Source organism: Perca fluviatilis, chromosome 14 (genome assembly GCF_010015445.1).
Source record: "Perca fluviatilis chromosome 14, GENO_Pfluv_1.0, whole genome shotgun sequence".
Lineage (NCBI taxonomy): Eukaryota > Metazoa > Chordata > Actinopteri > Perciformes > Percidae > Perca > Perca fluviatilis.
The window spans coordinates 37,200,706-37,272,794 of record NC_053125.1 but is presented as its reverse complement, the minus strand read 5'-3'; the positions used below and the strand labels follow the sequence as shown (position 1 = coordinate 37,272,794).

Here is a 72,089-nt window from a genome sequence, read left to right as displayed (position 1 = left end):
GCTTTAGTTACTAGTTACTTTATTACCACTACATATCTGTTACAGCTTTAGTACTAGTTACTTTAGTACTCACTACAACTAAAAGTACTTATTACTCACTACAATTAACAATAAACCACTACAACTCTTAGTAATTTAGTTACTCACACAATGTTACGCTTTAGTTACTAGTTACTTTAGTTACTCCACTACATTCATCTGTTATAGCTTTAGTTACTAGTTACTTTAGTTACTCCACTACATTCATCTGTTACTGCTTTAGTTACTAGTTACTTTAGTTACTCCACTACATTCATCTGTTACAGCTTTAGTTACTAGTTACTTTAGTTACTCCACTACATTCATCTGTTACAGCTTTAGTTACTGGTTACTTTAGTTACTCCGCTACATTCATCTGTTACAGCTTTAGTTACTAGTTACTTTAGTTACCTGCTACATTCATCTGTTACAGCTTTAGTTACTGGTTACATTAGTTTCTCGCTACATTCATCTGTTACAGCTTTAGTTACTAGTTACTTTAGTTACTCACTACATTCATCTGTTACAGCTTTAGTTACTAGTTACTTTAGTTACTCCACTACATTCATCTGTTACAGCTTTAGTTACTAGTTACTTTAGTTACTCCACTACATTCACCTGTTCCAGCTTTAGTTACTAGTTACTTTAGTTACTCCACTACCTTCATCTGTTCCAGCTTTAGTTACTAGTTACTTTAGTTACTCCACTACCTTCATCTGTTCCAGCTTTAGTTACTAGTTACTTTAGTTACTCCACTACCTTCATCTGTTCCAGCTTTAGTTACTAGTTACTTTAGTTACTCCGCTACATTCATCTGTTACAGCTTTAGTTACTATTTACTTTAGTTACTCCACTACATTCATCTGTTCCAGCTTTAGTTACTTTAGTTACTCTGCTACATTCATCTGTTCCAGCTTTAGTTACTAGTTACTTTAGTTACTCTGCTACATTCATCTGTTCCAGCTTTAGTTACTAGTTACTTTAGTTACTCCGCTAGATTCATCTTTTCCAGCTTTAGTTACTAGTTACTTTAGTTACTCCACTACATTCATCTTTTCCAGCTTTAGTTACCAGTTACTTTAGTTACTCCACTACATTCATCTGTTCCAGCTTTAGTTACTAGTTACTTTAGTTACTCCACTACATTCATCTGTTCCAGCTCTAGTTACTAGTTACTTTAGTTACTCCACTACATTCATCTGTTCCAGCTCTAGTTACTAATTACTTTAGTTACTCCACTACATTCATCTGTTCCAGCTTTAGTTACCAGTTACTTTAGTTACTCCACTACATTCATCTGTTCCAGCTTTAGTTACTAGTTACTTTAGTTACTCCACTACATTCATCTGTTCCAGCTTTAGTTACTAGTTACTTTAGTTACTCCACTACATTCATCTGTTCCAGCTCTAGTTACTAATTACTTTACACATTAAGATTCCTGCACATAAAACACAAACACACACACGTAGTTTATCAAATGATTTATGATAATCCGATGCAGTTTTTCGCATGCAGTGTTGGTGCATTGAACACGCTGCTGTTGTACCTGAAGAAGACAAACTGTCCCAGCCTATCACAGCTCAGCTACACCCAGAGTCCACCCTCTTTGCCCATATTAGGATTTCCTGGGTCCAGTAACTGCCAGAGACAAACTGCAGGTTTGAACTAACACCTGCCAATCAAAAACACCTCTCTGAAGAGTACAACACAGACCCCGCATCCCCAACATGGAGACTCCTAACTCTGTCTCCAGGTAAAGACTACAAACAGCTGTGGGTGTGTAGTTTAGTGCTGTCAGAGAGTAACCAGCTGATCAAGTTTCAGTCAGAGAGTAAAAAGTATTCAAGCTGTTTGGAGCAGAAAGACACTCCCTCATTCCTCAGAAGTGAAGAGATTCTAATCTAACGTGTTTCCTGTTGATTAAATCTGACTTCACTGAACATATAAAGGCTAACTTTGGCCAAAAAGTCACAAATCACAGAATAATCAGTAAATGAATTAGTGCTTATTCAGATCAAACACCAGTGTTGACGTATATTATGAATCCCCCAAATGAGCAGAGTTTCTTCATCAAAGGTGTGTAATGTTACCTGTCAGGCTGCTCACCTGTTAAAGTCCCATCCAGATGAGGTCAGAGAGATGTCCTCTTCCTCCTCCTCCTCGTCCTCCGTCTGCAGACACTGACAGACGCTGCTGCTGTCTGTGTTCATCACTTCCTCACACCTTTAAATACAAACCTAGAAATGTCAGTATGACGTCAGAGCAGAGGGCCGGTCTGAGCTGTAGTTCAGCCAATCAGAAGCAGCTGCAGCGTTACAAAAGCTGGAGACACTGACACAACTCCAAAGAGTCCAAACAGCAGGAACACTGGAGCCCCAAAAGAAGAAGAAACACAACAACAGGTTCATTATTAAATGATGGAGGAACAACAGTCTATAAACTCATGACAGCAAACTAAGACTTACAGTGGCCCAGCCGGGTCGACATAAACGTAAACGCTACAAGTCTCTTTCTCAACTTCAAAGAGATTTATTAGCATGACCATATTTACACACAGTATTGCTAAAGCACATAAACAGGGAAACATGTTACACATTTACATCCAGTAGTCCAGTAGGATGAATACAATAAAACATTAAGTTAACATTATTAAAGAGCATCAGGTTAACATTCATCATGTCAACATTTAACAATAAGAACAACACTGATGGTTATCATTAACTACATGAAAACAAGAATATTACAGTTGTGTGTCTGTGTGTGTGTGTGTGTGTCTGTCGGGGTGTGTGTGTCTCTGTGTGTGTGTGTGTGTGTGTGTGTGTGTGTGTGTGTGTGTGTGTGTGTGTGTGTGTGTGTGTGTCTGTGTGTGTGTGTGTGTGTCTGTTTGTGGTGTGTGTGTATGTCTGTATGTGTCTGTCTGTCTGTGTGTGTGTGTCTGTGTGTGTGTGTGTCTATCTGTGTGTGTGTATGTCTGTGTGTGTCTGTCTGTGTGTGTGTGTGTGTGTGTGTGTCTGTGTGTGTGTCTCTATGTGTGTGTGTGTGGTGTCTGTCTGTGTGTGTGTCTGTGTGTCTGTGTCTGTGAGTGTGTGTGTGTCTCTCTGTGTGTGTGAGTGTGTGTGTATGTCTGTGTGTGTCTGTCTGTGTGGGTGTGTGTCTGTCTGTGTGTGTGTGTGTGTGTGTGTCTGTGTGTGTGTGTGTGTGTGTGTGTGTGTGTGTGTGTGTGTGTGTATGTGTGTGTGTGTGTGTGTGTGTGTGTCTGTGTGTGTGTGTGTGTGTGTGTGTATGTCTGTGTGTGTCTGTCTGTGTGTGTGTGTGTCTATCTGTGTGTGTGTGTGTGTGTGTTGGTGTTGGTGTGTGTGTGTGTGTGTGTATGTGTGTGTGTGTATGTGTATATGTGTGTGTGTGTGTGTGTGTGTGTGTCTGTCTGTCTGTCTGTCTGTCTGTGTGTGTGTGTGTGTGTGTGTGTGTGTGTGTGTGTGTGTGTGTGTGTGTGTGTGTGTGTGTGTGTGTGTGTGTGTGCGTGTCAGTGCAAAAACAGCTAAAACTGATATTTCTGTTATAAAAGTATTGGTATGTATTGTCCTATAAATGAATGATGGTTTTAGCTGTCTGCTTTCCAGATGAAAGAGAGTAGGACCCTGCTGCAAATAGAGAAGTTCATGACAGGGATCACTGTTGCCTTGGTAACGCATAGAGACGGAACATGTTCATATGTGAAACTTCCTGTATGTGCCTTCTGTCTTGTATTTACATGCCTTCTTACCCGTATTAGCATTACATATGAGGACATAAAGATTGGTGAAACAAGCTTTGCTTTGGACTGAACCAAAACAAATGGACATAAATATGGGAGCTTTACCAGCAGAAAATGTTGGTTAGGGCACCTTGTGCTTCGGATGCAAAGGTTTAGGGCACCGCAAGGGATTCAGTACCTCAGCATTTAGAAGAATTACTCAACCCAATCTACTAGGTTAGGGGCATCGTTCATTTATATTTTTTATTCAACTTAGCTGATTTATTTTTGGATTTCTCTGCTTCTGTTGAAGGTTGATGTAGAAGAGGAGACGTGAGCAGGTGGAGATAGTCAGAATGAGTCAAAGATGATGGAGAAAAGATGGGATTTTATTATCACTCCCAATTAAGGCCCACAGGCAAAACAAACAATTAACAAACCCCAAATTTAAGAAAAAAAAGAGAAAAAAATACTTTCACAAAAAATAAATTAATAAAATTGTTAAATGATACAGCTGTATATAAGTTGACTTTTCCAAACTAGTCACCAGAGCCTTCCACAGACTTACGTCCTCGCTCCTCTAGTCTATAAAGACCTGTAGAGCCCCTGGGATTGGAACATACCAACTACACTACAATACAGGGGTGGCTCAGGTGAGTGGACAATAAAACCTCAAAACAGCCAAAATTAATAGATCTATTAGTCTAGAAATTTACCGTTGATTAATTACATGATTCACCAAAACATTTCACAAAGCCACAGGATATCTTGACGGCCAATAAAATAATGCATACAGCTGATGTAAACATACCCGCCACGAGGCGTCGCCACGGGAACATGATGTACCACGCGCGTGCATGCGCGGGACATGACGGTACCACCGCGGGCGTCGCGGGAACATGACGTACCACCACGAGAGCGTCACCACGGGAACATGACGTACCACCGCGTGGTGTCGCCACGGGAACATGACGTACCACAGGCGTTGCCACGGAACATGACGTACCACCACGAGGCGTCGCCACGGGAACATGACGTACCACCACGAGAGCGTCGCCACGGGAACATGACGTACCACCACGAGGCGTCAGGTTGCTACAGGGAGGAGTGTGTCACACGTCATATAACCTGAGGAGGAGCCACACTAAGTACCTGTCACACGTCAGCCTAGTAGTTTTATTCTTAAGAAACAGCCATGAACTCTAGCTTGTCATTTCTTTAACTGTTAGCAGACAAAGTGAAGAAGGCCATAAACCGTGTCTCCTTCTGCCTCCTGAGATAAACTGTTGTTTAGGCTAATGTTAGGAACAGAGAGCAGAGGGGAAGGTGAGACAATGGTTTGACTGTTAATGATGTCCTCTTTTTAACTATGGCCATGCTAAAAGAAACATTTAGAGGGGTGGCTTAACAGAGGTTTTCACTATATGATGTTTGGATGTTTAGACTTTAGGTTAGAAATGCTCATTCAGTCGTGCTGCGTGTACCTGTGAATCTGTATTTCTCTATTTTGCAAAATATAATAAATGCTCAAAGACCAGACTTGACACTGGACTGAAACGGACATTAGAAAAGACACAAGCCATTTCCCCCCGTGGAAAGGCTCTCAGAGCCAAGTCCCTCAAAGCATTCATTGAGACTTTTCTGCCCACTGTTCAAGAAATACATTCTGATGAAATCTTGAGCTTATGGAGTATGAAAATAAAAAGACTGAGCAGGTTGAAATGAAACAAAACAGATCCAAGGAGAGAGAAAAAAACGTTCCAAACAAACAACTCCTGTGTTTCCAAGTGAAGTTTGACAGATTGTACAGACAACTCTTTTACCAGTTGGCCTGAAATATTCCCATATTTCGGAAACTTTTGCTCTAACTCTCCGACTCATCTCCCGCCGTTTTTAAAAAAAAAAATTTTTTTTATTGTTTTTATTTTAATTAACAGAACAAAAACAATTCAATCAGGTACAGTGTACAAACTTACTAAGAACTTACAGTGCATACCTTAGAAGATATATAGATAAACAAATAAAAGAACATGGGGCATGACATACCAGACAAAAAAAAATGAACAGTCAAAAGAGTAATTATATGATAAGAATGTTTATAAAAGAGGCCAGTTTCCCTGCATTCTTGTTATTAATCAATAATAAAGATTTATAAAAAAGTTTCAACTCATTCCTCCAATGCTTGATATTAGGATTTATCTTGAGAAAATGACATTTGTGTATGAAATATTTACTTAACAGAATTACATTGTTAATGCCAAAATCATTATGATCATTGCGAAAAATACCAAATTTTACATCATTAATTGATAGATTCATTATCTGAACTCCTTTCACATTCCGTTTAAACTTCTTTTGAGTACATCGGTACATCAAGGGGGTGGGTCAGCTGACCCCCCACTGTAGGGCCTTGCCCCCCCAGCTGCCCCCCTAACTTTGGTTTTCAAAAAACTTTGCTTGTAAAAACAAACTGCCACTATGTGCACAGGCTTCTTAAAACATTGAAACAAACAATTAATTTATATTAATTCATAATAAATAATAACTGTAGATGTAATCTTAGCCCCCTGCCCCTCAAATACTTAGCTACGTCCCTGAATCAGACGTGCAGAGCAGCGTTCGCACATTCTGGCTCGCACACAGCGAGTCTGCTGCGGTGTGGGGGCCCTGCATCCCGGCAAAGACTGGACTACCAATCTGCCCCCCCCCCCGAGCCTCTGAAAGTGAAGTCAGCTTCCCCAGGTGAAGTTAAAACACACGTTTCATGTAAAGTTAAATTTGTAATAATTATAATGTATGCTAAAGGCGAGTCAGCATCAACAACAGCGCGTCTATTACGTTAGCCAAAAGTCAAATCGCTCCCTCGTGGTTTGTAAGAGCATTCTGCTGTTGGATTAGTTTGATTTCAGTAAAGACAAGAAGAGCAGAATACTAAATATTACAAACTGGCATGTTTCGGTGGCGTTACGTTACAACACACTATTCAGTGCTTGCTGAGACCGATCATGTGTATATGATTAGTTAAGGAGTATTATAAAATCCACTTCCTCTCACATATCACGACAATAACGCTGCACAAATTAAACCAGGCAACATCCTTAACTGTCAACCTGGGAAAACAACAAATACAACGGGATTAAGAAGGCTAGTCTAAACATAACTGATGTGTGCATGTAATAAATCTCATCTGATGTTATGTTTTTTAGGCTACTTATTAGCTACAGTGTAATGTAATGCAAGAATAACAAGAGCTTTTCACATCTTGACTTTTGCAGGCCAGAGTAGCTGGAGATATTAGTTGAAGCCTAAAAGTGGAGATATTGCCAGCCAAGAAAATTCTGAGATGTGCACAGGAGGAAGAGGAGGAGGGAAATGAAGAAGGAGAAGGCAGGAAACTGGAGAGACCAGGCAGGCGAGAGCAGGAGAAGACCACAGAAGGAGATGCAGAAATGAGTGAAAGAGAAGAGAAGAGGGAAAGGAAGAATTGACAGTGAGGGATGAAGAGGAGGCTGCAGGTTCAGAGAGAGGGACAGAGGCAGAGAGAGATCAGGAGGAGGCAGATGAAGATGACAGAGAGGAAGAGGAGGCTGCAGTTACCCCTGGACCATATGGTTGGTTTATATTCTCCTTACATATAAATTGCAGTACAGTAACATAACATGTCGTGACATGATGTGTTTTCAGTTTTTGGCTATTTCCATGCTGTTGTATATGTTATAGGGTTAGATATGTAAATATTTACAACAACAGTTCACTCTTCTCAAGACACTTTACAGATAGAGTAGGTCTAGACCACACTCTTTAAGTTACAAAGACCCAACAATTCTCCCAAGAGCAACCATTTGGTGCCACAGTGGCGAGGAAAAACTTCCTTTTGGGCAGAAACATCAGACAGATCCAGGGTCTTGGTGGTCGCTGGTTAGATCCAGATGGATCCAGATGGATACAGATATAGAGAATTATGATTCATAATAATGGTAATTATAGTAACAAAAAAGATAATGGAACTATGACTAGAAATAATAGTTGTAGCAGTTTAGGGGGTAGCAGGGCGTTGCGGGGCGTAGTAGGGCATAGCAGTTTACGTATGAGGGTTCCCATGTACCGTCTTCCCCTGCCACCCTACCAAGATCTCTCGCTACCCCTTTGCCCCCCCATTTAAAATTTTCTAGATCCGCCACTGGGTCTCGGGTAGGGCTGGGTTCGGGCTGGAGTTTTTGGCCTGTGCAGGGCTCTAATAGAGAGACTCAAAGAGTGGCAGATTAACAAGCAGGGCGCGAACAGCGCACACACTGGTGTGGAGGTGAATTACAGTGAGTTATAATAGAATACTGGGAAAGCTTAATAACTATAGGACAATTGAAGTCTAGATTATGAGGCCATTTCAGCAGAGCCAACAGCTTCATATGCCATGGATATAGTGCTGAATCTGCCAGTATTTTAACAAGACAAATGGTTGGGACTTTGTCATGCAATGACAAAGCTGATATGCTTTATGTGAAGCAGTGTTTTGGTTTTGAACTTATTTACATATCCACACAATTTGATTGTATGTCTTCATACATATGGCTAAACAAAATATTAGTTTTATCTATGGCATTGTGGTTTTACCCAACAAATACAAACTCTAATGACTTTCCGTCAGTGTATTTTCCCCTATAGCCCATGGTTTGTTAGGTTATGACAGCCTTATCTATAATGCACTGCAGTAAAACCCTGTTGTTTATTGATGTGGCTATCTAAATAAAACTTAAATGATTAACATATTTGTTAATGTTCTGTAATAGGGGGTCTAATTTTGCGGAGAAATAGGCTACCGGTCGGAGTCTGTCCCCATGCGGCCAGGACAGACGTCATGCATCCTAAGCGTGAGTGAAAGGAAGGTTAGGGTTAGGCAAACCTAAGGTTGGAGAACTCTGAAAGGCCATTTTGAGATTTACAAAGGCCTGATCAGCCTCCACATTCCATGTCATGCTCAGTCAGATTTTTACCATGAATGAGATCGGCCAGCGGTTTTACTAGCTGAGCGTAGTTAGGGATGAAAACACGACAATAAGAACACATGCCCAAAAATGACATCATTTGTTTCTTAGTTGCGGGTTTAGGGCGGGAAAAAGGTCTGCCAGATGGAGACAAGGTTTTCCCTGACGCAGAGATGTCATGGCCCAAAAAATTAACTATGTTTCTGCAGACCAGTTTTTAAACTCAGTGACCCTTTACCACCTGGCCATGATGCCCGAGTCTTGTGCAAGAACACTAACCGTGGACTCAGGAAGATGTCAATCACTCTCTAACCACTCCCACAAAGTCCTGGAAAAGATCCAATCAGCCACATTAACTACCTTTTTAATACACAGAAACAAGTGACCCAACAACGAGACACTTTGATCATAAACTCAGCCAATAATACACAACCAGCGAGAGAGAGAGTTTTACAGTTTAATGTTTTATTTCCCATCACAGGGACTGGCTGGGCTCCTCCTCCTCCTCCTCCTCCTCGGTATGGGACTGGATCTCCTCCCCCTCCTCCCAGGGGTGGGACTGGATCTCCTCCTCCTCCTCCATGCAGGGGTGGGACTGGATCTCCTCCACTGTCAGACGTTCCTCGGGACAGTACTTTGGCATCAGCGAATCAGAGACTGGCATTCTGGGAGGAGAAAGACAAAGGGGATGTGAGGTTAAACAGCTGCACAGAACCAAGGTTAAAGGCTAAAACATAAGAATCTACAAATACAGGATTAAAAGTTACAGTGGGTTGTGTGAAGGTGGTTTCAAAAGAGGAGGGCGGTGTCTCAGCCTGAAGGGGAGGGGCCTAACACACTTCTCTCAGGTAGTTTCTCTCCGATTTTTATGATGCTGTCCTCACTTAAAGTTGTATTCCGTCTGTGTATAGAATACACACACACACACACACACACGGACTCACACACAGACGGACTCTCACGCAGACTCACACACACTGAGTTTTTCACTTGATAAATAGACCTTTGTCACAGCAGACATGTTGACATGTCATAGTAGGAAAAGCACAGGTGTATTCAAAAGAGTAAGATCCTTTTAGTTTAACATGAAACAGCCCCAATATCACCAAAGCCACCAGACCCCATGTAAATAATCAGTACTGACCCCTGCAGCTGTTCGTCATGTGAGAGCCCTGACGCTGCATCTCACCCTCGACAATATTCTGAAAGATAAGAAAGAAGATCACAAATTATTAATTAATACTTTTAAGAACCCGCGGGAACCCTGAAATATTGACAGTTTACTACAATAATAATAACAACAACAACAACTGCAAGCAGTTATGACGGGGCCCAAGCGTCCGATGCCAGTCGCCCCTGATGACCTGGGGAGCTGCGCCAATGCGGGACCTGAAGCATTACATTAGGAAATGGACAGGGTCCGATGCGAACACACACACATTTTGGATTGAAAAAGTGGGAGAAAAGGGTTACATTTCTCCACTCTGAAGGTTGTAGAAACTTTGTCAGGTGGGTTAAGAAGTTTGTTTATTGTAGAACACCAGGGGAGCACGCAAAAGCGAAAACGGTAGGAGGTAAACCTCAGTAAATATTGAGAAGTGTGAGCTGCAAGGTCTGTGATACATTCCCTTTGCAAATATTCCATTAACATTGATTAACAGGGCCAAAACACTTATACGTTGATTATAGCGCCCCCTAACGGCCGATCTTCACCAAATTTGGTACAGATTCTCAGAGCAGCATGCCGAATGAGTATCACAAGATTGGTGTTGATTGCATTTACTGTGGCAGAGATATTGCATTCTATGAACTGAATGACGCATTAGGGGGGCCCTCCTATTGGTGGAAGTGGGTCAATTGTTGCACCTGAGGAGGTCCTTGTGGAGTTTTGGACCAGTCCTGAAAATGGCAACTCCCCACCATGCATGGCTTAGGCTGTAGTCGGAGTTTTAGGCGGAGAAGAAAAATAATGATAATGAATAATCTTAGTAAAAACAATAGGCGCCGCTAAAGATGTGTTCTGCGTTGCCTTGCATACGCAGTTCCCATGCCTTAGGGTTCCCCTAATAATCAGTGTGTGTCAGTACTAGAGCTGTCAATCTTCCTCTATAATACTATTCACATTCAATTTGATACCTTTTTTTAAATTCAAATTGATACTTTTTTTAATATTCAAATAATATTTGAATATTTAATGCTCAATTGCAGCCTGTTAAATAATATGTTCTACACTACTCAGGCGTATGCATTGTCAATGCCACTACAATCATGTGGTTGTTGTTACACGTTCTGTCCACTAGAGGGCCTTCTAACATTAGACTGGCCTTGATGGGACCTGCACGCAACTTTGTTTCCATTTATTTTCCACCACGAGCACACAGCGACAAACACAAATCAACAGAATGAACTCTGGAATGAACCATGACCTAACAAGTGAAGCGGCTCTGTTTCCTCTCCTTAATATCAATCTCGAAGGCAGCTATGTCACATGGCTTTTCAACACTTACCGGCTCTTCTTGACGTGATGCCTCCACCTCCCACGCCGACTCGTCTAAGGTAAATTAAGGAACAGTTAATATTCAGAATAAAAGGAAGAGATTTATCGGAAGTTCCTTTTCCTACGGGTAGAGAAGGGAAGTCCCGCCCCTTCTGGTGGACTGCCATGGGACCTCAATTAGGAAAAGATGAATGGTAGGGAACGGATAATGAAAAATCATTTTTAGATCCTCTTTGAATTATGTTTGTCCATTTAAAAGCTAATGGACCTTCTTCACAGCAGACATTTTGACTTGTCATAGTAGCAGAAAATGTGGTTCGATGTCAATATATTCATTAATGACAAACGTGTTGAAATAATAATCTTTTTAAAGAGCATTTCATCAGTCAGAAGATCAGTGATATCGATAAAGTACTTTTGTAGTACTATTGACATCTGTGCAACCGTTTCTCAACCAATGCAAAGATTGATTTTATATGATTTTTCTTCTACAGAAATGTCTGTCCGTTTTTCTTATTTCAATTTGAAAATTGCAAAGAAAAAAAGCCAATAAAGTATATAATAAAATACTTCTCAAATACACAAACACACCAACATACATAATTGAAATAACTATATACATAAATACACAGAAATAAGTCATTACAAATTCCATAGGCTGTTATATCCTGGTGATAGGCCCAGTTTTTGCTTTGACAGACCTGCCAACACAGGGTTAAAATGTCATGCCCATATTTGGTATCATTCGAATTGTCTGCTCATTGGCTAAAAAGATAGGCGGGTCTTGTAGCATTTAAATCTAACTGGTCAGAGGAAACGTTGATCGTCTCGACGTGGTCCCTGACATGATGTCATCGGCTTGTCCGCTTTCATTGGCCATATCAGATGCAAACCTGAACGGATTGGTTCACATGAGGTGTCTATGGAAACCTTAGAAGCTAGCGATTACAATGACGCCCACTTCACTCCTGACTCTTGGGGATTTATGAAAATCAAGTTTTGGTCAAAATACCACTTTGTTGCTGAAAGGTCTTATGAACGAGGGTCTATGGAAAGATAATTATTTTTTGATCCCGTTTGAATTGAGCCATGGATTACAAATATGATTTTCGTCAATTTAAAAAGATAATTTCTCAACCGAAGAAAGTCTCCGTTTATTGTTAGACTGTTGAAGTATGAGACTGAAAATACGTCATTAGAAAGACTCCACACTTCATGGATGACGTTGATGTAATGTCACTCTAATGAGCAGCGGATCTCGCTTGTTCTTTTGCTTCTCTGCTGAAAACACCTGACTGGATAAAACACAGCAGGTAACATAACGTTACATGTGTTGTGGAACAGAGCTAAGCTAAGCTAGCTAGCTAGCGAGCATCAAGCTAGGTGAGACGGGAGATGTAGCCTAGTTCACTGAGCGGTTTCACACTAAACTAAGTGGTACTATGACAAACCTACGGCTAACAGACTTCTTCGGTTGAAAAATTCTCTTTTAAATTGACCAACATCATATTTGTAATCCATGGCTCAATTCAAACGGGATCAAAAACCTTAGTTGCTTCTCCCCTTTCACTACCGTTGATATTTTGTCCGAGTTTAGGTCCCATGAGGTCCACCGTGACTTCGGCTCTCTAACGACCAGTTGTGCGGATTACGGCTGAATGGTTTGATTTTCTGTTACTTTGGAACAGTTGTGTAACTGCGATAAATCATCGTATGCTTTGTATGTGGGCTTAATCATTAGAGGCTAAGCTTTCAATTGGCGTGTCTGGCTGTATATTTTGAAGATGTAACGCTTTAAAGTTATAAAAACGCTAGTGAGTGGAAGTTTTATCGAGGTTACAGCGACGCCACAAAGTGTCCCGTTGACGGGACGGTGATCCTTGAGAGGTAGGCTTCTGTCGATCGGTTTCTAAAATTACATTAAATAAACATTTACCTGCAATGGGAGTTCTTCTTCTCCTGAAGTTGTAGTCAGCATAGGTTTCCTTCTCTTTTTCCTCGCTGTTTTGCCCTGATTTCCCTTTGTTTGCTCTCATCATCTCTCTCTCCTACTCTTTTTTTTGCCTTGGTTTTGCGTGACCGGCATATCTGTAGCTGTTCCCTGTAGGGTAGGCCTACTCCACTGTCTAGGTCCGACAGCATCTGTTTCATTCTCTTTTTCTCCCGATTTATCGCTGTCTTCCTCTTTATTATATTCCTTCCTTCTGACTCCATCTGTTCTGCTCTGCATTGTGCATTGTTTCTCTTTAGCTATAACTTCTGCTCTTTCCGCATCACGGTGTAGAGCTAACTCATATTGTTTATTGCATTGATTAATGTCTTCACATTCAACCTTTTTCATTCTCTTCCATTGCTTTCTCATTGGCACGCTCTAGGTCCCTGGCTAAACTCAATGCCTCTTCACGGCCACGGATGCCACGCCAATTTGGGCGAAAAGCACACCTGAATATGATTAGCGGAAGTACGTAGGAGGGCGGAGCCAGGCTAGATTGCTTCTTTTTTTTATTATACAACAGTCATACAAACAATCAAGGCACAGTGTGTGAGTACATTTGTCCAAAACCCAACCCGTCAAAAAGACCAATATTCAGCCAAATCTGAAGCCAAATCATGGATTTGATGCATCCTTAAAAGATGTTTTTTTCCCCACTGGGGATCAATTTAAAACCTAATCTTCCTTCAAATCCTGTTCACGTTTTTACATTAAGTTAACGTTTCTTGCACTGTAGCTATGTTACTTTACGCTACTTTATACACATATTGACTCGCTCTTTTCTTCCTCTTATTTTACCTTAAATTTGACTGTGAGCAACTGAACTGAACAATTTCCCTGATTGTTGTGATTACTTCTCTTTGTCCCTACAGGCCCCATCTTTTTACTGGGAGATAGAAATTGTCTCCTATGGAGACTCTGAGGAGGACAGTGGCCCGGTTGTGTCCTTTGGTTTTGCCAGCGAGGCGGAGAAGAGAGACGGAGCATGGACCAACCCTGTCGGCACTTGTCTGTTTCATAAGTACGTTTGCCTGCATATTAACTCTGAGATCCTTTCCCCACTCCTCTCTTTTTTTTTTCCTTCTCTTTTGTGTTCTTCCATCTCTGTCTGTGTGTGTGTGTGTGTGCCAGTAATGGTAAGGCAGTGCATTATAATGGCTCCAGTTTGCTGCAGTGGAAGAGTGTCAGGCTGGATGTGGCTCTACTTCCTGGTGAGACAGGAGACAAATTATCTCTCTCTTCATACACGATCTACTGCCTCATTTCTTTCCCATTTAGTCAACTTAGAAATCCATACAGCAATCTATGTTATCAATTTTAAGCATACATTGTATTTTCAACTCCTTAAAAGCATTGTATCTTATCTTATCTGGCTGCTCTTTCAATTAAAAAAAAGAAGGTATTTTTCAAGCAGATCTTGCTTCCTTAACTCAAACTGCATCAAGTTTTAGCATTTGTTTTAAAATATGTCATTACCTCTTAGCATTGAGTCGTAACTGAGAATGTGACCCTGCGTTTGTACAAACACATGCGACGTGGCTGGATCGGCTGGGAGCGTTCAGAGACCCCCCGGTCAGGCCCCTAAAGGCAGGGTCTACTTTACCTACTGTTGCCAGCGGCTCGGCCCCATCCTGGAGGATGTAGCTGGAGGAATGTGGCCCCTGGTTCACATTAAAAAAAAAAAAAGGTGGGTTTCTGTCGACTAAAGTGACCTTGAAAGCTTTATATTTAAACTTTTGGTAAAGGGTAACTTAGTTTTTTTTTTCCTGGACCTTATTTTCCCATTATTTTGATTATAAGTGACTGATGAGAACAATAATTAAGATGTACCATAACTTTAAGGGCAATTGAGCACCATCAGTTAGCGTCCACTAAAAGTTATGTCAGATTATTATTCTGACAACATTATGGAAAGGATCCATACAGAGATAGACCTTTTAGTTAAAGAGTAAGATCCTTTTTATTTAACATTACCCAGCCCCAAGATCAATATCACCAAACTCCACCAGACTCCATGTAAATAATCAGGACTTTTATCAGCGTAAAACACACTTTGTTCAAAGTGGACAGAAACTAAATAAAACTATCAAAAGCCGTCTTGGTTAATCTTTCCACTGTTCCAACAATTGGTTGAAATAAACCCTTCACCCATTTACATGTGGAGATATGCTGGCTCTATACACGCTAAAAGTCCTGATTATTTACATGGAGTCTGGTGGAGATATGCTGGCTCTATACACGCTAAAAGTCCTGATTATTTACATGGAGTCTGGTGGAGATATTCTGGCTCTATACACGCTAAAAGTCCTGATTATTTACATGGAGTCTGGTGGAGATATGCTGGCTCTATACACGCTAAAAGTCCTGATTATTTACATGGAGTCTGGTGGAAATATGCTGGCTCTATACACGCTAAAAGTCCTGATTATTTACATGGAGTCTGGTGGAGTTTGGTGATGGTGATTTCGGGGCTGTTTCATGTTAAACTAAAAGGATCTTACTCTTTAACTAAAATGTCTATCTCTGTAGGGATCCATTCCATAATGGTGTCAGACACTTAGAATAATAATCTGAGTCTGTCAGCGGTGAAAATTTAACTTTTAGTTGATGGAAACTGACGCTGAACATTTGTCCTTTTTGTGCCGATTAGTCACTTAGACACTAATGCATCGGAAAATAGAGTCCAGGTTGAAAAATACCAAAATTACTTTAGTAATTTGTGTAGGGCCGCATGATATGAGGAAAATATCTTATTAAGATTATTTATTTTGACTGATATTGCAATTGCGATATGATTCACGATATTGGAGGGATCATTGTTATATCATTCTTCTCATTGAAAAGTATTTTAAAAAATGTATTGAAGTGTAGTTTTTTGTTGTTGTTTTTTTTGGCAAAGATCTGTACCAAACAGATGTTTTCTTTAGTCTGTAGGATGGGATTTGTAGGCTGGGATGTCTCTGCAGCACCACAATACTTTATTTTTTAAGTGGATTGACACAATTTGCCTTTAACAAATATTGCGCCCCTCTGCAACTTGGATAGGGCACTAGTTCATATTGCGATTTCGATAAAATTGCGATCCATTGTGCAGCCCTAATACTGTGCAGTCCCCTAATACTGTATCTGAAGTATCTTTTATATAGACCTTAGTGGTCCCCTAATACTGTATCTAAAGTCTCTGTTATATAGACCCTAGTGGTCCCCTAATACTGTATCTGAAGTCTCTTTTATATAGACCTTAGTGGTGCCCTAATACTGTATCTAAAGTCTCTGTTATATAGACCCTAGTGGTCCCCTAATACTGTATCTGAAGTCTCTTTTATATAGACCTTAGTGGTCCTCTAATACTGTATCTGAAGTCTCTTTTATATAGACCTTAGTGGTCCCCTAATACTGTATCTGAAGTATTTTTCCTGAAATTCAGCCTTGGTGCAGAATTCCAGCCACTAGAGCCAGTCCCACAATGAGCTTTCCTTAGGATGTGCCATTTCTGTGTCTGTAGCTATTGAGGAGGAGAGGGGGGTCACTCTCACTCATGGGTGGGCCAAAAGGGGAGGTAACGTTGCCTCTTATGACCGCATAAGGAACAGATTCCTGATTGGTCCATCTGAGCTTTCATTTTCTCAAAGGCAGAGCAGGATACCTGGGACTCGGTTTACAACTATCACCATTTCTAGCCACTGGGGGACCATAGGCAGGCTGGGGGAACGCATATTAATGTTAAAACCTCATAAAGTCATATTTTCATGCCATGTGACCTTTAATGTTGACTTCCAAATGCATTTTAAGTTTGTACTCCTCATTGTTTTTGAGGTGTGTGTCTGACTCTAGGAGGACCACTACACCTTGCTGGTAAAGGCCTGGGAGACCAAAGTGTTCCCTACCATTCGTAGGAGCTTCCCTAACGAGGCTGAGAGGAAATCTGGCCTGGACCAAATCAAAGGAGCTCTGCAGCTTGGTAAAGAACAAAATAAAATCATTCAAAAATAACTTAGCGTAAGCATATTTAGGTGTGAATGTTAAGGTAAGCTTTGAATTTTAGATTAGATTAGATAAAATCGACTTTATTGATCACAAGCTGGGAAACGTCAGCAGAAGCTACTGCAGCAAAAGTTCAGACACACAGCACACATACAGTAGAGAATATACAAGCAATGAAAAATATGATAGAATACAAGAACAACTATTCAAAAAATAAAATACAAGAATGTATATATAAATTGGGAATAAAAATCTATTACTTAAATAGTATTTAAATGTTAGTAAAACCTATGTTTGTGTGATTCTAGGATCAGACTTTTAGGGGGGCTCATCTCCTAATGAGAATGTGACACGGATACAGTGCCCATGCTAAATCAGTAATTTCATTAGCCGATAATCTCTGAGCTACTGAACAACAATGTCAGCTAACGTTTTTTGACACTATTAACACTAAACCTGACACTTTATAACTCATAGTAATAACGACCAATTTGACACAATGTTCTAACATTCAGCAATTTGAGTTGCTTACGTTTCAATTTGGGTTCTAATCTGTGCCATGAAATGACCAACTTCTTCTCTGGGACTACCAACGTTAAACTTCCCAACCGTCTCCTGCTCTCCCTCTGACAGATCAGATAGAGACTCAGCCAAAGGTGGGAGTTTGGCACAACCTCTTCTGATTGGCCAACACTACGTTTCTGTTAACCCTTTCCTTGTCTGTGTTACAGGTGTATAGCATCGGCGACAGACACACAGGATATTAAGCCTGTTTCAAACCCTTTGAACCTGTCATTGTTTGTACTAACAGACAAGTTTGCAAACTCTAACTTGAAGCACTAAAATTGATTTGCCCCCCTAAACTGGCCCATGCTCTTGGAGAAGTTGCTCTGCTGTTGGACCAGTGTGGGATGAAGTGGATTTTCTGCACAAATGTGGTTAATATAAATGAAACAAGGACAACTTTGACAGTGTTTGTCTCCGTGGTGTATTTTGCTGACAACAGGCATGGTGGACATAGCAAGACAGACAGTGGAGTTCCTGTATGAAGAGAATGGCGGCATTCCTCGGGACCTGTACCTCCCTACCATCGAGGATATTAAGGACGAGGCCAACAAGTTCACTATTGACAAAGTTTGCAAAGGTACCGTTCACCTACATCCCTACACACTTTTAAATGAGATCATTTCAGGGTTCATTTAAAGTAAGCACTGTATTTGACGCATCAAACTCGTCTTTGGGTCTCTGCAAACTATTTAACATTTCTCACTCAACACAGGCTTGACTCCGCTCTCCGGACAGCAACAACACCAACAGCACCACAGGAGGGACAGCCCTGCCCAAGTTTGCTATCCGGGGCATGTTAAAGACCTTTGGTTTGCACGGCGTGGTGCTGGTGAGGTATTGGTATCCTATTGAGATGCTGGAGCGTCCGCCTGCTGGACCTCGACGGACTGCGGCTAACGGCTTAGTCTCACTGGACAGCAGCAACATTCAGATTCACAGGTAGCCTATACACCTAACAGCATCATGTAAGTGCATTCTGCGCCAGCGCTCCAAATGTATCAAATCTGTTTTTACCTGCTTTGCTTTAAGGGAACTGCTTCGCTGTGAGAGTGCGCTGGCTCGGTTATACTGTCGTATGGCCCTGCTCAACATCTTTGCCCCGAAGAGTCCCCACACCTTCACTCGTCTCTTCCACATACATGCTATCCGTGACATCACCCTAGAGCACCTGCAGCTGCTGTCCAATCAGCTGCTGGCTCCACCCCTCCCTGGTGAGTAGTAATCTTTCTCGTGAACAACTGGATCGCTCAGTGACTCCATTTACACGCACATATGGTTCTGGTTTTTGCCCTCATTCTGAAAAGACAATATTCTGACTTAAGCTGTTAATGAACGTGAATATTCCACTTATATTAACCGTTACATGCAGCTGTGTAAAATAGGTCTTTGGTAATGTTGAAAAGTAGCTGTGTTTCTTTTTCTTTTCTTTCGGCTAGTTTTAGTCCAAAGAGAACTCAATATAGTTTTAGTCAAACCATTTTAGACCATTTTTTTTTAAATAACAAATTATTTCTGAGATTGTTTCTGATAACCATTTCAGTCAAATAGTTATATAAAAATAAATGATATGAGGTTATATAAATATCAAGCCTCTTCCTTATTTCACCAGTAAATTCCTGTTAAACGACAAAAACTACCACTGAATAGGAAAATGGTATTTTACACTAACATTGAATGCAGCACGAGGCTGGCGAGGCGAGTTTGAAGTGAACACAACACGTGTGTTGTTTTTCAGACAATGGCAGCTGCAGTGCAGACTGTCGTACGTCCCCCGGTTGGAATCCTCCACGGTGAAATCCAGACAAACTCTTACACCGTTTAGCTGTCAGCATTTTAACCGTGTTTGATACAGCTGCTAGCTAATGGTAGGCTAACGTTGCCTGCTGCCAAGTGTAGTGTTAACTAGCTAACGGTAGGCCAACGTTACCTGCTGCCAAGTGTAGTGTTAACTAGCTAACGTAGGCCAACCTTACCTGCTGCCAAGTATAGTGTTAACTAGCTAACGGTATGCCAACGTTGCCTGCTGCCAAGTATAGTGATCCACACATTCTTGGATAATTCATCCAGTCGCCTTTTTATTTCTGGGTCATATTTGGAAACCAGGTCAAGTAGTTCCAAAAAGTTACCCTTGTTTAACGCATCTAGGTTTTCCCGATACAATGGGGTTTCTTGCTTTGCACAGAACAGGACTACTACCATCATGATGTGCTGTCTATGTCTTTCAATGAAGGACTTGTCGCTGGCATCGTTGTTCAGCTGGTTAATAATATTTCCCCGTCCTGGCTGGTGACTATGCTTGAAACCATCCATTTCCCCCAGCGCTGCAGCATGTGCCCTGCTGGCTTCATGTTTGCCACAACCCTCAGAAAAATGTTTCCAGTCTTTGAAGCCCGTATTAATGAATATATCCTCATAAGCTGCTTCAGGGAAATGACGACAAGACTTAACCCACCCAGAAGGAACCATATGGCCATGAAGCAGCTCTATACAGTTCCATTTCAAAGGAACTCTGACGTTGTGAATGAGGCCAGATGCCAATATGTGGAGGTAAGGAAACATTACTACAGTATACTGTAATGCCTTGTCTTATCATGCAGTTAGAGTCAACTGGAGTCACTTTTTTTCAACATCTCCAATGATGGTATCCTATGCCACATCCCCCACAAGGTGGCGCTGACATTTGACCACAAACACCACAGAGACGTGGAGGAGGCTGCTGGGAAAGTCTTCAGGGTTCCTGCGGGTTCTTAAAAGTATTATAAAATAATTTGTGATGTTCTTTCTTATCTTTCAAAATATTGTCGAGGGTGAGATGCAGCGTCAGGGCTCCTCACATGACGAACAGCTGTCAGTACTGATTATTTACATGGAGTTAAACTAAAAGGATCTTATTCTTTAACTAAAAGGTCTATCTCTGTAGGGATCCATTCCATAATGTTGTCAGACACTTAGAATAATAATCTGAGTCTGTCAGCAGCAACAACAGAACTTTTAGTGGACGCTAACTAATGCTGAACATCTGTCCTGTAGGGTTACATTACAGCTTGTTTCTTGTTTAATACTGGACCAGTATTGGACCACCATCTTTCCTGGATCTGTGTTTTGTTGCCTCAGTTTGGAGTCTGTGGGGAGTGGAGAGTCGGGGGCGGAGCATCCATCCTCCCAATGAAGGAAGAGCCAAGCAGAACCAGAACTATCTGAGCGAAAAAACACAGGGAAAGGCTTTAATAACACAAAAAAGCGACAAAAACACAGAAAAAACGACAACAACATGCTTAGGAAAACAATAAATGGTTGAGTTTAGGAAAGAAACATTGGGGAAGGCTTAACATTTTTTTTATTAAAAACAAAATTGCTGAAAATCGCCACACACGGGAAGCAAACCCGGCTCTCCTGGGTCAAAGTCCTATTTTTTTACCCATCCACTACCCCAAGCAACCTCCTTACGCTGTCCTACGTCCCTTTATACTTCGGATAAACAACTTTACAGTTTAAAGTCCAGCAGTGTTTCCGCCTGGCTGCCATTATTTACAACTTACAGAGGCTGCAGCCCCGACAGGACATGGTCATAGGATCTTTTGCCTAAATGTTGTGATCCCCAATGCTTCAAGTCACAAAATAAGGCCACAGTTCAATTCAATTTTATTTATAGTATCAAATCATAACAGAGTTATCTCAAGACACTTTACAGATAGAGTAGGTCTAGACCACACTCTATAATTTCCAAAGCCCCAACAATTACAGTAATTCCCTCAAGAGCAAGCATTAGCAGTGGCTGTTGCGACAGTGGCGAGGAAAAACTCCCTTTAGGAAGAAACCTCGGCAGACCCAGACTCTTGGTAGGCGGTGTCTGACGGGGCTGGTTGGGGGTGTGATGAACAGTGGTAATAATAGTCACATTAAAGATAATGGAACAGGGACTTCGAAGGTAGTCGTGGAAGTTCATGTCATAGCATGGCACATCGTGTCATACTGAGTAGTGCATTCTCCTATACCGGATCCTGACTACTCTGTGTGTATGAACATCACAGCAGGGCGTTGCGGGATGAAACGTGGCGCTGCAGAGCATGGGTGGATGCAGCGGACCCAGCAGGACGTGGCTGGATGCTGCAGGATGCGGCCGGGCGTTGAAGGGAATCGCAGAGCATGGCTCTGCGAAGAAGAAACATAAGAACTCCGGGGAGTAAACTCCCCAGAGCTAGGTTAGTAACAAGCAGTTCTGGGACAGGATGCATACAATAGGAAACAAATGAAAACATTGATGAAAGGCTGTACTGGCCTGCCTCCCTCTACTCTCACTATATTATTGATTATATGATAAACAAATCTGATGACTACGAAGAGAAGCAGGTGGGCCGGGTTAGGCGGACGCTGCAACTGTTTACACACTAGGTAGCTAGTGTGTTGCATTGTGAACGTCACTTCCGTTTCCGCCCGACTTCCTGTTTCTTGTTGCAGACAACGGCAGATGCTTAACGCTTAACGTCTTGCGATTTTAAGTCCTCCACAACGAAATACAGTCACTATTTACACCGTTTTAGCTGTATTTTAACCGGACCTAACTGGCTGCAGTTTCTCCGTTGTTTGCAAAACTTTCCTCCGCTCCGTTAGCTAACGTCTAGGTATTTGTTGTGCTAGCGGCTAGTTAGCCTGCCTGTTAGCGGGAGGTAACGCGGACCCCTCAGGATTTGGCCTCCTTGGAATTCTATTCTATATTTTGGTAGCAGTAACGGCCTATCCACAGCTTGCTAACACAAGCAGGAGCACCTGCATTGTAATTCGACTTGTGAAGAGGGATTTTAGGAGAAGGCCTCCATCAACGTTGCTACTAGCTAAACTAGCAAGCTACACGATGCCCCCCCTCAGCTGTTCACCTGGCTGTGACTTGTGCCTCCTGTTCAGCCAGAAGATAGTGGAACTTGAAGCCAAAATATCGACTCTCCACCTGATCAAGGCAAGTGAACAGTTCCTCGACACCATTATCATTGGAAGTTCCCCTCACACACACACTGTCGGATGTCTTGATTCCACTGTGCCCTGCAATACTCTCACCCCACCACGCACTAATACAACCTCTGACCCTGTTGTCTCTCCTCGGCTTCTGCTCTGCTGACCAGCTCCACTCCACACCAGCCTGAGCCATGGCGTATAAGCAAGCACCAGAGCAGGCGGTCAGGACAACGCTCAGGTCCAGCCCAACCCCTACGACTAGAAAATAGCTACAGCATTCTGATGAACGATGCAGAGTTCCCTTCTCTTCATCCTGGTCCATCCACACAGTCAACGCGCCCTCAATCCTCTCCCCCCTCGGACTCATCAACCTCCATGCTGGTCATCGGAAGCTCCATGGTCAGGGACCTCTACATTCCCCCTTCACCTAGCGGTCCCTCCAAGGTCTACTGCTTCCCTGGTGCCAAGGTCCGTGACATCCAGCAACTTCCAAGCACGGTCGACAGCACTCCGGAGAGACTTCACCACTCTCCTCTCCACCATGATGGGCACAGGAAAACAGATCGTCATCTCTGGGCCTCTACCTACCTACAGGAAGGGTGCTGAGAGATGGTCCAGACTGTTCTGGCTCCACACCTGGCTTGAACCACTCTGCACTTCCCTGAGCATTCCCTATGTCAACAACTGCAACTTGTTCTGGGACCGGCCCAACCTGCTGAAGCATGATGGTCTCCACCCAAACCGACACGGAGCCAGGCTGCTATCTGACAACATAACGACCAAACTGAAAGGCAAGTATTGACATTCTGTTGAAAATATCACAGATTCATGCCCCCCAGGTATTGATCCTGATGGCACTATACAAGTGGATGAATCTGAAAATGTTTTCTGCAGGGTAACATGTAGTACTAGTACTATTCCAGTAACATGTAGTCAGTGTTGTATAAAGTACTAGAAAGCAATACTTGAGTAAAAGTACAAGTATCATACTAGAAAAAGACTTTGGTAGAAGTGGAAGTTACCTTTTAGAATATTACTTAAGTAAAAGTCTTAAAGTATCTGATATATATTGTACTTAAGTATCAAAAGTAATTTTCTGATATTTAATGTACTTAAGTATTTGAAGTAAAAGTTGTTTTTTTTAAAAAGCAAGCGGTTAGAACTTTTATTGTAGCTTTCTTATAGTAAAGCATAAAGCATATTCAGGGTTCCCATATCTTCTTAATCTCACTCATCAAATCAAAATCACATTCTTTTCTAGGACTTTTCAGGCGCAATTATCTTAAGTTCAAAGAACAAACAGCATATTTTTAGAGATGACATCAATGTACAGAAACATTTCTTGTAACACAGGTGTATGACGTTATTTTCACCACTACCCTGTTCACCGAGTTCACCACTATCGTCAGGGTGGTCGCAGGGCTCAACATAAAAAAAAATCCCCACTGGCCCCCGGGGCCAGTAGATCAGAGTTTTGCTGGCCCCTTCTACATTTTTACTGGCCCTGAAAGAAATATCATAGGTGTGATTGGAAAAGGACAAAAAAGCAGGAAAATATACGCCGCACTTATATGCTTTAGAAAATGGTTCTAACCCAGCTAGCCACTGCCACTGGATGTTGTGCCATTAGCAGCAAGGGGGTCATCAACTACATTTTTCCAAGGGCCAGAATTTTTTTAAGCAGACACTCCAGGGGCCGGACTTTCAAATAAAGAAAATCAAATTATACCTAATACCATCATCTTGTTTGATATTTTCGCTTTCTTACTAAATTAATGCTATATTTTTTTACATTAGTAAGCAAACCCCTAAAAACATGGAAAATCCATAATGATAACTAGATAGGCTACTTAACTAGAAAATGATCTCCGATTAGTCCTGTATGCCTAATTTGAAATAAGACAATTCTGTTGCTAAATAATACAACCGGCAACATCGTCAACAATGAAGAACGCGTCATTCATGTGCATATTAAGTAGCCACATGTATTTGTTTTGGTCTTATAATACATCCATAGTTTTACCGCTCCAGCGGAGAGGATGGCTCGTTTAGACAGCAGCTACGTTTACAAGAGTTTGTCCAAAGTTCAAGATTGGTTGCAAATTAAGACAAACAGTTGGACTACAAACTGACATCTTTCATTTTAGCTCGTTTGTAAAGTCGCTATTTGCAGAGTAGAGCTGTGTTTGCACAGCGCGGTGGACGAGAGTGGACAGCGCAGACTGAGATATGGTTTCTACGTGTTTCTGCCTGTAGAACAGGTACATGGGTTATTGATAACTATTGACTCTTTAATCATGGAGGTTTTATTGTAGGCTAGGCTACTTACAGTAACGAGTGTAGCGTTAGTTCATCTGCGCCATCGGCGGTAAATAATCCTCTGTAACGTTTCCAGTCAGTACATGTGCTGCGTGAAGTAACGCACACACCAGTGACTGTGGCTGCAACCAGCCCGACATACGTTTTTACTGGCCCTGGGCCATCGGGCCGTTGCTTATGTCAAGCCTGGTCATCTACGATAACGGGAGATCCTCCAGTAGGGGCTCGTGCTTCCATGGCGGTTTCAGTTGTGCGTCCTCCTCCTTTAGCAACAAACAAGCGCTGAAATAGAGCGTGTGGCGTCTAGGAACAGTGATTCGCCAAACCTCCCTTATTGCAGTCGCACACATTTCTTCTAATTTTATTTTTTAGTAACGAGTAACGAAGATGCTTAGTGGAAATATAACGGAGTAAAAGTATACATTTTATCTAGGAAATGTAGTGGAGTAAAAGTGAAAGTTGACATAAATTTAAATAGCGAAGTAAAGTACAGATACGTGAAATTTCTACTTAAGTACAGTAACGAAGTATTTGTACTCCGTTACATTACAACACTGCATGTAGTACTAGTACTATTCCAGTAACATGTAGTACTAGTACTATTCCAATTATAATCAACAACAGACCATACAAAGTGGTGAATCTCCTAAGTAATAAGAAGTTGACTGCAAACAGTCAATTTAGCATCCAGTTCACGTCAGCCACAGCCTGTCCCAAAAAATGAGACGGTGTCTGTTCCTCGACACAGATCAGTTAAATCAAAGGTAACCAAGAGAGGGGCAATACTTAACAACCTATTTGGAATTAAAACTACCACTGCAATGATAGAAAAGGATAGGAAAATTAGATGTGGATTACTAAATATCAGATCTCTGTCTTCTAAAGCAGTACTAGTAAACGAATTGATATCTGATAATCAAATTGATCTATTCTGTCTTACTGAAACCTGGCTGGGCCATGAAGAATATGTTAGTCTAAATGAAGCCACTCCTCCCAGTCATATTAATACTCAAATTCCTAGAGGCTCAGGCCGAGGAGGGGGAGTTGCAGCCATATTTGATTCAAGCCTGTTAATTAACCCTGAACCGAAACTAAATTATAACTCTTTTGAAAGCCTTGTTCTTAATCTTCAACATCCAACACGGAAATCAGTACAGCCAATTATATTTGTTGTTGTCTACCGAGCTCCAGGTCCGTATTCTGAATTTTTAACTGAATTCTCAGAGTTTTTATCATGTGTAGTCCTTAGATCAGACAAAGTACTTATTGTAGGTGATTTTAATATCCATGTGGACATTGACAGCAATAGCCTTAGTACTGCTTTCAACTCACTACTAGATTCTATTGGCTTCAGTCAAAGTGTGCATGAGGCCACGCACTGTTTTAACCACACCCTCGACCTCGTGCTGGCATATGGTATCAAAATTGAAGATGTATTAGTATTCCCGCAAAATCCTTTATTATCAGACCACTTCTTAATTACTTTCGAATTCTTAATACCCGATTATACGAAATTTGATAAATGCTTCGATACTAGATGCCTATCTGACAGTGCAATAGCTAAATTTAAGGCAGACATTCCAACAGCACTAAACTCATTACCTTGTTTTAATACAACAGAGGACCTTTATGTATATGTAACTTTAGTCCCTCTCAAATCGACAATTGTGTAGATGGTGTTACGGCCTGCCTACGGACTACTTTAGACTCTGTTGCTCCACTCAAAAAGAAGAAGATGAAGCAAAGGAAACTAGCACCTTGGTATAACTCCCAAACTCGTAAATTAAAGCAAAACTCGCGAAAACTTAAAAGTAAATGGCGCTCCACCAAACTGGAAGAGTCTCGTTTGCACTGGTAAGACAGTCTGAAAACCTATAGGAAGGCCCTCAGACATGCCAGATCAGACTATTACTCATCATTAATAGAAGAAAACAAGAACAACCCAAGGTTTTTTTTCAGCACTGTAGCCAGGCTGACAGATAGATAGTCACAGCTCTACTGAGCCATCTATTCCTCTAGCTCTGAGTAGTGATGACTTCATGAGCTTCTTTAATGATAAAATAATAACAATTAGAGATAAAATTCATCACCTTTTGCCCTCAACTTCTAACGGTTCACCTTTCAATGCAGGACTGCTAGAAAGAACGACTAGACCTGACGTATACTTAGACTGCTTTTATCCTATAGACCTTCAACAACTAATGGTAAAGGTATCTTCAGCTAAGCCATCTACCTGTCTCTTGGACCCCATCCCAACGAGGCTACTCAAAGAAGCATTACCCATGGTTAACACTTCATTACTAGATATGATCAATATGTCCTTATTAACAGGTTATGTACCGCAGTCATTTACAGTTTTTTTCGATTGCTAAACGACAGCGGGCACAACTGGAGTCACATGTGCAAAACTCTAACTACAGTCTGCACAGCAGCAGTTCATGTGGACCCAACTCTAGTTCATTTTTCATTGCTTGAACACAGTTTTCAAAACTCTACACACTTATCCCATGACTTTAACCACAACGTGCAAAACACTGTAGATTTACAGCACTTTGTACAAATGCTAACACACTGCTGTCAAAACTGTAAACCACACATTCAAAACAGAATAGATTTCAGTCTTGTGCCTATCAAACACTGCTGATTGCAATTTTAACTGAAAGCCTAAGCAGGTGTCTTGTTTTAGACTAGTTAGTGAACATATATGGTATTTATACAGAGAAAGCTCAGAAAGTATTTTTTTGTATACAAACACCAAATAAGAATGAAACAATTCTACACTGTACTGTTTGAGAGAAACGGGTAAAAGAGCAAAGATACCAACATGTCCTGGTAAGATGTCTGAGGTTATGTACGCAGCTATAAAAAAAAAGTGAAAAACACTATATCTTTACAATAGTAAAACTGCGTTCTTACTGTTTTTCAGAAAGTAATGGAGGTGAAAGCAATAGAAACACCACATTACAGTAATTTGTATTTAGAGATAATGCATACATCCAATGTGATGAACTTGCCACATGATGCTGGAGAGAGGCAGGATTAGTCACACTATTCTCTGGTACTGTTATGTACCTTTAGTTTTTTCCCCCCAGTAATTCCATAAATTACTAGAGACAAAATACTTTATTGAAGAAAACTGATTTTCATTCCTTCTTGTTTACCTTATGTAAAAATTGGTATGCTATACAATCTATATTTTTTCCTTAAATAAACAGTTGAGTAGTGTCAAGTCACTCAAATTGTTCAAACTGTAAAGATGAGAAAGTTTGTAATTTCTGTATTGGTGTGTGATGCTAGTGTTTTTACCCTCAGTGTGTTCTGAGTGACAGTGTGTGTTATCTCAGTGAGGCGTGTGCATACTGTTTGGCTGTACTGAGCCTGTTTTGCAGGTGATGTGAACTGTTTAGCTCAGGTGACTGTTGGTAGTGCAGACTGTAGTTCGAGCTATGCACATGTGACTCCAGTTGTGCCCACTGTTGTTAAGCAATCGGAAAAAACTGTAAATATTAGGCCACAGCCAGCATTTGATTAGCTTAGCTTAACGGGTATAATGCTGCATGTTTACCATCATAGTTGAGCGTGTTAGCATGCTAACGTTTGTTAATTACCATTACACACAAAGTACAGCTAAGGCTGATGGGAATGTCATTAGTTTTGCAGGTATTTGTCTGTTGATGGGACAGACACAGACACATACACACACACTCTGAGACACACACACACACACACAGAGAAAGAGACACACACACACAGACAGACACACACACACACACACAGACACCCACACACACACACACACACACACACAGACACACAGACACACACACACAGACACAGACACACACAGACAGACACACACACAGACAGACACACACACACAAACACACAGACCCACAGACACAAACACAGACACACACAGACACACACACACACAGACACACACAAAGACACACACACAGACACACACAGACAAAGACACACACACAGAGACAGACACACATACTAAGGCATGGATACCCAAACCGAGCCCGACGGATATTTAGAAATGATGGTTGTGTTTGGGTCGAGAGAGCTCAGTGTGTGTGTGTGCTTGTGTGTGTGTTTGTGTGTGTTTGTCTGTGTTTGTCTGTGTGTCTGTCTGTGTGTGTGTGTGTGTGTGTTTTTACTCATTACCTTCAGGCTATAGCATGAATATATCTGGGATTATTTCTCACACCTGTTTACAGAACTTAAACTTATTGCAACAACTCTCCTCCGGTTGCATCAACAACACGTCTACTTCCTCTTTCTCTATCACACACACCCACTCACACACACACACACACACACAGACACACACACACACACACACACACACACCCTCACTTTTTTTGAGAAGTAAACATGAACACAGATTATGAGCGATTCTTCAACAACTGTGTGTCTCTGTGTGTCTGTCTGTGTTTCTGTGTATGTGTGTCTCTAAGTGTGTGTATGTATGTGTGTGTGTGTGTGTGTTTGTGAGTGTGTGTGTGTGTGTCTTTCTTTCTGTGTGAGTGTGTGTCTGTCCCTTCAAACATCAACATGTCATGTATTAATATGTATTTGTGTCTAAATGACATATAAACATCTTTTCCTATTCTATGTTTTCTGGAAACTCTTCCAACACGCTGGCGTGTGGCGTGAACAATAGGCCTCGGTCCTGTTTCTAGCACACAGGCAGCGTGCACGCTCTAACCTGTTACCATGGGAACCCAAATAAAAACGGACACGCCACACAGCTGACACGCTCATACCACGGTGATACTTGGAGCAAAGTCTCATGTTGTGTAGGACTAGTATATAAAGTGCTCCTACTACTCCCATTCAAGAGGCCATTTGACCGAAAAACGAAAATACGGTAAATCTTAAAAGTGGCGCTTCCGTCCTTAATATGCTTTTAAACTAAAGTTTGACTCGGGTACATTCACAAACAGACCCTAGGATGTATTTTGGTGAGAGTTATGCTTTAAGCACTCCTTTATTTGTTGTTTTCCTTTTCCCTGTAATTCAACAACGTTAATCTGAAAGGCTGACAGGGTGTCCAGCATGTTATGACTATGAATATGCTGCTCTGTCGTCCATTGGTTAATAATCCAGTTCATTTCTGTGTTTCCTGTTCCCAGTTCCTCCAAAGAGCTGTGTACTTGTGTGTATTTGTGTGTATTTGTGTGTATTTGTGTGTATTTGTGTGTTGACCGGAGCATGCCGTGTCCATCAAGGATACGTTTGTGTTTCCTTCTCCATCTCTCTGTCCAGACTTTAGATTTTCCTGTTGTGCAGCAGAGGGCAGCTTCTCCAGGACTGAGGAGTGGAGTTGCAGTTCACCTTCCTCACCAGTAGGTGGCAGACTCCCTGTAAGGCGAGCACCTGGCCTCCGGCGGCGTGCTTCACCTGGTCCTCCCGGCCCGTAGGTGGCAGTGTCTCCAGGGAGAGATCCCACACATCCAGCTAGTCAGCCATCTTACCGTCCTGCCCAATCTGTCTTCCTTGTTGAAATCCTTGTAGTTCTCAGCTGCTGTTGGTATGAGTGTGTGTGTGTGTGTGTGTGTGAAGTTCATATTTTCTAACCACTTTACAGCACACACATATGTATTTTCTATCTTTCCTTTAATAGAACATGTGTTGACCAGATAATGGATCACTATATAATAGAACTATATAAATGACTCCTGGTGTGGGACATCCACACACATCTAAAGACCAACGTTAGAACCATTTCCTTCTTTTCACATCTAATATCACACTAAAGAGATGTGATTCTGGTTCTTGGTGTGGTCCCTCCACGCCCTACTGTCTCCTTGCAGGTGTTGCATATTGTTAACTTGTTATCTTCTGACCATACACACACACACACACCCACACATGCTGAAGAATGTCCAAACACACACACACACACACCCACACATGCTGAAGAATGTCCAAACACACACACACACACACACGCTGAAGAATGTCCAAACACACACACACACACACACGCTGAAGAATGTCCAAACAGCTGACATGTTGCAGGTTAACTCACCAAGTTGAGAGAAAGGAGAGAGACCGTAATAAATATTTGCAGTACCACAAATACTCTATATACCACAAATACTATATACTTCAAATACTCTATATACCACAAATACTCTATATACCTCAAGTACTCTATATATACCACAAATACTCTATATATACCACAAAAACTCTTTATACCTCAAGTACTCTATATATACCACAAATACTCTATATATACCACAAAAACTCTTTATACCTCAAGTACTCTATATACCACAAATACTCTATATACCTCAAGTACTCTATATACCACAAATACTCTTTATACCTCAAATACTCTATATACCTCAAATACTCTATATACCACAAATACTCTATATATAACCACCACTAACGTATTTATTTCAACTCACACAGTAACTGTACATGAGGTAACTGCAGTACTAGTAGTATTGTACATGTGGAGTAAAACCACACACACACAGTAGTTTGAACACATTCTATTTTGGAAAGATATGAAAAGTTGTGCGGTGATAAGAATACACAGCTGAGCAGTTGTGGACTTTATTTTAATCAGTAGAGTTTTGGATTAAAAACAAAACCAAATAGAGCACTAATTGCAGGTAATACAGCACAACCGTTTAGAGTCCTAACAGCTGTCAGGATGAATTGATATAGTAAAAATGAAACGAAGGCCTTAGGGCCCACAAGTTTGTATCACTGACAGCCCATGGCTAGTGGAAACAAGGAAAAGGAAGGAAATCAGTAAGAAAGGTTGCATTAGTATACAGAAGAAAGGGAAAAAAAGGGATCAGGATAATCAGGATCCAAGGAAAGGTGAAGCCTGGTATTATCAGAATCAGAATCAGAAATAGTTTAATAATCCCAGGGGGAAATTATTTTCGTTACCACTCCAGATATACAAACAACAAATAAAAACAACATATATTATCAATACTTTAAACATATATAATAAAAACAAACATACAGTAATAATATATAAAATATGAAATGTACAGTGATAATGTGCAAATAGTGCAATAAAAAAGAGAAAATGAATTGTCTGTTGAGATGATTATAGTGCGAAAAAAAAAAAAAAGGAGAAGTGATTGTCTATTGTCTATGTTTGAGATGAGATGCTTACAGAGAGGGGGTGTGTGACTCTCTGAGGGAGGTGTTATAAAGTTTAATGACCACAGGCAGGAACGATTTCCTGTGGCGCTCTGTGGTGCATCTGGGTGAGAGGAGTCTTCTGCTGAAGGTGCTCCTCTGCTGGGCCAGTGTGTCGTAGAGAGGGTGGGAGACATTATCCAAGATGGACTGAAGCCTGGACAGCATCCTTTTTATTATGGAAATAACTGAGCTGTAAGGGAAAGGCAGGACAGCTCAGAGTAGAAGTAAAAGCACCCAAAAGTTGTAAATATGGGAGCGAATCACACAGAAAAATCCAACAAACAAGAGCCCAGCAGCCCCAGTGGAGATAATAATAAAAAAGTTAATTTTAAGCTGCATGAGAATGGCATGAGAGGTGGCAGGCAGCCATCAGTGGTCGGAGGCCCGGTACTTCTGATATGACATGCTGGGAAGAGGTGAAACCTAAGAATAAATGCTGATTAAACCATGAAGTGAGTTAAAAAGAAGGATAAACCTAAGAATAAATGCTGATTAAACCATGAAGGGAGTTAAAAAGAAGGTTAAACCTAAGAATAAATGCTGATTAAACCATGAAGTGAGTTAAAAAGAAGGTTAAACCTAAGAATAAATGCTGATTAAACCATGAAGTGAGTTAAAAAGAAGGATAAACCTAAGAATAAATGCTGATTAAACCATGAAGGGAGTTAAAAAGAAGGATAAACCTAAGAATAAATGCTGATTAAACCATGAAGTGAGTTAAAAAGGATAAACCTAAGAATAAATGCTGACAAAACCATGAAGGGAGTTAAAAAGAAGGTTAAACCTAAGAATAAATGCTGACTAAACCATGAAGGGAGTTCAAAAGAAGGATAAACCTAAGAATAAATGCTGATTAAACCATGAAGTGAGTTAAAAAGAAGGATTAACCTAAGAATAAATGCTGATTAAACCATGAAGGGAGATAAAAAGAAGGTTAAACCTAAGAAGAAATGCTGATTAAACCATGAAGGGAGATAAAAAGAAGGTGTAGATAATTCTGGTGAATTCTTATGTTTGCTTTCTGTATGGACGCTACGAGACACCGTACTTTAGCAAGTGCACATGCGCAGTGGGATTATAGCTCTGTGTGTGCACAGCTCCCCGCTAGGTGATGCATGAATGCAAGATGACGCCCGTTACTTGACTGAATAAGTTCTACATGGTTTCTGGAAGTTTATAAATAAACTCAACCACTTGGATTCATAAATTAAAGACTCCTCATATATTTCAACAAAAGGTAAATAAAGAACCTAACCATCCTCAGCTCTCCTCGTTAACCTCTACGCTGTACACAGCTGATGGAAACATACACACACACACAGACACACACAGACACACACACACACACACAGACACACACACACAGACACACACACACACACACACAGACACACACACAGACACACACACGCACACACAGACACACACAGACACACACACACAGACACAGACACACACAGACACACACAGACACACACACACAGACATACACACACACACACAGACACACACACTCGGACACAGAGACACACAGAGACACACACAGACACACACACACACACACATACACACAAACACACACACACACAGACACACACACAAGCACACACACACAGACACACACCCACACACACACAACACACATACACACAAACACACACACACAGACACAACATTACAAGATACATACACACAGACACACACCCACACACACAAACACACACACCACACACACACACACACACACACACACCTCAACACACACACAGACACACACACGCACAGACACACACCCACACACCACACACACACACATAACACACAACACACACACACACATACACACAAACACACACACGAAGGGCACACACATACACGCACACTAGACACACACACACACACACCCACACACACACACACACACACACTCAAACACACACACACACACACTGAGCTCTCTCGACCCTAACACAACCATAATTTCTAAATATCCGTCGGGCTCGGTTTGGGTATCCATGTCTTAGTATGTGTGTGTGTGTCTGTGTGTGTGTGTGTCTTTGTGTGTGTGTGTGTCTGTCTGTGTGTGTGTGTGTGTGTGTGTGTGTGTGTGTGTGTGTCTGTGTGTGTGTGTGTGTGTGTGTGTGTGTGTGTCTGTGTGTGTGTGTCTGTTTGTGTCTGTGTGTGTCTGTGTGTGTGTGTGTGTGTGTGTCTGTCTGTGTATGTGTGTGTGTGTCTATCTGTGTGTGTGTGTGTGTCTGTTTCTGTGTGTGTGTGTGTGTGTGTGTCTGTGTGTGTGTGTGTCTGTTTCTGTGTGTGTGTGTCTGTGTGTGTCTGTGTGTGTGTGTGTGTGTGTGTGTCTGTGTATGTATGAGTGTGTGTGTGTGTGTGTGTGTGTCTGTCTGTGTGTGTTTCTGTGTTTGTGTAAGTCAGGTCGGCCCAAATGAAGGCCGATGGCTCCTCCGACGGATGACGGCATGGAACACACCGAACAGACTCGAGTCACCGACCTCGTCAGACTGTCAGACGGCCGATTATCGTGTTTGTGTGTCAGCGCCTTTTTTATTATTATTTTACATATGTAGCTTACAAATAAATCTTTTTATATCTGCCCCAAATTCTCTCCTGACTGAATTGGTATCATATGAAACTAGACCATCTTAGGAATCCATTCAGACCAAGCATGGCATGGTAGGTTGGGGGGGGGGGTTATAGGGGGCTAAATAATGCTCCAAAGTTAGGCTACTTTTTACAGAGAGAAAAACTGCATGGCCAGTTTCAAAGGGGTCCATTGACTTCTGAGCTCCAGATATCTGAATGAAAATGGGTTTGCTGGGTACCCACGAGTCTCCCCTTTACAGGCACACACACTTTATGATAAGCCATGCAGTTTTTACTGGAAAACTATCATGGTTTTCCCAAATGATGTACAGATTTTTAAATGGCTTGAACTATAGTGCATATAGCTGCCAGGTCATATTTTCATAAAAAAACAGAATCATCAGTAAATGTGTGATTTTCTTGTGATGTGAATAAAATACAACACACTGCTGATCTGACTGATAGACAGTAATTATCATTTTATTATAGGGTGGAACTTCCCTTTAACATATTCATACGCTGTGAACAAACAGCAGAGAAATGATCACTTTATATTTCTTTCTCTTTGTTACTGAATCAAAAACATTCAACTTAATTCATTATAATCAGAATAAAAGTGATTTAACAAGCCTTTCTTCACAGAATCACAGAAACATTCATCTCATTCTCATAATTATCAGATTAAACTCAAACTGTAAATCATTGTTCTTGCTACACAGTGTTTTAACCCAGACATCAGATGAGATTAAAAGATCAATGAGCCAGACAGAAAGCCATCTCATCATTTCCTTTATTTATGTATTTAAAAGTTTAAACAGCTGCAGAGGACCCACACATTTTTCTGCAACAAATTGTTAACGTGAGACTTTGGATCTGAAGTCTTCAGTGTTTCTCTCCATTTTGAATGTTGCAGAATATTTCAGTATTTGTGGATCTGCTGCCTCCTGCTGGTCACTCTGCAGACTCACACTCTGATTGGCTGCCAGCTGGAAACAAAACCATCTGAACCAATGGAGAGCAGCTTTCTGAAGCAACCGTTATACTAAAGTAAGAGACTCAACAGTTATTTCCTGTCTGTGTTCCTCTGTAGGAGACTAGCAGCAGGTCCTGAGTGGAGTGATTCCAACAGGAGAAGTTAACGTGAACACAGATTATGATTCTTTCTCCTCGTAATCACCAAAGTTAATATTGGAGCCATTCTTCAACAACTGTGTGTGTGTTTGTGTGTTTCTGTGTGTGTGTGTGTCTGTGTGTATGTTTGTGTTTGTGTATGTGTGTGTGTTTGTGTTTGTGTGTGTAGTGTTAATTTTGTCACCTATTTTTAATTTAAGTCTTAGTCTTGTGCCAAATGTCCTTGTTAGTTTTAGTCATATTTAGTCATTCACATATCTTTTTTTGTTAGTCAAGTTTTAGTCAACTAAAAGTCTCATCATTTTAGTCTAGTTTTAGTTAAAAGAGGACTCAAGATATTTTAGTCAAAACATTTGAGTCTTTTTTAAATAAAGGTTTTCTGAGATTATTTCTGATAGTCGAGACGCGCCTGATTGAACCGTGCTTGGTTAAATAAAGTTGTGGGGAAAAATAATACTGGGAAACAATCAGAAACTAGCCTGTTTGGAACAGATGCTGGGCATCGGAGTGTAAATGTGTGTGAGTGTTTATCTGATGAGCAGGTGGCACCTTGTACGGCAGCCTCGGCCACAGTGTATGAATGGTGAATGGTTCCTGTACTATGTAAAAGAGCTTTGAGTAGTCGATAAGACTAGAAAAGTGCTATATAAAAACAGTCCATTTACATTTATACGTTCTTTGTTCCCATCACCAATATGTATGTAAGTGTGGTCCTGTACAGACTCAACTGATCAGCTGTGAGAAATAGGAGGAGACTAAACAGGAGGAGACTCTCCGTCCTACACACGACACAGAGACACTGAGGCACGAGACCAGAACCCAAACCCTGGATAGAGAGGTTGAGTGAATGTGGTGTTGAAGGTGTACAGGTGGGTCTGTGAGTCAGAGGAGACTGTGTAGAAGGACAGATAGCCAGCAGGACAGTCCACATACACTGCTACTCTACTAGAGACAGAGGAAGAAACGATCGATGTTCTGATGTTATTGTGACGGACAGAGTAACGGTCATTAGAGCACCTCAGACTCCAGGACTGATCATTACCTCCAAACTCACAGTCTCTACTGTTTCCTCTCCTCCTGATTCCTCTGTAACTCACTGATATATTAACCCTTCTTCTCCTCTCAACCTCCCAGTAACAGCGACCAGTCAGACCATCTTTACACAGTAGCTGAGACCAGTAGTCAAACCTCTCTGGACGATCAGGATATGGCTGATCCTCCTCCACACGTATCACCTTCCTGTTGTTGTCAGACAGTTTGAGTTTTCTGTTTACTGTGTTTGTGTCCAGTGTGAGTTGACAGGAATCTGATGGAGAGAAGGAGACACAATACAGCAGCAGATTATCATCTAACTCAGCTGATGGTCTCTCTGTCTCTCTGTCAAATTGAAATTCAAAGAGGCTTTATTAGCATGACCATATTGATATACAGTATTGCTAAAGGTCATAAACAGGGAAACATGTTACACATTTACATCCAGTTGTACAGTAGGATGCAGTTAATGAAACATTAAGTTAACATTCATCAACAAAATGTAACAATATGAACAAAACTGATGGATATCAGCACCAACATGAAAACAAGAATATTACAGTTGTGTGTGTGTCTTTGTGTTTCCCTTAGAGGTACTTTGGAGGACTGCAGGGGGTACGTGTCCCCCTAGGTGTACTCTGGAGGACTGCAGGGGGTACGTTGCTTTTATTAGGTAGAACTTAAGTGATATCCTTCATTCCAGAAAATGTAGTTTTAAAGATCCACTTCTCTCAACAATGTGTCAGCTTCTTATTGCCATGCTGTTACTATTAATTGTTTAAAGTGTGCACTTCTCTTTACTCCCCTTGTGCCTGTGCCCCTTGCAGTGACAATCCTGGGTGTTGTGTTTATCCCAGAAGCGTTATGTCATGAACGTTTATGATTTATGATTTGTTTATAATGTTTATGAGACATTCATGACAGTGTCACTCTTACGTAGATACCTTCAAGTAAAGTGTTACCAAATATTTTAACTCGCGAGAATTTACGGTGCAAAGTGAAAAAAACACTCACATTTCCTCAGACCAGGTTTCAGCCACTGCTCTCCACAATGGTCCAGCCTGGAGGAAGAAACAGTCAGAATGAACCTTCAGAAGCTCATCATCTCTCATCTTAAAAACATATTGAACATCTCATGTTTCTAAGGTCAAAGATTAACTCTGAACATCAACATAAACAAGACATCCTAAAGTGCTCCAATAAGAATGTAACTTATTAAAAGGAGTTGAGTCTTAGCGGGGAAGAGATTGTCAGCACTGTCTTCACTGTTATCGCCAGGGCTGCTGGTACACACTGTGAACCAACAGTGAGCTATGCTGTCTGTTCATACCTTAGAGTGTCCAGTCTGCAGTGTGGATCCTCCTGTCTAGCTGAAAGCAGCTTCACTCCCGAGTCTCCTGGATGATTGTAGCTCAGGTCCAGCACTCTCAGATGGGAGGGGTTGGATTTCAGAGCTGAAGCCAGAGAAGTACAGCCTTCCTCTGTGATCAGACAGCCTGACAAACTGGACACACACACACATATAACACATAACCACACCGAAAATGACTTGAATTTACAATAATAATAATTAATTCATTTTCATCATGGCTTTCTTCTTCAGTGTGCATTTCCTAATTTTAGCTAAATGTTAAATTGTCTCAGCAGTCCACTTTTTTGAAATATATTGCTGTTAAAATGCAATCAAATGTCACCAGAATTTGACACAAAGTAATTTTTCTAAAATCTGCATTAATTTATTTTTACCTCTCACTCAACCGACAAACATCTGCAGTCCAAAATAATAGCAAAATAAAGCGGAAGAGTCTGTGGAAATACTGGATTTAAAAGTTGGCTTATAACCTGACAAAATAATTTGACTTAAGTTGGTATAACCCTAAAGCTTTCTTATCACGGCTGGTAGATAGCAGACATCTGTAAGAACACATAAAGCTGCACTGGGAATTATATGTGAGTGAATCAGAATATCATACAGAGCCCTGAGTTAAAAAGTCTCCGCAAACCCTTAAGAAATTAAAGCTGCGAGCAGTGATGGACGGGCCCTCACGCCTCTGCGCGCGTCGGGGTTACCTGGCGGACGCCGGTCCTTGTGACCATGCATTCTTGCGGCACTCAGATGCCGAAAATCGTCAACGATGAAAAGGGAACTCCCCGCCGAGTACAACGATACCTCACACAAGACTCTACGTCATACGGTTCATTAGCTGTGAAAAGGGGCGTGGCTAACGCGTAGGGGGCGGGTCAAGCCATCACCAATTAAAAAGGAAGTCTCTACTGAGTTCAATTATACCTCACACATGACTCTACCTTAGATGGGTCAGCATTTATGAAAGGGGGCGTGGCTTAAACATAGGGGGCAGCCCAAACCATGACCAATGAATAAGGAAGTCTCTGCTGAGTTCAATGACACCTCACTCAAGACTCTACCTTAAACGGTTCAAATGTTATGAAAGGGGGCGTGGCCTGAGTAATTGGGCGTGGTTAAAGTATAGGGGGCGGCTCAGTATCACATGTAGACCACACATCATAAGTTTCATGTAAATAGGACGATGTTTGTCATATAAGGCGCATTTCCTGTTGCCAGCGGGGGGGGGCTATGACCAAAAGTAAATTTTGGCCGGTAGCTGTCCTCAGGCCTGGACCTTTGTCAATTGTGAGAAATTTCTGGCAGATAGAACAACGTACACTCAAATTACAACAACTTCTTTGTTCATTGCCAAACACTCAAAATGGCCGCCACGCCCACACCGTCTAACGAAAAGTTTTTCTTTTAATAACTTTTCATCGTTATGGTGTTGGGATGATACAGACCAAGTTTGAAGTCCATCGGATGAAATCTCTAGGAGGAGTTCGTTAAAGTATAGCACCTTGACTTTTAGGCCTACTTCCTGTTGCCACTAGGGGGCGCTATGACTTTAAGTAAATATCGGCCGTTATTTGTCCTCAGGGTTGGAATCTTATGAATCCTGAAAAGTTTCGAGAAAATTGGACGATGTACACTCGAGTTACACCCACTTCCTGTTTCTGTGACGAAACGCACAAAATGGCCGTCCCGCCACGGCCACGCCCTATGACGAAAAGTTTTTTTTTTAACAACTTTTCATCTTTAACGTCTTAAGATGGCACAGACCGAGTTTGACGTTGATCGGATGAAATCTCTAGGAGGAGTTCGTTAAAGTACGACATGTGGAAATGGCCAAAATCACACTAATTTCGAACTTTATGGCGGACTTCCAGTTGGGTTTAGGGTATGGCTCTAATGAAGTTTCAATAGGGCCTTTGCCGCTGTTGGCGCTCGGGCCCTAAAAATGTTGGCTCTTAAGCTGCTAGATGTTGAAATTTCTTTACTAGCTAGTGTCTAACTGTGTCTGTCTGAAGTTGGCTGAGGGCAGGTAGTGTACATTGGGTTTATCGGAGCTTATTGGATGCAAACAGCTGCATGCTGGTGCTGAAAAAGGTGCTGATGAGAGTAGTGAGACTGAATAAAAAAATGGGAGTTGTGGGCCAGGAAAATTCAACAATTGGCTGAAAGATGTTTTTGTATCTTTCTGTAACATACATTACCTTCTGTATCAAGAAACATTTAAATGGTTATTTTTTAACAGAAGCTGTATCCTGACCTTAGATTTTCAAGTTTACAGTGTGGACTCTTCACTCCATTAGAAAGCAGCTTCCCTCCTGAATCCTTGAGTTCGTTGTTGCTCAGGTCCAGCTCTCTCAGACTAGATGACTCTGAGCTGAGAACTGAGGACAGATCTTCACAGCTTCTCTCTGACAGGTTACAGTTAGTCAGCCTAAAATATGTACAGAACAAATGTAAAAAAACAACCTGTATTTGATATTTATTACACTTATATTTAGGTAGGCATTACTATTATCATAAAATAAAGGGGTTAACTGAAAAAAAACTGAAAACACTGTGTGACAGATCTGGTTCCCCCTTTACAGGTTTATTATTCCTGACCTGAGAGTCTCCAGTTTACAGGGTGGACTCTTCACTCCAGTAGAAAGCAGCTTCCCTCCTGAATCCTGCAGGTTGTTGTTACTCATGTCCAGCTCTCTCAGACTACAGGACTCTGAGCTGAGAACTGAGGACAGAGCTTCACAGCTTATCTCTGACAGGTTACAGCCACTCAGCCTAAACATATGTACAGAAGATATGAAAAAAAAACTGCATTTGATATTTATTACACTTGTATTTCGGTAGGCATTACTATTATCATAAAATAAAGTGGTTAACTGAAGAAAAATGAAAACACTTTGTGACAGATCTGGTTCCCCCTTTACAGGTTTATTATTCCTGACCTGAGAGTCTTCAGATTACAGTGTGGACTCTTCACTCCAGTAGAAAGCAGCTTCCCTCCTGAATCCTTCAGTTCATTGTTACTAAGGTCCAGCTCTCTCAGACTAGAGGACTCTGAGCTGAGAAGTGAGGACAGATCTTCACAGCTTCTCTGTGACAGATTACAGCCGCTCAGCCTAAACACATGAACAGAACATATGTTAAAAAAAGAAAATCTGTATTTGATATGTATTACACTTATATTTAGGTAGGCATTACTATTATCATGAAATAAAGTGGTTAACTGAAGAAAAATGAAAACACTGTGTGACAGATCAGGTTGCACCTTTACAGGTTTATTATTCCTGACCTGAGAATCTCCAGTTTACAGTGTGGAATCTCGAGTCCAGCAGAAAGCAGCTTCCCTCCTGAATCCTGCAGGTTGTTGTTACCCAGGTCCAGCTCTCTCAGACTAGAGGACTCTGAGCTGAGAACTGAGGACAGTGCTTCACAGCTTCTCTCTGACAGGTTACAGCCACTCAGCCTAAACATATGAACAGAACATACGTGCAAACATGTTTATCTGTATTTGATTTGACTTGCACTTATATTTGGATAACTACCAGGAAACGAAAAACTGACAACACCTTGTGAAAGATTTGGGTCACCCTTTTCTCACTCATCTTATTATCATCACCTAGTCAACTGGCTGTTTCCTGGGCTCTCTCAGAGAAGCGAGAGTGACCCCTCTCCAAAATAAAGCTACACTCAACCTGTCTGAAGCTAACAACAGACCTGTCTCTCTTCTTCTGTTTTCTCCAAAACACTCAAACATGCTATCTTCAACCAACTCTCTTATCTTCACCAGAATTATTTCAAGGCAGACCACTCAACTAAAACTGCCCTCATTCCTGTCACTGAGCGTCTTTAAACTGCTAGAGCAGCCTCTCTCCCCTCTGTGGTCATCCTTCTGGACCTTTCTGCTGCATTTTAAAACAGTTAACCACTAGAACCTAATTTTCACCCTTCAGGATCTGTGTCTCAGTTTCTGCACAATCTCTGCTTACATCTTACCTCAAAGACCGCACCTATCGGGTAACTTTGAGAGAATCTGTGTCAGAAACTTGTCCACTCACAATGGGATCCTTCAATGTTCTGTCCTGGGCACCCTCCTATTCTCTCCATACACCAACTCCCTCTTGGTTCTTTTTTTCACTCACATGGCTTTTTTCTATCGCAACTAGCAGATGACACCTGACTAATTCTCCATTTCACCCAGTCTGAAACACAAATACCAGCAAGTATCGCTGCCTGTCTGACTGATATCTGTAATTGAATGTCCACACACCACTTCGAACTCATCCTTGACAAGACTGAGCTGCTTTTCCTTCCAGGGAAGGGCTCTTCCACCCAGATCGACAACTCTGTGGTAGTTCCCACCAGGACTGCTAGGAACCTGGTTGCGACACTAAGTGGCCAACTCTCCTTCCCTGCCAACATTGCTGTAATAACCCGATCATGCAGATACACGCTGCATTATTTCAGAAGGATACAGCCTTTTCTGACCCTCGGGTTCTGGTTAAGGCTCTTGTCAATGGCCAGTATGCTTGCTGCTCCCTCACTGCGAGGGACACCTATAGTCACTCAATAGAATCCAGACTTTTTGCTGTCCTGCCTCATAAATGGTGGAACGAGCTCCTCTTGAAAATCAGGACAGCGGAAAGTCTACACATCCTCCACCGCAGGCTAAAAATACATCTCTTCCAACTGCACCTAGGAAGATGATGTTTCATAAAAGAAATCGCACTTACGTGTTGTATTGTAGCTTATTTGAAGCTAATGTACTTCTATGTGATTATTGCTCTTCTTAGTTTCCCCTACATGGTTGACTGCACATGACAGTCACTCTAATTCCGTTTGGATAAAAGCGTCAGCTAAATAAAATGTAATATAATGGATCAACCTTCATAGCTTTATTATTCTTGACCTGAGAGTCTCCAGTTTACAGTGTGTACTATTCAGTGCAGTAGAAAGCAGCTTTACTTCTAATCTGAAATTAAAATGACTTACACATCTACAACACATCACATTCTACGGTTGTCCAGACTGAGTTAATGATTCAAACACAATAAATGTATGTCTTGTATTGTGTATATTACTGGAGTCAGAAAACTATTAAAGGACATTTCAAAAAACATAGTCACATCTGTTGCATCCCAATCATTTACATTAATTAATTTCAGCCTTAAATTAAGTACAAAGTGGCAGATCTTTTTTTCTTCTTTTGGCTGCATTAACCTGTGGAGGTACAATGAAACTGAAGAAACAATTTGCAGGTTTTTCAATTGATCAAGTAATCAGTTTGTTGACGAAATCTTGAATATCAGTTGACTAAAACATTAAATTAGTTGAGAACAACCCTACACATCCGATACAGTTAGTGTCTTCAATAATCGGTGCACTTACTGAGCTTTTTTGGAGGCTTTAACCACTGGCAGCAACCTCAGAAGAGCCTGCTCTGAAGCAGAGTATTTCTTCAGGTCAAACACGTCCAGATCATTTTCTGATGATAGTAAGATGAAGACCACAGCTGACCACTGAGCAAGAGACAGTTTATCTGTGGAGAGACTTCCTGAACTCAGGGACCGTTGGATCTCCTCCACTAGAGAACAATCATTCAGTTCATTCAGACAGTGGAACAGATTGATGCTTTTCTCTTGAGACAGATCCTCACTGATCTTCTTCTTGATGTACTTGACTGTTTCTTGATTGGTCTCTGAGCTTCTTTTTTTCAGCAGACTTCGTAAATGTTTCTGATTGGTTTCCAGTGAAAGACCCAGGAGGAAGCGGAGGAACAAGTCCAGGTGTCCGTTTGGACTCTGTAAGGCCTTGTCAATAGCAAACCTGTGGACCTTTGTCGTAGATGATCTGCTGAAAACTTCCCTCACTTTTTTGACGAAACTTTGCCCTGGCTCAGACATCACATTCTTGTTTCTTTTAATTACTGCCCTTTCTACATGAAGAGCAGCCAGAAACTCTTGAACACTCAGATGGACGAAGCTAAACATCTTGTCTTCCTCATTCTTCCTCCCACGCTCCTCTTTGAAGATCTCTGTGAACACTCCTGAGCAAACCGAGGCTCCACTGACATTAATGCCACTCTCTTCTAGATCTTTCTTATAGAAGATCAGGTTGCCCTTTTCCAACTGATGGTAAGCCAATTTTGCTAATGACTCAATGTACTGAATGCACTTTTCTGGGTCATACTTCTCCGTTGTCTGATGAATCTGAAACAGCAGGAATTTGGCATACATCTCAGTCAGGGTCTTGGGCAGCTCCCCTCCCTCTCTGGTTTTTATTACTTCTTCCAGAACTGTAGCAGTGATCCAGCAGAAGACTGGGATGTGGCACATGATGTGGAGGCTTCGTGATGTCTTGATGTGGGAGATGATTCTGCCAGCCTGCTCCTGATCTCTGAATCTATTCTTAAAGTACTCCTCCTTCTGTGGGTCAGTGAACCCTCTGACCCCTGTTGTGATGTCTACAAAGTCAGAATGGATCTGATTGGCTGCTGCAGGTCGTGTGGTTATCCAGATGCGAGCAGAGGGAAGCAGTTTCTTCTTGATGAGGTTCATCAGCAGCTTGTCCACTGGGGTCGGCTCTGTCACGTCAAATTTACCTGCATGGATTTTATTGGTAGAGCAGTCCATATCAAGGCGGCTCTCATCCAGTCCGTCCAAAACAAACAGAAGTTTGAATTCACTCTTGTCAAAGTTGGTGTTTCCTGTTGACTGCAGCTCTGTAAAGATATGATTAAGAGCTTCTTTCTTGATGTCTTTGGTCTCCCAGATACATTCATGAATGAGGTCTGCCAAACATACATTCTCCTTGCATGAATTCAGCTGGCGGAAGGTGAAGGGGAAAACGAGATGCACATCTTGATTGGCTCTTCCTTCAGCCCAGTCCAACAAAAACTTGTTCACAAGAAATGTTTTTCCAATTCCTGCTATTCCCTTGGTCAGCACTGTTCTTATGGGGCGGTCTTCTTCAGAGGGGGGTTTGAACATTTCACAAGGTTTAATTGTTGTCTCTGTATCTGCTGGTCTCACTGTCTCAATCTGCCGGACCTCATGCTGTCTGTTGATGTGTATGTCACCCCCAGCTGTGACAGTCAGATGTGTGTACATCTTATCCAAAGGTCGTTTCACCTCCGTCAATCCTTCTTTTTGTTGCTTGCAACGGTCTATGAAGTTTGACTGAATCTGTTTTTGGTATTTTGAGATGTGCTGTGCTGGCTTTGGTACTGGTACCATCCCGTCTGTGTTGCACACAAATACAAAAAATATAAAGTGAATGAGGCTGTGAGTCTACAGATGCAGAAGCATTTTAGCCTGGTTGATATGTTCACTCTTTAATAAAAGCATGGAATGTGGGACACTTGTGCAGAATGGGGCCCTGAACATTTTTAGAAATGGAGCCATCGCCACGTGTTATCGCGAGATCGTTCAGTTTTATCGTGAGAACAACGTCACACACATGTAAAACGGTTGGGTTTAGGAAAAGGAAATTGGGGAAAGCTTTATTTAAACAAAAACACAAAAAAAAACGACAGTTCACAAATGCCACACGCGGGAAACAGTCCCCTCTCTCCAGGGTGAAAGTCCTGTGTTTTAACCATCTGCCACCCCGACCAACCTCCCTACGCGGGCTTCCGCCCTTTGATACTACTCACCAGGGCGTTATTTCACACGCTAAAGCAAGGTAATGTAATTCAATAGAGGCCATTTGTGTCTTTATAACACACAAATAATGACATACCAATTGGCATGTCCTACATACGCCATTTCATGAGATCAGTCTGAAGCCAGACGATACAGTGATTGTAAAGAGTAGAACTATATAAAGAGAGAGCGCATGTAATTCCCAATCCCATCGGAGGGGAAATAATTCTCTGTTCTCCATTGACTTTGTGTTGCCTGAAGGTTCCATCTTGTCAATGCCATCTGCTAGTAAAAAACATAAAAATGCTGTTTGGTGGGATGACCTAAAAGTTTTTGTGCGCTGCTGAACCAAAATAAATGATTCTTTGTTAATTTACTAATCAAATATATATTGTAATGATTCATCTAAACAACAAACAAAAAACTATTCTGTATCTACAAATATGTTCTACTATTTCAGCAATGCCCTGTTATGCCCGGTAATGCCCGGAACTGCTACAACTTTTATTTCTAGTCATAGTTCCATTATCGTTATTGTTACTATAGCTACCACTGTTCATCATTCCATTATCTATAATTATTATCAATCATTGCGGAGGTGTCGGGAGAGAGAGTGTGGGGAGGAGGTGGTGGCTCAAGTGAGCAGGCAGGGAGGGACTGATTGTCACAGCTGTAGCGGGTTGTCTAATCATGCTGGAGCAGGAGGAACTCTATGGCCGACTGTGAGAGAAAAGACATGGACACTGTGTGATAAGCTGGACAGAGTGAATTCTTACCCTCGCGACCGAGAGCCTCAGGCCAGGTTGGAGCGAGGGAGCTCCAGATGAACTGTGGGAAAATTCACTGCTGATATGGTCATTAAATAAAGAGCTGTGGAAAATATTCCTCTCCAAGTGTATGTGTGTATCTGTGAACAGAGGTCTGCAGCAGCGGAGCTGCTACAATCATATTTCTCTATACGTGTATCAGTGTCTGTGTGCAAACTGGCAGCGACAGATGCCAACCAAAAAGAGCCTGGGTCTGTCCGAGGTTTCTGGCTAACAGGACGTTTTTCCTCGCCACTGTTGCACCGAAATGCTTGCGCGTTGGAAATTGTTGGGTCTTTGTATATTATCTGTAAAGTGTCTTAAGATAACTCTTGTAATGATTTCATACTATAAATAAAATTGAAGTGAATTCATCCTGTCAATGCCACGTTGTATGATACACATGCAAAGCCTGTTGGAGAAAGCCTGTTTGGTTTCACCTCACGTGCTTGTCCCCAACACATGTATAAATTAAGTTGGGTTAAACCTGAGGAAGCTGTGAAGCTGATCGTCATTGTACACCACAGTTTATAGCTGATCCTTGGTTATATTAACACTGAGCCACCTACTCCAAGTGTTTTGGAGGTTTTCTCCAAGAATTTGAGGTTCTATGTATGTCCTATTTACCCTCCTCGTCATTTTTAAACTATGACAGGGTAAAATCGGTTTTATACTCTATCACCCCTTTAAGACACCAATATTACATACACACACGACAAAAGCAAAAATACACTTCAGGGACCATTCGGTATTTATGGAATGGACCACCAGAGGAAAATAGGGGAGGGTCTTTTTATTCTTTATTGAGGGGAGGGTCATCCAACATGTTTTAGTCTAGATGGGGGGCTTGTTTGGTGCATATGTTTCCATGTAGCTCTTAGTCTCAGCCCTCCTTCGCTACCAGATGGGTCTGACCCATGAGTTTGCTGTGGGGCAGGGGGAGCTGCCCCCCTGGTGGCTGAAACGGATAATTGCATTGTTTAAAAAAAAAGTATTTCCTGGCTGACGATGGGAGCAGCAGGAATCAAAAAATAAAAATGAATGTTGCTAGTCTGGACATTTTACCGTGACAATGTTGCAATAAAGGTTTCCTAAATGCAGTGACGGACTGCTAATCTGGCATTTGGGCAGATGTCAGAGGGGCCGCGGGCCCTCATGGGCCGTTTGGGCCGGCCGGCCAATCAGGGAGCCACATGATTGTCACAGCCATGCGGCCACTTAATTGTAGACAGCGGCCCATATAATATAATTTCGGCCCTCTTTCAAAGCTTCAATAATGAAGATCTTTAGCCTTACGATAGCCAAACCTGTCCAAATCTTTCAAAATGTAATCTGATTATTATTTACACCACATATGGGTCTCTCAATATCACAGTCATGGTTACCTCTACAGTCACAAACTTTTACATTAGTCTGTATTGTTTTGTAGCAAAATTACTTTATTCAGATCAGATGTACAAAGACGTAAACGTGCATGGTTTGAAATAAAACAAATCTACCTGCATTTCTTTTATTTAAATATTTGTTTGCAAAAGTTAAAATGAAGCAATGCCTTCTGGGAATTTCAAGACAGAATCGAGTAGACCGTGTCTGCGTCTTTATACTGTCTATGGTCTGCGTCAGCGTGGTTGTTGGAAGTTGAAAATTGGAAGTTGGAAGCTATAGCCTACTGTTGACAAAAAAATTAATCGAGGCATCAATCGACACAAGTGGGGGTGGGGGCAGAGAAAAATAGAGAGAAATATAAGCGAGCACTGTTGGCTGACTTTGAAAAATGCTGCAAACATTTTGAAAATCAAGTGCGGCTTCAGCTAGCACTAATACTGCTAGCATGTTAGCGACACATCTGAGCCAGCACACCAATGAGAAAGACAGGACAGTGAAGAATATGAGGAAGAGGAAGAACAAAACGAGCAAGAGGAGGAGGAAGAGATATACATGGATAACAAATCTATGGAACTAACCAACACAGAACAACAAGCCTGCTGTGGGTCTGAATGTGGATTACCAGAAGCCGCTGGTTGGTGGAAATGCCAGGGACGTTTTTTGTTCCCAGTCCGTCACTGCCTAAATGCCACATTTGATGTCAGCTTACTAATTGATTGCGGGTTTTGTGTAGATTTGGATATGTTTATTCCGCTTTGTTTAAATGGCGAAGTGGAGGAAGCCTAGTGATGAGTCCATAGCAACCAGTTTGTGTGTTGAATGTTACCCAAAGTGTCTTGCTGAATGGTCTCAATATTTTATTAGTTTATTAATATTTATGTTTTATTTCATGTGAATACTAGTTTACTATAAGAGTAACTTAGTATTTGAAGTAACGCAGTAATGCAGTAAGTGTGCATTTAGTTTCCATGCTTATTGTGTTTCCACAACAACGTTAGTGAGTAAATCTACTGAAATGGCCACCACACCATAACAGAGGAGTGTGATGCGTCAGATCAGAATGTAGAGGTATAGTCATGTATGTCATGGCTGTAAAAAAACAATGGGAATCTGTATATCTTTGCCAAGCGCAAAACAGTGCAGAAGGTATCGATACATTATTTGGGGACGGTCATGCCTTTTTTCCAAATCATTTTGGAGGGTCATAGCAATTTATTTACTGGCAAGGGCTTTTTGCCTTTTTTGGTTAAAGGTCCCAAAACTCCTCCGGCGGCCCCTTAAATAAATAATGAACAGTCCCTTAATAATATTTTGCTAGTCTACCTTTAGTTTCTTCAACACTACTTGTATCTACTGAAACAGAAATAATGTAATTGTTACCATCTGGATTTGATTTGATTGATGGAATTTGCACTCAAATTCACACACCTCCCTCTCTGCCTCACTCTGTCAGTAGTACTTTAGTATAGTTATGTTTAATTAGCAGCCACACACACAATACCTTCGGTTTTGGGAGAATTGGCTTTCGTCTCATCTGTCCTGTCAGGAGACATGACTGAAACACAAACATGCAACAGCTCTTGAGATTTTTTCTTGCAAAATAAATGAAGGCATTCCGTTAAATACAATTTACAATGTACATAGTTAAAAATAAATAAGGCTTCATTTCATTTATGAATTCAGTGGAAACATTACCATTTGTGTTGAAATTGTTGACATTAAGCGTTATATTCTCTGCCTTCACATTTGTAAACTGAGGTGTGCTGACGACACCTCCATGATGGGCGGTGACTGCTGGGCTTCCTGCTCCCCTCTGAGTTTCAGCTGATTGAGAATAAACAAAATAATCAGGAACCACAACTCATCAACTCCTGATCTGCTAGAAAGGTTCAGATATGCTTTTTTGTTAGAGGTGATTTAACGAAGACCTGAAGGATCAAGAACAAATAAAGCTTGGTACAGGGTTTCTGCAGGACTTTTTAGGACCTTTTTAAAACCTTTATGAATAGAATTTAAGACCTATATCATGACATAAAAGTACAACAAAATGCAGAGTCACAAAAGTACTTGCATAGTAAATAAGTGTATTAAAATTGACTAAAAGCGACACAGAGTAATAATGACCTGTACATTTACAGCAAATTATATGTGGACGAGCGAAAGACCTACAACACCACATAATTTAAAGAAATACATTTCAATGAGCATTAGCGGGGTTAAATGGACGTAGGAACATTTAAGACCCGTACAAAATTATTTTAGACCTAGAACACAATACGTCAGTGAATTAAAGGCTTTTTAAGGCCTAAATTTTGATTTTGAAATTTTAGACTTTTTTTAGACTTTTTAAGACCCCAAAGAAACCCTGATGGTAGAAATGTGATGAACTTCAAATGCTTTGCACAGCACATCCGATGAACGTATCAAATATTTAAATCTTTAAAAAGAATAAAATAAACGTTTAAGGCAGTTATCTAACACACCCACATGACACAATTAAAATCACACTTTAATAATCTGTACCTTCAGTGTGAGGAGAGGAAGGTCCTCTGTTCCCTGAAGTTTCTTCAACATCAACTGAAACAGAAAATCATGTGATTACTACTGTTTTTACTTGATTGATGGAATATGCAAAATTCACACACCCATGACTGTTTTTTATCAAAGGAGTCTGCTGGCTTTGAAGAGAGCAGAGATAATGGCTTAAGTAGAGATTGGCTCTTTAGTAAAATTGGAGGGCAATTTAATTGCAAAGGCCAAGGGAACTTTATCAGGATGCATAGTATCCTGGATCCATGAAATAACTTGCCTTTAAAAATAAAAATCTGCCTGCCTCTATGGGAATTTAACATAGGGGTGTGTATACTTATGCTCCCTGTTTTTTAAGGAAGAACATTTATTTATCTACGATACATTATTCATTCACAAAGAAAATGGTGTCCTTAAAGGTTGGATTTTTCCTCATTTTTTAAATTAAGGCATTAAGTTCAATTTCCAAAAGATTATTTTGTATTCCTCTTTTTAGACAAATTTAGAATGGGTGTACTCATTTATGCTACATACTGTAGGTAAGGACTACTAGATAGTCAGAAGCAGAGTATGAGGGTGTTCCCTGACAGTACCTAGGTAAGGACTACTAGCCAGTCAGAAGCAGAGTATGAGGGTGTTCCCTGACAATACCTAAGTAAGGACTACTAGTCAGTCAGAAGCAGAGTATGAAGGTGTACCATGACAGTAGCTAGGTAAGGACTACTATCCAGTCAGAAGCAGAGTATGAGGGCATGCCCTGACAGTACCTAGGTGAGGACTACTAGCCAGTCAGAAGCAGAGTATGAGGGTGTGCCCTGACAGTACCTAGGTAAGGACTACTAGCCAGTCAGAATAGAGTATGACCAGTCAGAGTATGAGGGTGTGCCACACTAGCAGCTAGGCGAGCATTTTAACGTGTGTTACAAAGTAATGCATGTTTGCCTCTGAAGTAAAGGCTGGACTACAATAGAGCTGAGCAGCACCACAGTGTTTGTTTCCAATACCTTCTGGGTAGAAACTTCCTGCGTCCCATACATACACTTTAACGGCGCTGAGCACACGTGGACGAGGAACTACTGGATATCTGCTCATCTCCTTCATCTAAAATGCATGTTTGATGCTTTAATATGTCAACACTTTCACATTAGATTGGGAAGCTAAAGTTCTTCAAGTAAATTGTTGTACACTATAATTAACTTGTTGGAGAATGGAATTACTAACTTACTTGGGCTATATTTTTTCAAACTTTAAAAGTACACTTCGATACTTACCAGAGAATACTGCAGCTTACCTTTGCTCTGAGAGGAGGGAGTTCCTCTGTTCTCTGAAGTCTTTCCAAAATCACTGACATCCACTGACTCTGTGTGGAAATGCATAGTAACATTTGAATTATCATTGATGCATTACTGTCATAAACAGCAACAGCACTCACCTGAAAAGGTACTGTTACAATTAAATTAAATTAAAAGACACGCAAATACTCCTCACAGTCAGTCAACCCATTACATACACTATGCCACTGTGATGCAAAAGCACACTTCATTCTTACTGCCTGAAAATACATATTAAAAAGATTGACTGACCTTCTGGTCTTGAGTTTGTGTCTGGCAGACTCTGCACTAGATCATTCCTGTTGATCATCTCTAAAACTTTCTTGGTCACCTTCAGAGCTCCATGAAGCTGATAGGTATTCACCATCACATCCACTGTGTCCTGCCTTTCTGCATTCTCCAGATTGGACTCTTTGATGCTTTGGTAACCTTCCAGGATATCTTGCTGCAGATACCATTTGAATGTCTTAAATTCATCTTCTTTTAAATCTTCCAGAGTGTTGAAAAGGTCCACTGCCTTCATCATGGTTTCCTGCAAAAATCAGACAGTTCTGTCAAACTGAAGTAAAACTGTAACACAAATTTCGCAGAGCAGCAACAGGAGTTCTGATTGGTCAGTTAGAGCTCCTGCTGTTGCTCTGTGGGTCCAGTGTGTAGGATCTAGTGGTGATTTTGCAGATTGCGACCAACTGAATACCCTGCACACCTCTCTTTTCCAAGTGAGTAAAAAAACCTACGGTGGTCTTCCCTCATGGCAGACTTCGTAAAGAAGACCTTCTCCCTATGTAGATATGAAGGGCTCATTCTAACGAAAACAAAATGATCCTTAGGCCTCATCCACATCAAACACAGTGTAAGGGTGGTTATGCCACTGGACACGGGAATTGTTGCAAATGACTCAAATAATATTTGTATTGTTGAGGACATGAAGGCAGCAGTAGCGTTATTAAATGCAGAATTTAACTGCACAACAGCTGCTAGCAACAGCAACACGATCAGGAAAACCATCTATAGTCAAAGTTGATGATCTTCTGGAAAAGGGTCATGTGATAGGGCCGTGACGAATCAGGGAAGGACACTGCAGGACCAATAACACCCAATCAGGAAGCCAACATGGGTCTCTACTTCCGGTTTTCCAAATCCATGATTGGATTTTTGATTTAAACTTTTTTAGGGATAGAATGCCAAAATAAGAGCCACTAAATGGCAGAAGGGTACTTTTCAACAACAGTTTGAGGAAATATGCTGAAAAAAAAATTATATTTCAGATTTTCTACTTAAAATCCACAGGAGGTTTAAGAAAACCACTGTGATTTGTCTTGAGCCAGCAGGGCCTCTGAATGGTACATATGAAAAGCAACAACAACATTGTTAGAACGTGTACAGAACATTACACTACCATGGTCTGGGAGCCTGAAACTAAGAAAAGTGTAACATAAGCCTAACAGATAAGACTGACATGCGTCCCCATCTCCAAAGGTCTCCGTTTGTGTCCGTCCAGATGTCGAAGCAACCCCAGAGTTTTCAAACCCAAACGTGGGCAGCACTGTTTTCCAAGTGTCTCTGTTTTAAAGGGGTGATAGAATGATTATATAGGGTATTTTACACTGTTCCTTAAGGTCTCCTAATAGGGTATGTAACATTGGTAGTGCTGAACATTGCCCGAATGCTATTTTGTTAGGCCCTTAACTACCCTGTGAATATGGCTCTATTTGGAACAAGAGCTTTTCTTCCAAATATGGTATGCTTTTGGCATTAATATTCCAAATGAGCTACGTGCTGATTGGTTTGAGCAAACTACATAGAAACACATGGGATACTCTCATATTTCAGACACTGCAAAGTTATACATTGTTTATCGGGCTATTCCATTACAAAATTCACTTCTGAAACTTTTTTATGCGAGAAATAAACTATGTAAAGCTAAAATATGAGAACTGTCAGCTCTGACTGGGAGAAAACTTTCTAGCCCTTGACTAGTGAATCAGTGCACTTATGTTTGAATGACGAACAGCCTCTCAAAATCTGATGAAAATCTTTTAAACTGACGTTTGTCGATCTGAAATGAAGACAGATTCAGCAGCTGTACGGCCTATTTCTCACTTAAAATGTTTTCAGACACATTTCGTAAAATATGAGACTGTATTCCGAACGAGCCGCCATTATGGTCGGTTGTAAAATCTGGGAGCAGCCAGACCCACATGACGCGTTCGTCCAAACAACTGGCAGTTAAAATCTTTTGGGTGACAGTATAGATTAGCGCCACCTGCTATTATTGAGATGCTCGCACATACACAGAAAGTACGCTCAAGTCGGCGTTGCTTCGGTGTGTTCTGAGGCACTTTTTTGACCAACTCGGGGAGACTGATCAGTCCGACTGCTTTTCCTCCTGAAGATTGGCTGTTGGGTTGGTGTGTCAGGGTTAAGCATTCAGGTGCAAGTGAAAAAGATCAACCAGACACCAGTTTATAGCTGAAACAGTGGCAGCAGGGTGGCTCAGTGGTTAGCTCTTCTGCCTCACAGCAAGACAGTTCTGGATTCGAATCCAGATCGTACCGGCCCTTTCTGAATGGAGTTTGCATGTTCTCGCTGTGTTTGCGTGGGTTTCCTCCCACCATAAAGACACGCATGCTAGGTAACTAGGATTACAGTTGAAAATTAGCTGGCTAACACTGGTGCATTTACAGAAATTGTTGATTAATGTGCATTGTCCTAATCAAAATAAATAAATCTACTAAATGGTCAGTCAGATGTTGCAAGTCATTTGTTCCCATTTGTATGAAAACAAAAGAGTGTTTTTGTCTGTTATAAAAGGAGTGGACCGTGTGGATTGTGAGCTAGAATACAGTAAAGACGCCACAACAAGAACCCAACCACAGCCAACATCATTCACTTTAAAAACTAAAACACAATTCCAACTTTGGCTGAACATTATCATTTTATATGAAATGTGAAATGCAAGTAGCTTTGTGGGCGGATCTCTGGCGCTGTTGCTATTATAACGGCGGGATAAATGACTTTTGCACCCGACGCAAATCTAAAATGGGTTGGTCTGAAGTAGCTAGGTGTGGTTTGGGCGTAACGTGCAATAAAGCAATCAGAGCATCATCTCACATTCCCTTTAAGAGCAGGCGCGCTTGTTCCATGGTGGATTGCTATTATGAAGGCGAATTTTCCTGGCGCACGCCAGCAGGAGCTGTCCGAGATGCGGCAAAGTAATAAATGCCCGTCTTGACCGGGTGGCGATGTTGCTGCAGCCTCTTGGGCGCATCTCCTCAAATCTGGAGAGGATTGCTGCAGCCATGGAGCGTGGGCCTCCAAACCCACCACCTGCTCCTGTTGTGCCCCTTCCTCCTCCCCCCACTCCATCTCCGTCCATCCACTCCACCAGGAGCGCATCGCGCATTGCCAGTCCCGGACAAGAACCCGCTGGAGTGTCCAATCCCGCCGTAGATCAACATCACATCTCCTTAAGTCCTCTAATATTTCCTCATTTATGTCATCAACACAGCCATCATTCATGGAAATGTTGTGTAAAACACAACAAGCCACAAAGAATCCTGCGAGTTTTTGAGGACTGTACTGTAAAGTGCCTCCTAACCGATCCAAACACCTGAAGCGCATTTTCAGTAATATTTTTCCTTGTAATTATGTATGGTTTGCAAAAATGGGAAATGCTGCGTCGGTGTACATGAGAGAAGCAAAGTGTATGCGCGTTGTGCACATGCTACATTATGTCCAAGCATGCGCCCCTAAATAGCATCTGAATAACACGCTACTGACTTTATACTAGCGCCACTGACTTTAGACTAGCGCCACTGACTTTAGACCAGGTTTTTCCTGGTCTGTGGTGGAATTGTTTTCTGAAACTGCAAAATAGCACCAGGGAATATTTGCGCCTCAACACGCCTCCTCTTTTTGCTGAACCGCCCCCAGGAACGCAAATACATTCCCTAATGTACCGACGTGCCTCTGTGGAGGGAAAAGTCTGCGGTGCGTCGGGTGCAAAATAGGAATGATACATGCGTCGGTGTACAAAGGCAATTGGGCTGAGTGCAAGATAGGGCCCAATGGCATTTAATCAGCCACAAATGAGCTGTAGTTGTGCAGTCCACTAGATGGAGCACTTTACCCACACCATCTCCACAGAGCTGGAGAGCAGACTGACTGAGTCAAACTAGAACAGGAGGCACAACCAGTCAGATAACTCCAGTCATTACACAAGATAACACAACATCCAACATTAAAAACACACTTTGACCTTTTGTTCTAGAGCACATGTGTCAAACTCAAGGCCCGCAGACCAAATCTGGCCCCTTGCAGATTTAGATCCCGCCTGTATATCAATTTGGGTTTACAATACATTTTGGCCCACCTAGTTGTGTGCCAACCCCAAAACACAGGAACGTGTGTTTAAAACTGCTGTTACCTGACATTCAAAGCAGAATATGGCAGATTTTCCGAATCTGAAATTTCCCCAGAAGCAGAAGAAGAGAGTTCATATGTAGGCTGTGAATCATTGTTTTGCTTGATTTGCTAAATTCTGTGATGGCTGAGGAACTCTTGATGACTTTTGTAGGGCTTCATGTCAACAAAAATGCAACAAGAAGCGTACAAAGATGTCGGAAAAAGCAACAAATTCACAAAAAGGTGACAAATGTCTGAGAAAGCTACAAAAACAACAAAAATTAGGAAAAAAGCTACCAAAATGTTAAAAAAAAAGTGACATGCAGTAACAAAAGCTCGTCAATAAACTCTACATGTCTGGCCCTTGGTGTGATTCTCTTTACCAGTGTGGCCCCTAGTGAAAATGTGTTTGACACCCGTGGTCTAGAGATTTTTGTAGATTTGTTGGCATCTGTCGCTCAAGAATTATATGTGTTATGAACTTTATTTTAATTTTTTTATTTGAACATTGTGGTTGGTGCGTTGACCACCCTGTTGTCCTACCTGAAGAATACAATCTGTCACAGCCTATCACAGCTCAGCTCCACCCAGGCTACACCCTATTTTCCCATATTAGGATTTCCTGGTAAATGGTAATTTCAGTAACTGCCAGAGACAAACTGAAGGTTTGAACTTGTCAGTTCAGAAAACTCTGGATGTGTTTTCATTCAGTCTGTAGTTCAGGATTAAAAGACTGCTCTGCTCTCCACCAATCCAAACCAACACACATTCACACTTTGGATACAATGCAGTTTGTGACACACACCTGCCAATCAAAAACACCTTGAGGAACATGGTCGTCTCTGAGCAGTATGGGTGTCAGTTTGGTTTGAAATGTGCTGGGGACAGAGACGTATTCGGAAGTGCATTTTCAGAAGTGCTGGGTACAATGACATTCATTTTTTTTTCTCTTTTGCGCAGGTCATGTTTTGAAAGACGCTGTCCTGTAGCTTACTAATGTAAATGAATAAAAATTTATCAAAAATGTGATGATATCCAAAACGTTTTATGCAGAAGAAAGCCTTTAGTTTTCAGAAAGCATTAGACATATGACCCACTATGTTCTGTGGCCCTCCCCCAACCTAGAACGAATCCCAGTGTTACAGTTGTTGCGAGTAGACAGCGCAGCAGCAGAGCGGCTGTGTCTGGGCATGCCGTGTGGGGATAGTAGAGATTTTTGTGGAATTGTTGGCATCTGTTGCTCATATGTGTTATGAAATCGAGGTTTTAAAAAAATGTGGTGGGTACAAAATGACTCATGACAAAATCTGATAGGTACGCGTACCCACCGTCCTGTGTTGTACTCCTCAGCATAGGCATCCATGTTCAGACATTTTAATAATAAAAAAACAATATTTTGGTGGCCCCCTGTTGAAGATCTCTGGATGACATCATAGTTAAACTTTAAATCATGTCATTAAAACTCTATTTAAATGTCAGTTTGGCAGTTTTGCAGTGTAGAAAAATAAACATCAAAGAGGAAAAATAAACAAGTAGTTGAAATAAAAAAAGTGATTTTATATCATGGAGCCTCGTTCCAGACTTACTACCTACTCTGCCTCCCCCCCCCACACTTTACTTGAGTCTTTTCTTTTCATGCCACTTTCTACTTCTACTCCGCTACATTTCAGAGAGAAATATTGGACTTTAGTTACTCCGCTACATTCATCTGTTACAGCTTTAGTTACTAGTTACTTTAGTTCAGGGGTCTCAAACTCAATTTACCTGGGGGTCGAGTCTGGTTGAGGCTGGGCCGCATCAGGTTTTCCACAAGAAAAGGTTTGTTAAAAAAAATTCCTCTTTATTTTTATTATTTATATTCTTTTATCCCGCTGCGTACGCATCACTTTGATTTACTTTGTCAGAGAGAGAGATCTCATATTAACTCTCTAAGTGCCATTGATGTGTATGTACAGTGCCTTGCGAAAGTATTCGGCCCCCTTAAACTTTTCGACCTTTTGCCACATTTCAGGCCTCAAACATAAAGATATAAAACTGTAATTTTTTGTGAAGAATCAACAACAAGTGGGACACAATCATGAAGTGGAACGAAATTTATTGGATATTTCAAACCTTTTAAACAAATAAAAAACTGAAATATTGGGCGTGCAAAATTATTCAGCCCCCTTAAGTTAATACTTTGTAGCGCCACCTTTTGCTGCGATTACAGCTGTAAGTCGCTTGGGGGTATGTCTCTATCAGTTTTGCATAGCGAGACTGACATTTTTGCCCATTCCTCCTTGCAAAACAGCTCGAGCTCAGTGAGGTTGGATGGAGAGCGTTTGTGAACAGCAGTTTTCAGTTCTTTCCACAGATTCTCGATTGGATTCAGGTCTGGACTTTGACTTGGCCATTCTAACACCTGGATATGTTTATTTGTGAACCATTCCATTGTAGATTTTGCTTTATGTTTTGGATCATTGTCTTGTTGGAAGACAAATCTCCGTCCCAGTCTCAGGTCTTTTGCAGACTCCATCAGGTTTTCTTCCAGAATGGTCCTGTATTTGGCTCCATCCATCTTCCCATCAATTTTAACCATCTTCCCTGTCCCTGCTGAAGAAAAGCAGGCCCAAACCATGATGCTGCCACCACCATGTTTGACAGTGGGGATGGTGTGTTCAGGGTGATGAGCTGTGTTGCTTTTACGCCAAACATAACGTTTTGCATTGTTGCCAAAAAGTTCGATTTTGGTTTCATCTGACCACAGCACCTTCTTCCACATGTTTGGTGTGTCTCCCAGGTGTCTCCCAGGTTTAAACGACACTTTTTATGGATATCTTTAAGAAATGGCTTTCTTCTTGCCACTCTTCCATAAAGGCCAGATTTGTGAAGTATACGACTGATTGTTGTCCTATGGACAGAGTCTCCCACCTCAGCTGTAGATCTCTGCAGTTCATCCAGAGTGATCATGGGCCTCTTGGCTGCATCTCTGATCAGTCTTCTCCTTGTATGAGCTGAAAGTTTAGAGGGACGGCCGTGTCTTCGTAGATTTGTAGTGGTCTGATACTCCTTCCATTTCAATATTATCGCTTGCACAGTGCTCCTTGGGATGTTTAAAGCTTGGGAAATCTTTTTGTATCCAAATCCGGCTATAAACTTCTCCACAACAGTATCTCGGACCTGCCTGGTGTGTTCCTTGTTCTTCATGATGCTCTCTGCGCTTTACACGGACCTCTGAGACTATCACAGAGCAGGTGCATTTATACGGAGACTTGATTACACACAGCTGGATTCTATTTATTATCATTAGTCATTTAGGTCAACATTGGATCATTCAGAGATCCTCACTGAACTTCTGGAGAGAGTTTGCTGCACTGAAAGTAAAGGGGCTGAATAATTTTGCACGCACACTTTTTCAGTTTTTTATTTGTTAAAAAAGTTTGAAATAGCCAATGAATTTCGTTCCACTTCATAATTGGGACCCACTTGTTGTTGATTCTTCACAAAAAATTACAGTTTTATATCTTTATGTTTGAGGCCTGAAATGTGGCAAAAGGTCGAAACGTTCAAGGGGGCCGAATACTTTCGCAAGGCACTGTATAAATATATATATATAGGCCTATATATATTCTAGGGGGGTCCAGGGGTATACCCCCCCGGGAAAAAAAAATTAAAAATAAACCGTTAAATGGCACTTTCTGGAGAGTTTTGTGCAAAGAAATGGAGAAATTGAGTCTTACATGATATGTGCAAAACTGCAAGGTTAAGAGCCTATCCTACTCTGCATTGTTGTAGCAGGTATTAGGGCATTTAGCATTTGCATTACTGTTAATTAGTCATCACTTGATACACATTGTATTACCTTGTTATGATATAAGAAGTGACCCATACAATGTGCCAAACATAATGTGCCACATGAAGAGACAGTGCAGCATATGACAGTAGCAACAGCTGAGAAGATTTGGGTCTGTGGTGACCAGGTCCACCTCACACAACCTTCTTCTCCCATTCTCTCTCTTTACTCAACACACACACACACACACACACAAACACACACACACACACACACACACACACACACACACACACACACACACACACACACACACACACACACACACGTCACCGAGTTAGGCTCTCCGATGCTCGGAGGCGAGCCGTGGCCGGCTCGGAGCCCTACCGCTGGCGGAGATGCGACAGTGAGGACTGGTTCAACGGCTTGGTCAGCGACATTAACTCATAGCGGCCGTTGGAGGTTGCGAACGGGGTTTTTAGCTTTATGAGAAGTCATTTTATCTGTTAATCCTACCAACGGAGACACTTTGGCGTTATGTAGTTGACCCGCGGTGGTGAACTGTCTGCAGTTCTGGGCGGGTTGTTGCCGTGTTCTGATTGTTCTCATCTCAGCTCTGCCGAGACAAAATAGACATGCCATTTAAAAAAAAAAAGTCATTTATTCATGTATCATCATCATTCAAATATCATGTTTTCAAAAGCATCACTTTCATAAATTTTTTTGTGACATATTTAGACTGCAAGCATGCACATCTGGACAAACGAGCAGGCTTATGTGCCGGGGCTGAGCCCTGGAGAGCCCCGGCCCAATTTAACCCCTCGTTATATATACATTTATATACATATATATATATATATATATATATATATATATATATATATATATATATATATATATATATATATATATACGTATAATGTCCTGGGCAGCAACTTCAAATAAGTGAAGTGTTGTGAACGCAGCGCGCTGGGACGAATGTCCGCATGTGCCCAATAGAAACGACGCAGCCAGCCAGGCACAGAAGAAACCACTCCATGGCAACGCTTCTGTAACTTTCACTCATTGAGGAATGTTTCTCTGCTTGCATCAAGCCCGGCCGAACTCCCGCCCCCGAGAGCCATATACCCCACCGTGATTGGTAGGTTCGTTCAGCTCTGCACACAACACTGTAAAGTACCATACATATCAAACTCGTGGGCCGCACTAACATTAAGCTTTCATATTAAGGCGGGGGCCACAAACTATCGGCTCGCGGGCCGCGAGTGTGAGACCCCTGCTTTAGTTACTCCACTACATTCATCTGTTCCAGCTTTAGTTACTAGTTACTTTAGTTACTCCACTACATTCATCTGTTACAGCTTTAGTTACTAGTTACTTTAGTTACTCCACTACATTTATCTGTTCCAGCTTTAGTTACTAGTTACTTTAGTTACTCCACTACATTCATTTGTTCCAGCTTTAGTTACTAGTTACTTTAGTTACTCCACTACATTCATCTGTTACAGCTTTAGTTACTAGTTACTTTAGTTACTCCACTACATTCATCTATTCACAGCTTTAGTTACTATTACTTTTTTTCCACTACATTTTTTTTTTTTTTTTTTTTTTTTTTTTTTTTTTTCCTCTATTTTTTTTTTTTTTTTTTTTTTTTTTTTTTTTTTTTTTTTTTTTTTTATTTTTTTTTTTTTTTTATTTCCCCCAACCTCACATTCACACACACATACACACACACACACACACACAGACACACACACACACACATGCATACACACAGAGACACACACACACACACACACACACATACACACACACACACTTTATAAAATCTGATGCTTTAATCTAAAGTAAATTAGCCAACAATATAAAGAACTCTTTATGATAATCCCATGCAGTTTTTCTCATGCAGTGTTATTTTGCTTATTCTGAACTTGTGTATTATGTCGAGGATACATTCAGCCTCGACAAAACGTAGCAAAACATTTATTTAAACGTTCTGGTTGTTGCATTGAACACCCTGCTGTCCCAGCCTATCACAGCTGAGCTCCACCCAGGCTGCACCCTATTTGCCCATATTAGGATTTCCTGGCTCCAGTAACTGCCAGAGACAAACTGCAGGTTTGATCTTGTCTATTCAGAAACCTCTGGGTGTGTTTTCATTCAGTGTTCAGGATTAAAAGAGTGCTCTGATCTCCACCAACACACATTCACACTTTGGATACAATGAAGTTTGTAACTTCACTGAACATATAACGGCTCATTTTGGCCAATACGTCACAAATCCCAGAATAATTAGTAAATTAATTAGTGTATATTTAGATGTACAAACAGTAAACACCAGTGTTGACGTGTATTATGAATCCCCCAAATATAAGGAGCGACAGCAGAGTTTCGTCATCAAAGGTGTGTGATGTTACCTGTCAGGCTGCTCACCTGTTAAAGTCCCGTCCAGATGAGGTCAGAGAGACGTCCTCCTCCTCCTCCTCCTCCTCCTCCAGACACTGACAGACGCTGCTGCTGTCTGTTCTCATCACTTCCTCACACCTTTAAATCCAAACCTAGAAATGTCAGTATGACGTCAGAGCAGAGGGCCGGTCTGAGCTGTAGTTCAGCCAGTCAGAAGCAGCTGCAGCGTTACAGAAGTCAGTCAGTCAGCACTCTGATGGCAGCTGGAGACACTGACACAACTCCAAAGAGTCCAAACTGCAGGAACACTGACACATCCAAAAGAAGAAGAAACAGAACAACAGGTTCATTATTAAATGATGGAGGAACAACAGTCTATAAACTCACGACAGCAAACTAAGACTTACAGTGGCCCAGCCGGGTCGACATAAACGTAAACGCTACAAGTCTCTCTCTCAAATTCAAAGAGGCTTTATTAGAATGACCATATTTACACACAGTATTACTAAAGCACATAAACAGGGAAACATGTTACACATTTACATCCAGTAGAATGCAGACAATAGAGCATTAGGTAAACATTCATCATGTCAACATTTAACAATAAGAACAACACTGAGGGATATCATTAACAACATGAAAACAAGAATATTACAGTCGTATGTGTGTGTGTGTATTTGTGTGTGTGTGTGTGTGTGTGTGTGTGTGTGTGTGTCTGTGTCTGTATGTGTGTGTCGGTGTGGCATGTGTGTGTGTATGTCTGTGTGAGTGTGTGTGTGTGTGTGTGTGTGTGTGTGTGTTGTGTGTGTATGTGTGTGTGTGTGTGTGTGTGTGTGTGTGTGTGAGAGTGTGTGTGTGTATGTGTGTGTGTGTGCCTTTGTTTGTGTGCGTCTGTGTGTGTCTCTGTGTGTGTGTGTTTGTGTGTGTGTGTGTGTGTGTGTGTGTGTGCGTGTCTGTGTGTGAGTGTGTGTCTGTGCAAAAACAGCTAAAAACTGATATAACTGCTATAAAAGTATTGGTATGTATTGTACTATAAATGAATCATGGTTTTGGCTGTCTGCTTTCAAATGAAAGAGAGTAGGACCCTGCTGCAAATAGAGAAGTTCGTGCAAGGGTCACTGATCTTGTAACGCATAGAGACGGAACATGTTCATATGTGAAACTTCCTGTATGTGCCTTCTGACTTTTTTGTACATGCCTTCTATCTTGTATTTACATGCCTTCTGACTCGTATTAGCATCATCGTATGTTACCCTATAAGGGCATAATGTGTCTGGGGGAGTGAACCAAAACAAATGGACATAAATAGGGGAGCTTTGTTGGCAGAAAAGGTTGGTTAGGGCACCTTGTGCTTCGGACGCAAGGGGTTCAGTACCTCAGAATTTAGAAGAATTACTCACTAAATCTACTAGGTTAGGGGCTTCATTCATTTTTCATTTTTATTCAACTTTTTATTTCAACGATTTGTTTTTTGTTTTCTCTGCTTCTGTTGGAGGTTGATGTAGAAGAGTAGTCGTGAGCAGGTGGAGACACTCAGAATGAGTCAAAGATGATGTATAAAAGATGGGATTTTTTTATGACTTTCCCAATTAAGGCCCACTGGCAAAACAAACAACAAAACCAAATTTAAAGAAAAAAAATAGAAAAAAAATACTTTCAGAAGTGAGTCAAAAATTGTTAAATGATACAAGGATACAGCTGTATATAAGTTGACTTTTTCAAACTAGTGACGAGAGTCTTCCACTCCTCTAGTCTAATCGCTCCTCTAGTTCTCTCTATATACAGTCTATAAAGACCTGTAGTGCACCCCTGGGATTGGATCATACCAACTACACTACAATACAGGGGTGGCTCAGGCCAGTAGACAATAAAAGCTCAAAACAGCCAAAATTAATTTATCTATTAGTCTAGAAATTTACCGCCGATTAATTACATGATTCACCAAAACATTTCACAAAGCCACAAGATACCTTGACGGCCAATAAAATAACTACTCATGATTCCAATAACTTCCGGTTACCCCACAAGTCCTATCGTGATTTAAACTCGCCGATCGCTGCAAACTTTCCTTTATAAACAAAAGAGAGCAGACGCCAGTAAGCAACACAGCGTACATGTTACCCTCTGTAACCTTTTAAACTAAATAAACAGCCACATAGTGTTGCGTGATTATTATAAATGGTGATGTTTGTGACATAAACGGTATGGTTTTAAACAATAGAGAATGATGTATTGATGGATGTAGCTATAGCCTATAAATCACCGCAGTATTAGATGGTAAATATGTTCACAAGAATGCTACAGGATTACTGTGGGGGGATCAGATGAATTGCTAGTTTAACAGATGATTTGAAACCAGTATAATAAGTAACAGAGCATATTGACACGCTAACCAAACATATACAGGCAACATTTACACTCAGTCTTTGAGAGCTACCGTGACGGTGCGTACTTAAGAAAAATCATTTGGTTGTACCGTTCCCCTCGGGCAGAGCTTTCCATACACAGGGGGGTAAGAGCCCGTGAGTTGGGGACGTCTAGGGTAGTAATTAGGGGATGTCTAGGGTAGTAATTAGGGGACATCTATGGTAGTAATTAGGGGATGTCTATGGTAGTAATTAGGGGACGTCTATGTTAGTAATTAGGGAACGTCTAGGGTAGTAATTAGGGGACGTCTATGGTAGTAATTAGGGGACATCTATGTTAGTAATTAGGGGACATCTATGTTAGTAATTTGGGGACGTCTATGGTAGTAATTAGGGGACGTCTATGTTAGTAATTAGGGGACATCTATGTTAGTAATTAGGGGACGTCTATGGTAGTAATTAGGGGACATCTAGGGTAGTAATTAGGGGACGTCTAGGGTAGTAATTAGGGGACGTCTATGGTAGTAATTAGGGGACATCTATGTTAGTAATTAGGGGACGTCTAGGGTAGTAATTAGGGGACGTCTATGGTAGTAATTAGGGGACATCTATGTTAGTAATTAGGGGACGTCTAGGGTAGTAATTAGGGATGCACCGATTCCAACTTTTTAGGCCGATTCCGGTTTCTGATTTTCTTTGAGTTAGGTCAGCCGATACCGATTTTAGCAGATTCTGATTTCATATTTTCTAACCACTTTACAGCAAATATGTATTTTCTATCTTTTCTTTAATAGAACATGTGTTGACCAGATAATGGATCACTATAAAATAGAACTATATAAATGACTCCTGGTGTGGTCCCTCCACACCCTACTGTCTCCTCGCAGGTATTGCATATTGTAAACTTGTTATCTTCTGCTCACACGCTGAAGAATGTCCAAACACACACACACACAAACACACACACACACTCGGAGAAGTTAAAAGAAAGGACAAAGAGACCGTGCCATGGCGTCCGTGCCGTGGCATCCGTGCCGTGGTGTCCGTGTGTGCGTGCATGCCGTGGCGTCCGTGCCATGGCATCCGTGTGTGCGTGCGTCCTTGAGAAATGTAACTCTATAACTTCTGGTGTCAGTTAATTGTAGCGTTGACCGCCATGAAATCCCGCCGCTCGCCGGTCATGGCCGAGGTCGGGATAACAGGCTGATTCTGGTTACCGGCCGCTCTATCGGTGCATCTCTAGTTTAAACACATTATTCTGGACTTTGCAGAAAGTAGGATTTTTCAGAATAAAATAATAGTTGTAATATTTTCAGGATAAAAGTTGTAATATTTTCAGAATAAAAGTTATAATATTTTCAGAATAATAGTTAAAATATTTTCAGAATAAAAGTTGGAATATTTTCAAAGCCTCGTCTCCCTGACCTGAAATACTCTATATACTGTACGTATTACAGATACGGTAGCCTTCACGCTTCAAAAAGCCGTCTTTTGCTTTTTCTTGGCGAAGAAAATGTTCAGGTTCCTGAAACTTGAATTTTGAATACGTGCATGTGTTAGGTTCTGGGAAGTTGAGGACCCAAAGGCGGAGAGCAGGCAGGCAGATAGGCAGACAGGCAGGCAGACAGACAGGAGAACATTTGAGGTGGAAGATTTATTAGTCCATTAAAACAAAGTACAAATCAACAAAGGGAGAGTGTGTAGAAAACAAAAACAGGGAATCCAAAAAACAAGAGCAGAAACTTGAGAACAAAGGAAATCTAGGGAGCAAAGAACCAGACACGAACTGACACTGGAGACACAACAGGCACGAGCAAACACAAAAACACACGACTACATTTACAAGCAGCCAATAACCCGTTAAAAACCGGAATATTAGCAATAACCCGGTCGCGCACGGCCATGTAAACACCGGCAAAAACACAAATATGCTCATATTCCTGTTTTTAAAAACCCGAAAATGATCCCTGGGTTACCCCTTTTCTAACCCGAAATTTTGGTCATGTAAACGCGTATCGGCATATCCCCATCAAAAGGAACATTGATTTGTGTTCTGCGCATGTTCTATTCGCAAGGAATCTTGGTCTTTTGAGTAGAGGAACTTATTGTATGCGCCAGAAAACCTGCGCGCAGTATACCGAAAGTAAACAAGAAGTAGAGGTGAACATGGCGAGACGCAGCACAGCACCACACTTTTGGAGAGAGAAGGAAACCAATTTCTTTATTAGTGTGCTGAAAACCATGAATATAATGTCTTTTGTTGACGGCAGACAGTATCCGCGTGCTGCTGCTGCTGCTGTTGTTGTCTTTGGATACAGGAAGAAGAATCGGAAATGACGCATATTGCGTCTTAAGGTTGTCCGTACGTCCAGATGCTACCCGTGCATTCCATGTATACAGGAGTTACTCTCTCTGCTCACACATGTAACCAGGTTATTCCGAATGTTTCAGAAACCCGAATAGTGACCTTAACCCGACCAGAACCCAAAAATTGACAGCTTGTAAACATAGTCAATGATCTGACACTGGAAAAGCGAAACACCAAGACTAAATACAGAGGGTAATGAGATAACACAAAACAGGTGACACAAGGGCTGGGAAACAGATGAAACACATTAGGGCTGGGCAGAATAATCACAAAAGGAGGGAAAACACAAGACAGGAAGTAAAACCAGACTATCAAAATAAAACAGGAAACTGAGCAAAATATTTTGAATATGTGTGGTCCTCCATGTTTCCTTCTTCAAAATTGCCACCGGGGCCGGGAAACTACGACACCCATTAGCAGCGTTAGCAGCATTTGCAGCATTAGCAGCAGCTGTGAGTTTATCAAGTGACAGAGAAAACGTGAAAGGTGAAGCAGTATGTCCCTTACAGGATAACGTATTTCAAGATGGAGCATGGATATGGAGCGTCTACCCCAGTTCATGGTAGTGCAAATGTTAAAATTCAAGCCAATAGGAATACTTGGAATTGATGGTGGTGGTACATATTTATGAAAAAGCACAAGTTTGTCAATGAGCAACACAGATTTCTATAATGAACAAGTATAGACTTACACACTGGACCTTTAAACAATCTTTGCTGAAACTTTTGGATTACCATGAAAAATTAACCAAAAGCGCTTTGAGTGTTTTACACAAGTACTCATCACTATAACCCTTTAGTTGATGTCACTAGAAGACCAGGAAACATATCTGTTTCAGTGTGGTAAATGTTATACAAACCACATGGTGTACATTTAGAAAGATGCTGCATGGACAAGTTCGTAGACTGTAAATCTGTGTGATTAATAAAATAGATAAATCTTAGGAATCCATTCAAACCAAGCATGGCATGGTAGGTTGGGGGGGGGTTATAGGGGGCTAAATAATGCTCCAAAGTTAGGCTACATGTTGCAGAGAGAAAAACTGGCATGGCCATTTTCAAAGGGGCCCATTGACCTCTGACCTCCAGATATCTGAATGAAAATGGGTTTGATGGGTACCCACGAGTCTCCCCTTTACAGACACCCACACTTAATGATAAGCCGTGCAGCTTTTACTGGAAAACTATCATGTTTTTCCCAAATGATGTACAGATTTTTAAATGGCTTGAACTATAGTGCATATAGCTGCTGGGTCATATTTTTATTAAAAAAAAGAATTGTCAGTAAATGTTTGATTTTCTTGTGATGAACACACTGCTGATCAGACTGATAGACAGTAATTATCAATTTATTATAGGGTGGAACTTCCCTTTAACATATTTATACGCTGTGAAAAAACAGCAGAGAAATGATGACTTTATATTTCTTTCTCTTCATTACTGAATCAAAAACATTCAACTTATTACATTCATTATAATCAGAATAAAAGTGATTTAACAAGCCTTTCTTTACAGAATCACAGAAACATTCATCTCATTTTCACAATTATCAGATTAAACTCAAACTGTCAATCATTGTTTTTAATACAGAAATCAGATGAGATTAAAAGCTCAATGACTCAGACAGAAAGCATCTCATCATTTCCTTTATTTATGTATTTAAGAGTTTAAACAGCTGCAGAGGACCCAAACATTTTTCTGCAACAAATTGTTACCGTGAGACTTTTGATCTGAAGTCTTCAGTGTTTCTCTCCATTTTGAATGTTGCAGAATATTTCAGTATTTGTGGATCTGCTGCCTCCTGCTGGTCACTCTGCAGGCTCACACTCTGATTGGCTGCCAGCTGGAAGCAAAACCATCTAAACCATTGGAGAGCAGCTTTCTAGAGTAAACATTATACTAAAGTAAGGGACTCAGAAGTTATTTCCTGTCTGTGAGCCTCTTTAGGAGACTAGCAGCAGGTCCTGAGTGGACTGATTCCAACAGGAGAAGTGAACGTGAACACAGATTATGATTCTTTCACCCCGTAATCACCAAAGTTAATACTGGAGCCATTCTTCAACAACTGTGTGTGTGTGTGTGTGTGTGTGTCTGTGTGTGTGTGTGTGTGTGTGTGTGTCTGTGTGTGTGTGTGTGTGTGTTTGTGTGTGTGTGTGTGTGTGTGTGTGTGTGTGTGTGTGTGTGTTTGTTTATGTGTGTGCCCGTCTGTGTGTGTGTGTGTAGTGTTAATATTGTCACCTATTTTTTAGTGCCAAATGTCCTTGTTAGTTTTAGTCATATTTAGTCTTTCACATATCTTTTTTTGTTAGTTAAGTTTTAGTCGACTAAAAGTCTCGTCATTTTAGTTCAAAAGAGAACTCAAGGTGTATTAGTCAAGTTTTAGGCAAAAAATTGTAGAGAGTATTTCTGATAGCCATTTCAGTCAAATAGTGTTTCACACCTCTCAAATATTGGTTAAATGTCATAATTACCTGACAAAATACACTTGTGGAATGATTTTTGTTGAATGATTTTTTTTTAATGCAACTTTGTTAAACGCGTCTGGTTTTATATCGAGCCTCTTCATGCAAATACAATCGTACACAGATGTTTATGTGTGTGTCCGTCTGTGTGTGTGTGTGTAGTGTTAATATTGTCACCTACTTTTACTTTAGTCTTATTCTTGTGCCAAATGTCCTTGTTAGTTTTAGTCATATTTAGTCTTTCACATATCTTTTTTTGTTAGTTAAGTTTTAGTCGACTAAAAGTCTCGTCATTTTAGTTCAAAAGAGAACTCAAGGTATATTAGTCAAGTTTTAGGCAAAAAATTGTAGAGAGTATTTCTGATAGCCATTTCAGTCAAATAGTGTTTCACACCTCTCAAATATTGGTTAAATGTCATAATTACCTGACAAAATACACTTGTGGAATGATTTTTGTTGAATGATTTTTTTTTAATGCAACTTTGTTAAACGCGTCTGGTTTTATATCGAGCCTCTTCATGCAAATACAATCATACACAGATACACATTAGATAAGGACCAGGGCTCCTGGGGTCCGGGCACCCCTTAGGGGGGCGGCAAAGCTCACAAAAGTGCAAGTCTTTATCTGGTTTAACGTTGAGGTAAAAAAAAATATTTGCACATGTTAAACAAATTATGATAATACACTAGAATATATAATGTATACAAAAGTCTGTATAAAAACTAAATATTTTTGTTCTCGCTTAAAATTGTAGGCAGGCTACTTAGTAGGCCAAACCTCCGGGACCTCTTAACCTTTAGCTTTTCTTAGACATAAGTAGGGGGGGGGCGCCAAGGAAAAAAGGTTGGGAACCACTGCTCTACAGCATGTTAGATAAGCGCCAGGGCTCCTGGTCTCTACAGCACCAGGGCTCTACAGCACTAGGACTCTACAGCACCAGGTCTCCTGGTCTCTACATCACGTTGGTTTATTGCCAGCAGTTACATACATTTCTCTGGCCGTTCTGCAAGCTGTTTAACAGCAGCTTCACCAGTAGGCTAAGCCTGTCTCCTTCCCTTACCTGTTGCCGGGCCACATCACTACGCGCTGTAGCGGCTTCTGCAGCAGGCTGAACCGGGCTTCCTCCCTCCCTCCCCCCCTCGGTCCACATCTCTACCTGGATGTGTGATGGCTAGACGAAAAAAAGGGGACACGCCGAGTCGCTAGATGAGCCGCAGCCGAGCCGCGCCTAATTGAACAGCGCTTGGTTAAAAAAAGTTGTGGGGAAAGAAATACTGGGAACCAATCAGCAACTGGCCTGTTTGGAACAGGCCCACGCTCCAAACAATGGAACAATGGCGGAGTGGGTCATTGGCTACCGTGGCGGATTTTCAAGAGTTTCCGAAAGAGATAATAAGACGCAAGAGAGGTAAATCTGGTGGAGTTTTAAATAGACTTACATCACGGAGATGTCGGCCCTACATCCCGTCTATGATCATGGGAAATGTGCAGTCGATTGGGAACTAAATGGACGAACTGAGAGCCAATGCCCTGTTTCTCCACGAATATAGATGAATAAATTTGATGGTCTTTACTGAAACTTGGCTCAACAGAAATCACACTGATGAACTACTGGCGGTGGATGGATTTAAAGTTCTTCGAGGGGATAGAACAGCGGATTCGGGGAAGAAAGGAAGCGGCGGACTTATGGTGTATGTGAATGAGGAATATAGTCACCCAAATAATATTTCCATTAAGACACATACTTGTACACAAAACTCTGAGATACTGACTGTCAGTGTTCGCCCATATTATATCCCTCATGAATTTTCACATGTGGTTGTGATGGCAGTTCATGTGCCACATAGAAATAAGTCTAAGGAGGCGGCCGAGGAGATACAAGCGGCAGTGTACAGGATCGAGTCACGTTTGTTGTGATAACGGGGGATTTTAACCATTGCATCGTAAAGTCAAGTGGGACACAATAGTATCAACATGTCAAGTGTAACACAAGGGGGGAAACGGTCCTCAACCATTGTCACACTAAGATCAAGGATGCTTATATGTTACATGTCCAAGTTTGCCAAGTTTGGGCAAGGCGGACCATAATCTGAAAAAACGAATGACACTTACTACAAGATGCATTATGTCATAAACGTTTATGACTTGTTCATAATGTCCATGACACGTTCATGACAGTGTCATGTCACTCTTATGTAGATACCTTCGAGTAAATTGTTACCAAATATTTTAATTCACGCAAATTTGCGGTGCGGCAC

The 72,089-nt window shown here is 41.2% G+C and overlaps 3 protein-coding genes and 1 pseudogene across 3 annotated transcripts in view; 1 reads left to right on the top strand and 3 right to left on the bottom strand.

The window, feature by feature from the left end:
* LOC120573340 overlaps positions 1-2,199 on the bottom strand; it is a 64,100-nt pseudogene extending 61,901 nt beyond the window's left edge.
* Positions 1-2,505, bottom strand: part of LOC120572648 — a 12,103-nt gene extending 9,598 nt beyond the window's left edge. Inside the window, exons 1-4 of the mRNA XM_039821966.1 lie at positions 2,484-2,505; positions 2,355-2,385; positions 2,125-2,241; positions 1,723-1,778 (exon numbers count right to left, since the gene is read on the bottom strand). Of these exons, the coding sequence (XP_039677900.1) occupies positions 1,723-1,778; positions 2,125-2,241; positions 2,355-2,385; positions 2,484-2,505 (226 nt within the window). The remainder of the gene's footprint in view (positions 1-1,722; positions 1,779-2,124; positions 2,242-2,354; positions 2,386-2,483) is intronic.
* Positions 2,506-16,761: 14,256 nt separating this feature from the next.
* On the top strand, positions 16,762-18,636 carry LOC120572647 (probable E3 ubiquitin-protein ligase HECTD4). Its single transcript, XM_039821965.1, has 4 exons — positions 16,762-16,782; positions 17,058-17,184; positions 18,214-18,351; positions 18,487-18,636. Exons 1-4 carry the CDS (start codon positions 16,762-16,764, stop codon positions 18,624-18,626), a joined length of 426 nt encoding a protein of 141 aa, XP_039677899.1. The 3' UTR covers positions 18,627-18,636.
* A 17,642-nt stretch (positions 18,637-36,278) lies between these two features.
* LOC120573338 (NACHT, LRR and PYD domains-containing protein 3-like) lies at positions 36,279-62,735 on the bottom strand. Its single transcript, XM_039823026.1, has 13 exons — positions 62,663-62,735; positions 52,303-52,582; positions 52,011-52,079; positions 50,714-50,767; positions 49,886-50,014; positions 49,692-49,745; positions 43,744-45,595; positions 41,648-41,821; positions 40,960-41,133; positions 40,616-40,789; positions 38,326-38,499; positions 38,010-38,056; positions 36,279-37,269 (listed from the first exon to the last, which is right to left on the bottom strand). The coding sequence occupies exons 2-13, from the start codon at positions 52,574-52,576 to the stop codon at positions 36,743-36,745; spliced, it is 3,702 nt and encodes a 1,233-aa protein (XP_039678960.1). The 5' UTR covers positions 52,577-52,582; positions 62,663-62,735; the 3' UTR covers positions 36,279-36,742.
* Positions 62,736-72,089: the final 9,354 nt, after the last annotated feature.

Coding starts and splice junctions, on each gene's coding strand:
- LOC120572647 (XM_039821965.1), top strand. CDS start 16,762: ATGGGTGGGCCAAAAGGGGAG. Junction 17,185..18,213: donor CAAAGGAGCTCTGCAGCTTG/GTAAAGAACAAA, acceptor TGCTGACAACAG/GCATGGTGGACATAGCAAGA. Junction 18,352..18,486: donor TATTGACAAAGTTTGCAAAG/GTACCGTTCACC, acceptor CACTCAACACAG/GCTTGACTCCGCTCTCCGGA.
- LOC120573338 (XM_039823026.1), bottom strand. CDS start 52,576: ATGATGAAGGCAGTGGACCTTTTCAACACTCTGGAAGATTTAAAAGAA. Junction 50,768..52,010: donor TCCCTCCTCTCAGAGCAAAG/GTAAGCTGCAGT, acceptor TTTCTGTTTCAG/TTGATGTTGAAGAAACTTCA. Junction 38,500..40,615: donor TGTAAACTTGAAAATCTAAG/GTCAGGATACAG, acceptor GTGTGTGTCCAG/TTTGTCAGGCTGTCTGATCA.